Raw genomic sequence first — 65,308 nt, forward strand, 5'->3', positions numbered from 1 at the left:
TCGCTAACTGCTCTAACTGCTCTAACTGCTCTAGCTGCTCTAGCTGTCTAGAAACAAGGAAAAACTATTTCTCTGACAAACTGACATGTTGGCTCATCATCCACTGAAGAGAAAAGTCCTAGTGTTGAAGAAAGCGAGTTCTTATCAGCGTGCAACATAGTAGTACCGGTAAACTGATTAGCTCATCCGAAGAGGCAGCCTCTGTTACTCATCCGACGTGAAAACCAGTTTTCCTTGGCTGCTTTTGGAATAATACTACGTTTTCCACAGATGCTTAGTCAGAATGCACGTCCGTGGTAGCTAATATGTTTTGAAATCTTGTTCACATCAGTTAGCATGCCTGGATCATCAGTCACTTCAACCTGCGTAGAATTGACGTAGATTGCAGCAAGTAATGATTGAGGCATGCAGCTTGCATGACGCTAACTGGCGTCAGCTTCCATTACTCATAGCTCCAGCGCAGAATGTCAGATCGACTACATTTGGGGGGAAATTAGATTCGATTTTTCACGAAAAAGTACTGCTTGAAAGGCACCTAATGCGGTTTATCTCCACTGAATTCATTTGAAAGCTGAGGTAGCATTTTATTCACTTTTTACAGCCAGCAAATCTTCTCCTCCAACACCTGACCACTTGTTTTAGCACAAAAGGAACCATATGGTATCGACGTTAAGGACCAAAAAAGTCATTTAAAGTGCGCTTTTGCTTCTCATTCAGCCACGTTACACCAAAGAGGGTCCACACAAGGAGTCCGTTTCACTGGCTCTGTCTCAGCGGGACTCAAGATAAACATTGCAACATTTCGGAGTTTACATTTGCAAAACGTGCGGAAGAGCGGCCTGACCAGACTCCGCCACGACTCTGTTTATGCAACGGCGGATCGCCGTGCGTGGGCCACTGTTCCGCTCGATGTCTTGCCAACTTTTTTCGCCGTCACGGTCGGAATTCCTAAACTGTAACTGTAACTTGCTGCGTGGAACTGTTTTGTGGACAGTTGTATGTATGTACAATGTTGTACTACTTTTATTTTTGTACTGAATTGTATCAGCATATTTAAAGACAAAATGTAAAGTTATGGTTCCGACCCTTTAAGTTATATGTAGGTAGTTTATAATATTATTGACTGAATTATTAAACTGTAATATTGAATATGAAGTCGTTTACTGAGCCTTTAACAGTGTTCCTGTGTTATGAGGGGCCTTTGATCTCATGACTCTGGATGTGGTCTTGTGGTATAACTTGAGGCTCAACAGGCCGAACCACCCAGAAATAATGATTCGAAGAAAATGCGTCGGCCTGCGGAAAACAGCAGCCGTCGAGAGGAAAACACATTTCCTCCTGTACGTGGAGAAGATTAATGTCTGTGAGAGCGAATGGTCGTTTCATGAAATTAGCGCTAGCTCCCACTGGCTTCCTCCACGGTCAGTATTTCACGGCCCTTCCAAGTGACACTCTAGAAAAACGTTCTTTCCCTCAGACGGAAAGCCTGAATACATTTCCAGCAAGAGTTCTTCTCTAAATGTACACTTAGCAATATATACTGCAGTATTGGCGCATTTTGATAGCAATAAAATCTGAAGTCTGATCTCAGAATTGTTCAGGCTTCAGGTGATTAGATTTTATAACACATACAGTAAATGTCCAAAAGTTTGTGGACACCTGCTAATCCAACTGAACTGAATCCATTCTGAAATCAAGGGTGTTACTGTACTGTGTTGCCGTAAGGCAACAATTACTTTTTTACTTTATTTTGCCTGATTACAATATAAAAGTATGTTTTTTTTTTCCTTTTCCTTTGGGAGCCTGAAGGCTTTGCCTCAGTCATATGCAAAAGTTTGGGCACCCCTGGTCTAATGACTTGTTTTGTTGATGTCTTATTGAAAATAAGTACACCTCCTCTACAGAGAACACACTTCTGCACGATTTAATGCATCATTACTGTTTATTTGCTGAATTTAACATATTTAACATGTAAAAATACAAAAAAATAAAATATAAATTGCGGCCTGTGCAAAAGTTATGGCACATTTTTATATTTAATATGTTTTATTTTTAGAATTGTACAGTGAATAGAAATGATGCACTAAAATGTGCAGGAAATGCCATATTTAAGTTTGTTCCTTGTAGAGAACTTATTTTCACTTATAAAATGAACAAAAAATGTAAACGTGTTCAAATTCTTGCTGAACTTAAGCCTTCCTGTTGCAGTCTGTACTCCAAAGGGTGTAAACAGTGTATCAAAAAATTAAATACTAATTCACAACGTCCAAAAAAATATACAAACACAGTTTGAGGGAGGTTACAAATTCTTTTTCATAAAGAAAACCAGTTTAGATTTAGGGCTTTTATATGAAAACAATAAAACATAGTTGTTGCCTTAAGGCAACAGCATGCGACAATTGGACTGTAGAGTGCAATGTATATAATGGGAGTAGATGAATACAGTTGCATTGGACACGCTGGGCATTTTCACATAATTTTTTGCTGGACTGCTTAGTGGGCTCGGCACATGGCCTCTTGGTGGGTCAGTGACTGATGTCCATTGTTGAATCCACAAGTGTTGCCTGAGATAAGCAGTAGGTGGTGCTATACCCCATTAAATGTGGCCCTCATTCTCCTAATGCTACCAATATAAGGCTAACAAATAATGGAAGCCGAAATGCATTCGCTGAAGCACGTTATGGGTCATATGATAACAATGACCAAACATCGGGTGAAATAACACCTGTAAGTACTTCTATTAGAGGTCAAGCTATTTGACTTTAGTTGATTTTTTTCCTTTAACTTGCTGTTTAAGCACCTTTATTGAGCTATTTCACTGTTCCAGGTGAGGATACAATCACCGAGCGCTATTACACGAATATTACTTGTCTTCTAGAAAGGATTTACACTAGATGTTGGAACATCGCTGCGAGGATTTGATTGAAATCACCCACAAAAGTCAGGTCAGGTACTGATGACTCCAGTTAATCTCATTAGACTTGTATTATATGCATTCAGTTAACATTATTTAAACAATATCATTCAAATAGATCCTCAGTTTTCATTCACTACTGCCTTTAAAAGCTCTGTTACAGTGTGTTCTGTTAGGCGAGAGTGTTTTATACTGTAGGTCACTGTTTCAACCTCACGCAAAGTGACTCACTGACGTTCCTGGGTGTGGATTTCAGTGTGTTTCGTGTTTTTTTCAGTGCCAGGGCAACGGTAGCCATTCTGAAACACTCAGAAGTGGGTCAGTTTGCTTGTGGGCCCCTCTGAGTGAGCCTTTAGGTTTAGAGCAGGTTAATATTTAATGCTCCCTGCACCCGTTGGACTCGTTCTTCTTTTCTATGGTCACTCAGCTCATCCTTTAGTGCCACTTTTCCATGCCAGTTGACTGATCAAACACCATCTCTCTGAGATCAGACTCATCAAATCAGTACATGCCATAGCGTATTTGAAGTAACAATGAAATCAAATTCAGTGCCATGATTAATGTTACATCAGAGAGGGACACTCGATCTGGGAGATTCTCCAGGCTGTAATCTGAAGCCGCGGTGAGGAGGCTCGCAGAGCAGTGTGTCCACACTGGCTCCTGAATTGTAGACGTAAAATCATGTCTAATTACTTTTAGTGACTGAGAAGACGGTGTAAGTTATAGATTTAGGATAAGTACTAGATTTATGCCCTAAAACGTTAATATATTCATCAGTGTAGAGATTTCTTCTAAAATCAAATACTACTGAATGGAAGTCAATAGTGTGTGAGTCAGTATTATTGGCTGTAGAATGGAGGTCAATAGTGTTAAAGTAAGTAATATGGAAATCTGGCATTATTTTCTGTAGAATGGGGGTTAAACCTATCGAAGTGAGTAACATGGAAATCATTAGCATTATTGTCAGTAGAATGGAGGTTAACAGTATTAAAGTAAGTAATGAAGTCAATAATATGGAGGTCAATAGTATCATTGTCAGTAGAATGGAGATCAGTAGTATCAAAGGGAGTAATAAGGAAATCGAAAGCATTTTTGTTAGTGGAATGGAGGTCAGTAGTGTTTAAGTGGTTACTATGGAAGTCAGTAGCATTATTGTCAGTAGAATGGAGATCAATAGTATCAAAATCAGTAATAAGGAAATAAAAAGCATTATTGTTAGTGGAATGGAGGTCAGTAGTGTTTAAGTGGTTACTATGGAAGTCAGTAGCATTATTGTCAGAATGGAGGTCAGTGGTATTAAAGACAGTAGTACTGAAGTGAACAGTATTTTTGTCATTAAAAAGGTAGTCGATACAATGGAAGTTCATGGATGTTGGTCTGGTTTATTGAACAGGTTTGTTAATGTACCTTTAAAGTCATATATGATCCCTGATGTTCACCTAACCAAAAATCAGTACACAGATCACTTAAATGCTTCTTTCAATTGTTAAATGTTTCCTCTCCTTGATGGGGAACCTGGTGTACATGGTCATAGAACCAGAAGTCATTTTTGGGTGCTGTATAGGACCCTTTTTCCTAAGACATGGGAATTATGAGCTGATTTTCCTTATTTTACTTGTTCAGATCTGATGAATTACATTTATGTATTACATTTATCTGGATCAGCAATACAGAAAAATATAACATGTATTCTGAGGGTTACAGTGGAATCAATACAGTGCAGGTGTTTCAGCACCATAGCTTAGCATTGCCTACATGTTCTGTTCCCAGTAAAATGAAGGTTTTGTTAATACATCCTCTGCAGAGAACACACTCCTGCACAGTTTAATGCACAATTATGGTTTATTTGTTTAATTTAACATTTTTGATATAAATAAAACATAAAAATGATGCCTGTGCAAAAGTTATGGCACATTTTAGATCTTATGTTTATTCCAAAAAGCTAAATTCTGCAAATAAATCTAAACTGTGCAGTAAAATTTGCAGAAAATAGTCATATTTAAATGTGTTCAATGAGGATCTGTTAACTTACTTTCTCTAGAAAAGTGTCATTTGAACGGGGTGCACAAACATTTGCACACGACATCATCTGCCCAATGCCGATGCCTTTTTAAGGCATCATCTTCTGATACTGATATGATTATCGTCTTTCTGCATCCCATATCAGAGACATGAAAAAGACATTCAATTTTGACGGACATTTTAATTTTACAGGAAAAAAAACGGACAATTCAGTTATTTTCAATTATGCATTAATCATGATCAATATGATCAGGAACTCGAACTAAAAGGTTAAAAAAGGGTCAGTTTTGATTTCAGGTTGACGTCTAAACGCTTCTCTGAAGACAAATTACTCTCTCTTCTTTTAGCTAATTAAAAAAAAACACTGCAGGATCAGATGATCATCCAGTGAAAGAAAACACTGAACGCAGTGACTGAAAGGAAGCATTTCATGCTGGAACTGTAAGTACACACTCAAAAGCTTCTGGCTAATTTGATGTGAAGTCTACAAAAGCAGTGGACTCTTCACAGCAGATTGGGCAAAAATCTTTATTGTTTGGACTACAATGAAATTGTAGCGCTAACTTGGCAGGACATTTTTGAGGATGTAACCCTATATGGTCACTGAGCCAGAGCTGGATATTTGAAATCCAGCAAGGCAGAAAGATGTAACACTGGATGTATGCATAGCTTGGACATGGATAATGTTTCTCGGCCTTGTAGCGGTCATCTATAATTCAGCTTGCAGTTGTCCCTCCTGCGCGTGTCACTGAATCCTCAACCTGTGCCGGACCCGGACAGGGGCCTTACGGCCAGGAACTCCGTTCAGCTCTGCGAGTCCAAAACCAGCGCTCCATGGCAGAGGTGGTCAGAAGGCGTCCTCTGATAGCCGGCCGGGAGAAAGGTGAGGTCCAGAAATCTCTGGAAAGTTAAACTGCTTCCATTCAATTCAGTTTTTAACAGTCATGTTTGTTGTTGTTTTGTTTGTTTTTCTATCATAAACAAACCATGACTCTGAAAAAGGCACTACCGGTCCTTAAATGGAGATACCTGATTGTATTTCTTTAGACGTTTTGGTCTAAAGACTTCTTTCAAACAGCTTTTAAGTTGTTTTTAAGACAAATATACACGTTCAAATTGATGATTACTTATGGATTTATGTCCAAAACAAAAACATTAATTTGAAACTATACAAGTTGATTTTTTATTAAGGGCATTAATGCAGTTTAGGATTGAAAATCATTTATTATTATATTATATACAGCTGTATATAATAAGGTTTCAGCAGCCCAATCAAAGTCTCATTTGTTGATTTTCTATGTGAAAATAAGTCAACACATCCTCTACAGGGAATTATTTTAGTGCTTTATTTACTTGTTTATTTATTTACTTATTTATTTATTTATTTATTTTCTTTAGTTTACCACATTGGAACAAAAATCAGCTGTGTTGTGATGAGGGAGGGTGGTGTTCCAGGTAGTTGCTAGGGTATTGTTAAGGGGTTGCTATGGTATTTTAGCTGGTTGATAAGGTGTTGCCTGGTCAATGCTGTGCTGTCCCAGCTGGTTGCTAAGGTGTTGCTAGGCCATTCAATATTAGCTATTATATAGCTTTTATGTCTTCATTATTAGTCTAAAGTGTGAAGAACTTATATAAACCTGTTCTATAAGTAGGTGTGTACAAACATTTGACTGGTAATGTGACAGTACATGACAGTACATAACCCTACAATACATAACATAACAACCTAATAACCAATCAACTATCTGCTTCAGTGGGGGGGGGGGACACCTCTGGTGGCCAATAAAATTTTTGAGGGGACCTCAGGCACACCTCTGACCTGAAGGTCAAAATTGCACATTTATATGTAAACAATCAATAAAAGCTTCTCATACTGTTTTATTGATTTTACTGTTGTGTAAACCTTTGACACAGTTGTGTATTCAGATTGTTTTTAAAATAATGAAGAATTGTACCAAAAGTTTTGAATCTAATGGTGCTGAAATTTGCGTTTGTTATTTCTTTGTACATGTGGATGTATAGTGATGGGTGAGGCTGTCTAAAGGCGGACGATGCTCTTCAAAACAGTGCATGTTCTTAATTTTGTTGACCTGAAAGTAGATCTGGCCCTGCAGAGGGAAAAACAGTCCAATTAGAAACTGAAGCAGCAATCAAAAGGATTCCACTGGAACAGCTGCTCGTTTCCGAGGCTGAAGTTTATGTGTAAATAAAACTTCAGCGTTTTTAAAGGCGGTGTGAGATTTCACAGCCTTCTTAAATTCATTTGATTTTAAATGATTTTTTTTTTACAGCTGTAGTTTAGGGTTTCACAAATGTGTTGGGCATGTGTGAACCAAGCTGAGTGAACTTTAGCCAGCATTCAACTAATTGTGAATTTGTGGGTTATTCTCTTTTGGAAGAAAAGAAGAAATGATTGTTGTAATATTTGGGGTTTGGATGTGGTTTCGGTAAAGCTGATGTCTGTTGTGTAGAGTGATACATAAGTAAGTTAAACTGAATTATTTTGTATTCCCAATGATGGGTCAGTAGGACACTAGCAGTACTCCTACTGAGTGCTGATTGGTTGATGAGCTGATCAGCTCATTAGCTGAGTAAAGGCTGTTGCACACCAATCACCATTATTTTGCCATTACTACAACAAAGTCATATCGAAGGCACAGAAAGACACTGTAGATCTCATGTGGCTTCAAATGTACACACAGGAAGGCAGCCAGTCTTTTAGGTAAACAGACAGATGCTAAGTTACCTCAGCTAACGTTTCTAGCCTAGGCTTTTTCAGCTCATATCTTTCAGCTCAAAGAACTCTTTGCATGATTAAAGAGTTCTTTGTATCATTAAAGGGTTCTTTAGATTGAAGGTTGAAGGTTTTGTACAGAACCTTATTGAAAGGCGTTCTTCTGTTGTTACAGGTTTGACATCATAACAATAGAAGAACCCTTTTTTTGGTGCTATATAAAACCCTTTTCAAAAAGGTTCTATATAGAACCAACTACATCACATTCTCCATTAATCTGAAGAAGGCTTTAACGATGCAAAGAACTCTTTAATCATGCAAAGTGTTCTTTAAGTGTTCATGGTTCTATATAGAACCATTCTCTTTACTAAAGAACCCTTGAAGAACCATCTTTTTTAAGAGTGTAGTAAACTAATACCAAGCGTGATATGTGATGCTAAACACTTCTTTTCCTGCATGTACCCCTCCACCATGGAAAGTATTTAAAAAAATGTTTTAGGCCAAAGCCTTAGCTCAAAACTTTTATGTCTCAGGCATCTGGCGGTGCATTCATAACCATTTCATGTAATAACTTCTTGTGATTTGGCTTTAAGAGGCATTGAACTCAGATGTCTGGTTCCTATCACCACCATTGTGAACAATTCTGACTCTGAAGTTCTCCAAAAGGGAGCATTTCACACCAAACCAGTCTGAATTGCGTTTGTTTACGTCTTAATTATTTAATTATGCAGATAAATCTGCAGTTCACCAACCAATCAGCACTCAGTTTCAAGAAATTTTGAAAAATGTCCTTTTAAATAATGTACCCAAAACTGGTTGCAGCCCTAATATTTTAGCCCAACTAATCTCACCAGATCTGGCTTGATCAGCTCATTAATAAGACCTTCCTGAGTTGAAGTGAATGTTTTAGAGCAGGCGAAAAACCCTAAAGTATGCACTGAAGAGATTCTCCAGGACCAGATTTGGGAACTCCAGAAAGAAACTCTTAACAGGCCTAGTAAATAGATGGGTTACCAGGACACCATGTAACTGCATTTCCATTGCACTGAATCACCTTACAGTGATTCATCAATATCCTGTACGCTCTGTTTAATCAGTTGTTTGAGTATTTTGTGTCTGGTTGGACGCAGGGCCTGGCCCGGGGCGCTACGCTCTCCCCCCCACCATTGGTTACATAAACCATGACTACACCAAGCCCAGCAGTCCGGCGTACTCCTTCCACGGCCGCATGAGCAGCAACAGTGAGTGACAGCGTGTGGAACCAGACACCCGATGCTCCGCCGAGCTGTAGTCGTCGCAGTGCTATTTATACGCGCCTGAGCTAAGAGCTTACTGCTCATCATAAATGCTGGGCATGCTTGAGCTTTGTCTGCGTAAACTCTATTACAACTGGAGATGCATTACGGTACCGGCGGGGCATTCGATATCTAAACTGTACTCACAGGCCTGCTTATATAATAGAGATTGTTGTAATCAACCCTCACCAACCACACTGATGTGTTTACGTTAGGCACCAATGCAATAGTCACACATGATGACAGTGTTGTAGTATTGGCTTCCTTCCACTAGGGGGACAGAAATGAAATTTAGCATGCTGGAAACCCAAAATGTGCACTCACTGGCCACTTTATCAGAACCCCCTACCTTGTACTTCCACCTTACTGATGTGCGGATGGATCACTCTCGACCTAGCAATAACGCCGCAGGGTTGAGAATGGACCACCACCCAAATAATATCTGGTCAACAGCAGCCCTGTGGACAGACACTGACCAATGATGAATAGTAGAAGGTGGCTGATATATTTCCTATATAATGGAACTATAAGGTACACTGTAGGTCCATAAGTACCCAGAAACCTCTGAGAATTCAGCTCTTTAAGGTGCACTCCCAGCTTGTGTAGTCTCCATAAAAAGCACTGACCACTGATCATACCCAATGCCAAGCATGTAAAGACCTCCAGCATTGGACTGTGGAGCAGTAAACCCATGTTCTCTGAAGTGTTGGAGCTCCATCCAATACCTTTGAGATGAGCTGGAGTGATCCAGAACTTATCATGCAGCATCAGTACCTGACCTCACTAATGCTCTTGTTGCTGAATGCAGTCAAAACCTCACAGCAATGTTCCAACATCTAGTGTAATGCCTTCCCACTAGAGTAGACAAACTGCCTATGAATACTTGATTTCAGAAGAAATGCTGAGCGAGCATTTACAAACCTTTGAAAGTATAGTGCTGGTAGAAGTCATGAAGTGGTCAGTGAGTGGAAGTACAAGGTAGGCGTTTTTAATGAAGTGGACAGTGAATGTAGTGCACTAGTCATTGTTTCATGACCTAAACTATATAAGGAAAATCTGAGCTTCAGCCATGGGAAACACCTCTGGCCATTCGCATGTGCCATTGGCCATGGTGAAATATACTCAGTGACATAATAAAAATGTATATTATTCATAGTTGTATGATGACATAATTAATATATTACATTGACTTGAATGAAATGTGGTTGGGACCAGTTAGCATGAGCTTTTCTGCTTATTGCCCATTACTAGCATCTAGGGCTGCATAATTTTGACATAATATATATATATATATATATATATATATATATATATATACATATGTTTTTGATATGTAAATGGATATATAAGCCAATAGGACACATATGTTTGCATGCTGTAAGGCCTACAAAAACAAACAAATCTCTTTATTTATCTATAAAAATAAATGAATATGTGTTTAATTCCTATTAAAAAAACTCATAGTGATGCAGGTTTGTTGTAACAGTAGACATTAGTGATTCATATATTTAGCATACAGCTCTGAGAGTGAGAATTATCATCACGTTTTAAGCATTTTTACAGGCTAGTAGTTCAAGATAGAGTAGTTTTTCAGCTGTACACTACTTGTACTGACTACTTAGCTGAATGATTAAGTTACTGGGGGCAGCAGCGTTCAAATCCAAGCTCAGGGAAGCGCTAGCTTGGCTTCTAATGTGCTTATTGCAGAGGCTAATGATAAGGCTAATACTACTTTATCATGCAGCTTTGTTATGTAATGTTCTTACATTCATTGACTCTGAACTTTCACTAGTGGTGTCTGTGGACTCCAGTCCAGGTCCTCTGTATCATGTGGATGCCAAAATCACTCGCTTTGGAAGAGACGGCACTCCGTCCTACTCAATGCTGGGTAGAAAGAAGCTCTCAGGTGAGAGAGAGTGATGCTTTGTTTTGATGACTACACAATTCTTTTGGATTTGAAAGGAATAGTAGTAGCAAAAAAATAAAACTACATATACCCCCTTACCCAAATATAGTCAGTCAGCTAAGATGTTTGACATGTGACGTTTGCTTCTGTAGTTTTGCGCTGAAGCTATGATGCTAAAGTAGCTAACGGAAGCTTAGCCTATTAGTTAGCACTGTGCAAACTGCGAGCCTCAATCATCACCATCTCATATAGACTTATTTATGTGGATTCTGACGCTGTACGACATACTGTTATCTCTAAAAATGAACAACAGTACTAATAAAATTCAGGCCTCAAGATAGCAGCTACTGTTTTTAGCAATGGGACGTACTTGTGACCATTTTTCTACATAACTGCATGTCATACTGTGTCAGAAACCACGTTAGCAAGTCTTTTTTTGAGATTAATTGACAATTGTGATGATTTAAGCCTGTGATTTTTCACGGTGCTAACTGATGGGCTAAGCTATGATGATTTGAAAACGTGTTAGCTACATTAGCCTTGTAGCTCCAGTGCAAAACTAAAGAAAAAACGAATCAAACTTAAGACACCAAACATGTCTTTGCTAAGTTTTTTTCATAGAACTGTTTTTAGGCTTTACTTACTACACTGTAATCAAACTTCTTATCCCTTCACTAATCATTAATGTCAACAGTAACGATGTTATAGAGAGCAGTAACTTCTTGTTGCCTCCTCTAGCCGAGACATTCCAAACCCCTGGTCCAGGAGCTTACAGTCCAGAGAAGGCTCCTCCGCTGAATGGCCACCGCCAGCCACCCTCCTACACCATGGCCTTCCGCACACGCTATCGCGGCACAGATGCCGTCCCCGCTCCCAACCGCTACACTCTGCCCAACCTGCTGGGCTCGTATGTGCCCAACAAGTCGTCCAGCGCCAGCTACTCCATGTCCTCTCGGAGGAAGTCTGGAGGGCCGTCCGAAGACCTGGCCATGACGCCTGGCCCGGGACACTACAACAGCACGGACCCCAGCATCTACCTGAACAGGCAGCCCTCCTTCTCCATCCAGAGCCGCCACAGCATCCCCAGCGACGCCACACGCAAACCCGGCCCAGGCACGCACAGCCCGGAGAGGGTCATTGTCCACCTGCCTCGGCCGCCTTCTTTCTCTCTGGGCGTGCGCCATTCCGAGTTCGTCACGCCACTCGTTATCGATGTAACTGACTGAGACTATGATGATATGATGAATTGTGCTTAACATGACCAGAGACGTGAACTAACATGGTGAAAAGGGTTAAAGTAAGACCTTAACTGGACACACCAGTGTGCTAATAAATGTTTTGTTGTTTTTAACACATCTGTCTTCAGGCTTTGATTGAGTCCATCTATAGCACCATATTATATGCGAACATGATGATCATGTGCTAACATGATGTTTTTGATGAATGGAATGGAAAAGCATTTTGTTTCAAACAACTTGGTACCATATCTGTTAGTAAATCTTTATTAAAATGAAATTTCAATTTAGCATCTAGAGAGGTGAATGGGTGCACTCATGTTACACAATTTCCCCCTTATGCTAAACGTAGCAGAAACCGCTCTGATCTCCTCTCTGTGGTTCTAGATATGGTTTGCCTCTGTACTTCTACTCTGGCTTTATGTGTTCAGGTGGCTGTGCAGCTCAGCTCTTTGGTAGAGTGATGTTCACAGGGTCACTCCACTCGCTGCTCTGGCCGTGGCCCAGGAAGTCCATGGCAGACACGCGGATTTGGTAGGTCCGTCCTGCCACGAGCCCGCTCCGAACCATGCTGTCCGATTCGTATGGACCCAACTGGAACAGAAGCCCTCAGTGTTAGATATAAACAACGCTAACATAATAAAGCTCACAGAGGGGCCTCACGCAAAAATGCTAACAAAGCTAACCAAACGAATAGGCACTGTTAGCATTCTAATGAATAAATTACTGTCAGAAGTTAGCATGACTCCATATGCATAATACTAAATAGCCTCTACTAGCATTCATTCATGTAGCATGTGTTAGCATTTTGGGGGTCAGCGGGGCACAACCTGACATATTTTGATGTTTGCTATCTCTGCTAATACTGATAGCATGTACGGCTCGTGGTACCTACCTCACAGATGAAAGCTTGAGTGTGGGATAAGCATGTATGAGAGAAATTCCTTGAGAAATTTAGACATAAAACAATACTTAGCGCCATTTTTGCTGGACTCAGTGAAGCTGTTGAGTGTGCATTTACTTTATCACGCCAGGGTTAGAAAGCGTTGTTGACGTTTGTTTATGTATTGTTTATTTCTGTTTTCTCCATTTTGCCCAGTACCTGGGCTTCTTATCTGCACCATATAATGGGCCCCATCATAGTAACCCATTTTGGACCCATATCGTTTTGCCCTCAGTCTCCTGTAGACCCCATGAGCAGCAGCCCATAGGGGTTAATGATGGGTACAAAATGGGTACTGTGTGGGACCATAAAGAGTAGCTTATGTAGGGTTTAAATGGGCCCTTTGTTTGTAGCCTGAATGAGTTTTCAGTGGGTCCAGTATGAGCACAGACTGGGATCTTTGTTGGCCCCTTATTTGCACTATATAAGGGGCCCCTATCATAGAACAAAATTTCATTTTGTCCATTTTGTTTCCATGTGGCATGATGGTGCCATGCAAATGGGTACATAATGAGTGTAAGATGGGGACATTGTAGAATTACAGTGGACAGAATGTTGGGTCTATATAGGCTTTTTGAAGGTGGCACAGTGGGGTTATATATGAGTGTATTATGGGCATAGAGTAGGACATTACTGGGCAAACTGAAACTGTAAACTGTAAACTTCCCTGCTAGAAAAACCTGCATAGATCTTCATAGCTGGTCACCAGCCAAACCAGCATATCGCCGTTGTCCAAAAAAAACAAATTTCCAAAAAGCATTTCTATCATGAATAGTTCACCTAATGTAAAGAACTGCCAAGTTCAAATTAGATGGACAAAAAAAAAATAGATGCTGGTATGCTGGCCAGCACTGGACCAGCATTAACCAGTATAAGCCAGCTTAGACCAGCATGGAAGGCATTCCAGCAGGGTTACCCCACAGACAGGGTTACAGTCTGGGAGAAAGGTCTGTTAAAATGCATAAAAACGCAGCTCTTGTTTGAACCAGATGAGCTTGTTTTGAAATTCTCTCATCGTATTCATTCGGGAGGCTTAGTTATAACTCACCTATATGTCTCATTGCCTCGAAACAATGCTTCACAGCTACCAAGAAGGTGATTAGAACAATATATTCTATGTGATTTATGTGACTTTTACACCCAAATTAGTAAAAACGTTACTTTCATGGTGCTTCAGGGAGCGTCCAAAGCAGTGGTCACCAACCCTGGTCCTGGAGATCTACCTTCCTGCAAAGTCTAGTTTCAAGTGCAATTTACCACACCTGCTCCAGCTCCAGTGAACTTCTTCAGAGGTTCTCGATTGGCTGGAGCAGATGCATCAGTGTCAGGTGAGGGGAAGGACAGTATGATAGATGCAGGTTGGAATTAAACTCTGCAGGAACGTGGATCTCGAGGAAGACGGTTGACGACCACTGATCTAAAGAAATATCTGTCTGATTGCTGTCAAGATTGGTAGATGACGTTGCTATGGGAATACTAGAAAGTGAACAAAAGCGCCATCTACATGAACCTGTTTAACTACATAAAAACGTTGTGTTACATTCTACCCCGTGTTAGGTTGGGCCCTGCTCTCCTCCACCTTTTAGCTGGGGAGTAAATGGATAAGTAGGTGACTTACGGTGCTATCTAGGTTAGGATTGCCCCAGTAGAAGTGCACTTTGTATTTGAGGGGGAACTTCACAGGGTCTGTCCAGGTTGGCGGAGGAGCCCACTGCACTTGGACCTTCTTGCCTGGCAAAGCTGTCGCCTTCACGTCAACAGGACGGTCAGGCTTCACTGCAGAGCATTTACAGAAAACAAAACACTTGACTAGGAAGGATCTTTTTGTCAGAAGATGTTCTTAAAGAAACAGCTTGGTGAAAAACGAAAGGTACACAGTTTCCACTTACACCAGATGTAGTTAGTGCGTCTAAAGTGCTTCAGTTTTGCACTGAGGCCTAATATAGCTAATGGATACAAATTAGCACTGTGCTTCATTAGCATTGCAGCCTCAGTACAAAGCTAACTTTGGACACCAAACCAGAGAACTTGTAGAGAGGAGAATTACCACTCTGTAATGTCTTCTGGGTTTCTCAAACACTAGAGGGCGCTCACGAGCAAGTCCAAAATGAATGGGTTAATATGGATCACTTGAGTAAAATCATAGTTTATAAAAGCGTAAACAATTTTAAGATAAAAGAATACATTCATTTCCTGAACACAGAACAGCATAAAACATTTTAACACCAGTGTTATATTCTTAAAGGGCTTTCAAACTCGAGTTATAGGAGTTTAAACCGGCGCCTTCATGACGTCAGTGAGCACGTACAGCCAATGAGCTGCTCCGCTCACCAACCATTCAGCACTCAGTAGCAGTAATGTTAGCTTCCTGCTGCTCAAAACCTGTTTGCTGTAGAAAAAAAGGAAACATACAGGAGAGTTTGCTTTGCTTTTTGTGTGAAAAACATTCTTTTACGTTCTAAAATAAAATAAAGCTCTGGTAAATGATTAGAAACACATTTCGTGTTTAGCCGTTTAGCTCCATACACCCCAATTCATTGAGGACTCACTCGTGGATGCCCTCTGCTGTTTTGCAGTCCGGTTTTTGAGATAATGGGGGAAATAGGTAGTGGCCAGGCTCCTCATAAACTGGCTCTGACCAAACATGTCTTAGCTGACTGCCTACTTCTGAGGGAAGGAGAAAATTGTGTAAATTTGTTTTTTTAGTAAAAATCAGTCCTTTAAGACTAAATAATTGCAGATCTCACCAATGTCCTCAAGGAAGACAGACAGGATACGGGGTGCACTCCCTAGAGCGTTGACGGCTGTGATGTTAACCAGGTATGGCGCTTCCGAGTACAGTTCCGCTCCTTCTAGCATGCATTGCCTGTCCTGTTCTCTCTTTCTCTGGCACGAATGCACGGCTGGAAGTTGCTCCTCACTATCAGACCTATAAACAAGTCCTCATTTCAAATAGTCAGGAGGCACTGAATTCTGATGGCAATCTGATATGTGGCCATGTATGCACATATATCATAAAGGGTCAGGCCTAAATGTCCACTTAAAACCACCTCCTTGTTTCTATGCTCATTGTCCATTTCATCAGCTCCACCTACTATATAGGTGCACTTTGTAGTTCTACAGTTACAGACTGTAGTCCATCTGTTTCTCTGCATACTTTGCCACCCTGTTCTTCAATGGTCAGGACCCCCACAGGACCCCCACAGGACCCCCACAGACCAGGTACTATTTGGGTGGTGGGTCATACACAGCACTGCGGTGAGACTGACGTGGTGGTGGTGTGTAGTGTGTTAGTGTTACTACAGTGCTGGCAATTATCCACCACCTGGGCCTCTGTGGTGGTCTGGTGGGAGTCCTGACCATTGAAGAGCAGGGTAAAAGGGGGCTAACAAAGTACGCAGAGAAACAGATGGACTATAGTCAGTGCACATATATGGTAAGTGGAGCTGTTAAATGCACAGTTAGTGTACAAACAGGGAGGTGGATGGTTGGTGTATATGTAAATATCAAATATTGGACATGCATGTCTTATTTCATGTTTTAATGATTTTACTGCATAGTTAACATATTTTTAGAGTTTAGCTATGTATCTATTATACATACAAGCATGTGGAAGAAACAAAGAAGATGCATGAAAACCTTATATAACATAAATCCACGTTTCCTATCATATATTGTTAAATATGTGTTACACATATATATGTTTTTATATGTTGATTAATAGCTGAAATATATATGTCCCATAATTGAAAATAAGTTGGCATATATGGCCATATGACAAATATAAGTTAGACATATAGGAAATCTATATAATACATTTGAAATCCATGTATTGCCATATATTGGATTTCTGTAAGCCAGCAGTAAAATTTAAAATCTAATTCACACAGTTTTTCCCATATCAGGAATGTAGCTGATTGGACAAAATGTTCAAAATGGCTGTTATTAATGTTTTTAGAGATACAATTAACTTTTGTCTGTTGTCAATAGTAACAGTAGGTCTTAGAGTGTTTTCACTCTTAGTTCTTTTTAATTGAACTGAACTCAATTCTGTTAAAGCAAACCTGAAAGGGAACGAGCTGCAACTGAACGAGCTGCAACTGACCTGAACTGACCTCAGTGCTCGTTGTGTTTGCAATGTTAACAGGCTGGTAAGGGCGAGCTGTTCTCTATCTGGGCCTCTTTAGCACCGAGGAGGTCTCAGACCACAGCTCATTAGCTAGCTAGCATCTATTTGGCCTATTTTACGAGGGTTTTCAGGGCTGTATGTAAGATTTTTGAGCTTGTAGCACTGGTGCTATACAAATTGCAACTGTTAGTCAGCTTATTCTGGGGAAACAGGCCATATTGGCTACAGATAATAAAGGTAATAGGAATAGCATGGAGTGCCTCAGCTCTTGTTCCTGAGATGTCCTTGGGGAGGACTTACTTTGCTTGAGCCTGTGCTGACCAGTCAGATCAGGCCTAAGGCAGGCCTTTACAAGTATAACACAGAAGGGATTAGTGATCTAAATCATAGTTTATCTTGATTTTGCTAACAGCACGTTTGCTAGTTAATGGTAGTGTTTTTTGCCTGTACATATTAAAACAGTAGCTTGCCAGCACAGCCGGGGTCTTATCAGTTCAGCACTCGACATTCCAAATACTTTTTCAGTTGTTATCTATAATTTACAAGCTAGAATTTTTTTTGTTAGCCAGTTAGCTATTGCCAACTTTTGCTTAGCAATGGTGAGAATCACAGCCCAACGGAGCCTACAGAACAATGCAGTGTGAACCCCCCGCTTGGGTCATGAGGAAATGTTCAATATTTTGCATGATACGTAGTTAGAATAGCTTACAAATAACTGACATTGAATGATTGACTATATTATATAATTGACTTATCTTCAGCGTTCGGCTCGGAAGAGTGGTCATGTGGTGCTTCCTGCTGGCTAGTTTTGTCCAGACTCATCGTATAACAGATCTGATTGGCTGAGCCACATTCTAAGCTGTGGAAAAGTACTTTAATAGTGCCAAGCAATTAAAAAACATTAGCAGTCACCACTTTTCATAAAAGGAATAAGCTACTCAAGGCTGTGCGTTTAACAATTAACCCTGATAAACTCAGTGTAATATGCTGTCTTTCATGGCTTACTGCTTTAATATGCCAGTGTTCCTGTCTCTTCACCAGATCACACAAATCGACGTTATCCTGAGAAGTTTTTACCCACTAAGTGCTGGAAGACTGTGACTCTATATGTACAGTAAGCTGATGCTTTTGTTTTAACCATAAAGCAAAATGCTGCGTCCCTTTGTTTTCACAATGCACAAATCAAATGAATCACAATACAAGCCACAAGCAAACCATACTGAGACCACCGACGTGGTCTGACCACCTCGGCAGGTGGTCTAGGTTCGGTCGGAGTGTGTTTGATGTGTTGATATATGTACAGTAAACCATGACTCAGCCATCTGAGACCACTTGAAACCAGGAAACAGGCCAAGTGTGAAAACACCCATATTGTATCACAGCCCACATACATAAGACTGTTACTTGACAATAACGAGGAGTCTGAGGCCATTTGATGAAGTGTGTGAGGTCTGCAGCTTGCACGATGCTAACTGATGGGAATAAGCTTCAATTACTGGTTAGCTACATTAGCCTCTTAGCTCCAGTGCAAATCTAAGGAAGCAAACTTCCGATGCCAAAATTGTCTTGTTGGAATCACTACATTTTGTGGGAAACAGTGTAAATTAGATTTTTTTTTTAATTATAATTAACTGTATTTCCATACACTACCAGTAGGTGGTGATGTAATGAGTTGGCAGTAAAGGGTCTGGCGTCTGAGTCCAGGAGCACAGGGCTTTTAATGGATAACTAGGAACCCAGCACTGCACTTCTGGTGGAGAAGGAGCATCTGTGTGAGAAGATGTGAAGGACACAGAAAACTAAGAATGACAGGATGTCTTTTAAACCACTGGGCATTCAATGTACACTCACCAGCCAATTTATTAGGATCACCTGCTCAGTCAGTTGTCCAATCAGCCAATCATATGGCAGGAGCACAGTGCATAAAACTATGCAGACATGGATGAAGAGTGAATGTTTACATCAAACATCAGAATGGGGGAAAAAATGTGATCTAAATGATTGACCATGGCATGGTTGTTGGTGTCAGAAGTTGGTGTTTGATCTGTTCTGTTGACAGGATGAGGGAGTTCAGAGGAGAATAACCAGATTTGTTTCAGCTAAAAAGAAAGCTACAGCCGAACCCTGTGGTGGATGGGCTACAACAGCAAAAATCCACACTGGATTCCACCTTTTCTTCCAAGAACATGAATCTGAGGATGACTTGGGCACAGGCTTTTCAAAACTAGACAGCTGAAGACTGGAAAAACACTGCCTCGTCTGATGAATATTGATTTGTCTTATGACATGCAGATTGTAGGAACAGAATTCAGCATAAACAGCATGAATCCATGCATCCAACCTGCCTTGTGTCAACAGTTTCAACCGGTGGTGGCATAATGGTGTGGGGAATGTTTTCTTAGTACACATTGAGCCCCTTAAGTGCAACAACAGCAAAGGGGGTCCTACTCAGTATTACAATGATGTTTCTGATAAAGTGGCCGGTGAGAGTAATCCACATTTACCACCATTCATGCCAGATTGAACTAATTTTCTACTCACAGCCCAAGTGCAGATGGAGCGTCTCAATGGTATCTCCATTAGGGCCATGGCACGTGTAGATGCCTTTATCTCCAAGGCTGGCGTTGCGTAAGTTTAGAACAGGGCCTGAGCCCACCACGGATCCATTTAGTCTCCATTGTAAACCTTCATGTACTCCAGCTGTACATGGCAGCTCCACCGATGAACCTATACCTGCATAAATATCTGAGAGAAAAGAGCTTCTTGAAAACACTGAAAGATAATTAGTAAAGCAATCCAAGGCAACTGATAAAAATACATTTATGAGGCATTAATGGTGGAAATCGCTAGATGTTTTTACCACAGCAAAGCCATAATATGATTTTAGTGCATCGATCTGAAACCAAAACTGAACTTTTTTACCTTGTTAGTTTATATGGCTGGTCGTTTTAAGCACGATTCAACCATTCATATAATTTAAGAATAATTTTTTCCAGTTTTCTTCCACCAAAACATGATATCTTTTTCCCTTGTATGAAACATCTTCTGATTGTTGATTACTTCACTATGAACTAGCGGTGGTGTGTCAGTGTCCTGTGGGCAGCGTCCTGTGACCACTGATGAAGGTCAACAGGATGACCAACACAAACTATGCTGACACACATGAGCTGCTGTCTCTGACTTTACATCTACAAGGTGGACCAACACGGTAATAGAGGGGACAGTAAGTGGACACAGTGTTTAAAAACTCCAGCAGCACTGCTGTGTCTGATCCACTCAGACCAGCACAACACACACTAACACACCACCACCACGTCTGTGTTACTGCAGTGCTGAGAATGATCCACCACCCAGATAGTACCTACTCTGTGAGGGTCCATGGGGGTCCTGACCACTGAAGAACAGGGCAAAAGGGGGCTAACAAAGTATGCAGAGAAACAGATGGACTACAGTCTGTAACTGTAGAACTACAAAGTGCACCTATATAGTAAGTGGAGCTGATAAAATGGACAATGAGCGTAGAAACAAGGAGGTGGTCATAATGTTATGGGGATATATATACATATATATATGCTTTATTAGTGTTATCATCATATTGAAATGGCACTAAATTTGCTGAAGGATACGTATTGACTTGATTAGAACCTGACGTTTAGCACTCTAGACTCGACTCGAGACTGAGGCGGGACTTGAGTGTCAAGATTTTTTTTTTGTCAAGAGTTTTTTTTTGTAATTTTGCAGCTCAGTGACTCGTTGCCACCTCTGTGATGTATCATTGATAAGCAAAACACAGCGCTGATGCTGGCAACATCAGTAATATCAGCAACACTAGCACTGAAGGACACCTTCAGCACACTACACTGGACAACACACAGGCTAACAAATCAACAGCAAAGTGGAAAACCACAGTTTCCTTGTAACAACGTATAGCATAGCGTAGCAGTCTGAGAGCAAAAGGCTACAATCCTGAGGAGTTGAAACGTGCAGCCACTGTTGCTCTCACTTGACGTCATTGATGAAAATTGGAAACTATGTTCACCTTATTGTCATGTTCACCTTGCATTCGCATTATTTTATGTTAAAGTTGAATTCTTGAAAGTAATAAATTCATGACAAAGCTAATTTTATTCACTTAGATGGCTGGAACATAACTGGACTGCTTTTTAAACGGAAAAAAAACTTTTTAGTGTCAAATTAGAGCAATTTAGAATTATTTGAATCGTTTGACAGCCCTAATGCAAATATAAACTCCACTCAAAAAATGAGCACAATTAGTTATTTACTGTTATAAAAGTTCTATTTTTTAATTATACACTAATTTTAACACTAGCAGTAAAACAGTGCTGAAATCTGGGGGTGCTGCAGCCCCCTCAGCACCCCCTCTTTCCACGTCTCTGCCTAAGTATGATTCACTACCTTCACCTGTGAATTATGCCTCCAAAAGAAATGCTACCTTACCCTTTGTGGGGCTCTGCTTTGGTGGATCATTTGTCGTTTCTTGGCTCCAGACTTGACAAAAGAAAGCAATAAGCACATAAAGAGTACCAAAAGAATACTTCAAGTACATTGTTGATCCATAAAAAAGGCAAGCGACTGATATCAGGAGGTCAGCGGAATACTCAAACACTAGAGTTCACGCACATTCTGATCCCGTTTTGTTAATCATTAGTCAGTAAACACATTCGGACAAACAGATGACCAAGAAGACCAAGAGTGAAAGCAGCCCAGTGGAATTCGAATGAACATATAAAAGTAAGTTTCAAGCTGAAATTGGAAATATTAGTCATCTGTGAGTGATTTAACCCCTTAAAATCCCAGGTTTATTACTAAGTAAATAAATAAATTTTTTATTTATTACTAAGGCTTATTATTCAGTAACTACAGGGGCTTCAATGCAAACTGGTTGAGCTATTCTTAGGTTATATAAGTGCGCACATACATACTGTATATATACAGTGTATACATCCTTTGAAATATAATATGCATCTGCATATTGATGCTATGGGAACCAAACCATGTATCTCTAAAAAGGTAACTTTACATCACCATCATCATTTTAACCGCTTAATCCAGATAGGGTGGCAGTCACAGTTGGGAGAGTAGAGAATCCCAGATGATCCTGCCCCCTGCAACTTCCTTCAGCTCATTCCGAGGGACCCCAAGTCTCTTCCAGGCCAACTTGGAGATATAATCCCTCCAGCGGGTCCTAGGGCGACCCCGGAGTCTCGTCCCTGTAGGCCGTGCCTGGTAAACCCCCACCGAGAGGTGGCCCACAGCTCATGACCATAGGTGAGAGTCGGGATGTAGACCGACCGGTAAACAGAGAGCTTTGCCTTATGGCTCAACTCCCTCTTCACGGCTACAGTCCGGTACAGTGACCACATTACTGCTGCCGACTGTCCCAGCCTGCGGCCGATCTCGCCATCCCTCTTCCCATCACTCATGAACAAGACCCCTGAGATACTTGGATCATTTCTATCGGTCAGTTCATCATGAAATTTGGACCCAATGTAATAAGCAGCTGGCAAAATTTTGGTACAAAGACAAAAAAATGGAGATCCAAGGTTTTGTCCCAACAGTGAGGCTATGTTGGCCGTTTGTTGCACGCTATTTGGAAATTAGTGCGGCGGCTGAATTTCCACACTCAAAACCACAAAACGTTTTATTAGGCCAGTATCTGCTCCAGAGTATCTGCTCTTCTGAGGCACCTTGGATGAGGTAACCTGAGAAGCAGCAACAAAAGCAACATGAAAACAACCGCACTGCAAATAAAACTGAGAATACAGAGCAGAGCTAATTCTTTAAAGGTGCTAGCCGCAGTTTCGGAGCAACGCTGTGTTGACTTTGCCAATCACTATAAACTATAAAGCTCACAGTCATCGACACAGCTCAGTTTTAAAGCAAGTTCAAATTGCTTTGTTTATATTATCATTATTCATGGACGATGGAATAAACACCACTAATATAAACTGACTATATGGAAAATTGTACTGAATAAGTAAAAAAAAGATTAAAAAAATACAATTAAGTATTCAGACTTTAGATATTTACCAGGATTATTTTACCATCTTTAAACCTAATGCATTCATCGAGATGGTAATAAGCTCAATATGCACAAAACGGTCATGTATAGGCTAATATCTGTTGGGAGGTGTCCTAAACTCTAAAACATAGACAGATATCATAGATATTGCTATTTTAACACCTTCGGTCATTACATTTCCAGACATCACCAGTCTATCTGCATCGGGTTGCTGTGGTAACGACATAGGCCTCAGTAGCTCTGCTGAACAAACGTCAAACATGGATGCAGGAGAGATGGAGGTGCATCATCCCACTCTCCAAACTCTTTAAAATTCTCTGGCATAAACATGAATCTTTGGTGCTCTTCTTGAATCACAGCACTTCAGTCATTCTAGATTTGACATCATCAATGTTTGTTGTGTTGCAAGTGACGCAAAAGGCACTTTGAAATCCGATTTGAGCGTCCAGAGCGTCCAGACAGAGACACATCTGTACAAATCTGATCGAAAATCGCATTTCAAACCACCTTTAAATATGCTTTGGATCCGATTATCGGATTTCATGTGGTTTTTAGCTGTCCAGACTATCAAAAATCAATCTGGATACAATCTGGATGGGCCAAAAATCAGATTTGGGCTGGCAGTCTGAACATAGTCTTAGTGAATTCAGCTACTTTGAGGTGCATCTGTTGCTAACACAGGGGTTCAACTGCACAGACACAGCTTGTATATTCTCCATAGAAAAGCACTGACCAATAGAATGGGACACATGTAGCAGCTGCACTTGAGGCTAAGTTCACCATGCCCAATGCTAAGCGTCAGCTAGAAGGGGTATAAAGCCCCCCATTGGGACTGTGGAGCAATGGAGCGGCATTCTGTGTTGAGTTGAAGTAGTGTTTGTGATCCACAACTAATCACCCAACATCAGTACCTGACCTCACTAATGCTCTTGTGGCTGAACGCAATCAAATCCTCACAGCAATGTTCCAACATCTAGCGTAAAGCTTTCCCAGAAGAGTAGAGGCTGTTACTGCAGCAAAATCCCTGTATACAAATTTTTAGACATATATATTCAGTCCTACAGGCCAACGGTTTGGACGCAATAAGTTCGTAAAAATAAATCCTGCTGATTTTCCTGCAGAGTTTTATTGCAGCTTAATTACATCCACCTGATTCCTGTAATCAGACTGGCACAAGTAATGTTCCATTAGGAAGGTGTGAAGAATGAAAAAAAACAGGTTAACCCCTTAAATGGCCAGGACCCACCAGTCTGTTCAAAGTCTGGTCACGTATACAACCTAAGAATAGCCTGACCAGTTTGAAGTCCCTGTAGTTGGTGAATAAGAAGCCTTAGTACTTCAGAAAGGGGATTGTAAGGGGTAAACGGGACCTACAACTATGTTATTAAATTGTGTTAATATTTTATTTATTATGTCAGGTAATATTGTGTAGCGCAGCATTACGTCTCTCAGCTTCAGCGTTTTGACACAATTCACAATTTGACACCCTTTTTTACATTCTTCTTTTGCTTGTGCTCACCCATAGAAGATTTCTGACTACAATACCCAGCATGCATTGCGCAAATATGTCACAACAATTGAGAATCCACCCCCCAGTTATCTGGCTTCCTTTAACATTCACAAGCTAGCAGGAAAAAAAGTGTCTGGCCCAAAAAACAGTTGTAGTCTTTCTGCGGTTCCTACCATCTTCAAGATACATCATCAGTGGGAGGGGTTTCTAGTCTTTAACCTGGAAAATCGGCAACTCAGATGTTAAAAAGAGCAAACAAATTTCAACAAAATTCAAACCACCTTGGGAGTTTTTACCATCTTGGCTGTAAATATGTCTCAGTATATGCTAATGTATTAGTATAGGCTAAAAAAATATAATATCAACAAAAACACAGACTTACTTTGCTCTGCTTAAGCTTTAGCTCAGCTATAGTCGCTTTTCTCACATCTCTAGCAGGAAACATTTCCGCAAAAGTAGAACAGTTTCTTGTAAAATGTCTCTCAATGTTCGACTTTTTATGAGGCTTAAGTCGCTTCTCATTCGCCAGCTTCTTGTTCAAATTTTCACGTTCCACCTTAAATGTAACTGCTGCACCATTTAAGCTGGAACAAGAATACTCAAATGAGAAGCGACTTCAGCTTTGCAATTTTTTAGTGTTTGTCAGTTTCTCGTTGCAGATTTAACATATCAGGAAACCAGCTGAGTGCTTATAAATGCAAATAAGTCCATTCGTCTCCAAACTATCAATGTTTGTCTTTTAAATCTTTGCCTTTTCGTTAGCTACTAGCTAGGCGAGATTGTTGTCTGTGTTGCTATGGCGACCAGCAGTCTGCCCGCCAACCTTCAGGGTTAAAGGGTGAATTAGCAGTTCTACATTCACTCCAGTGTTTAAGACCATTTATTGTTAAACTGTGTTGAACGATCAGCAGAGCCTTATTTTACTGTAAAGGAGGATTATTTTATTTTTACCTACAAATCTAATTCAGCTGTGGAGCCACAACAGGGCAGTAAAAGAGCCGCATGCTGCCGACCCTTGATCTAGAGACTCCAGTGGAACACAGTGGGAGGTGCTCATTTTTATATTTGGCTGCAGTGTCTCTTTAACGTAAGGGACTTTTTATCAACAAAGAGTTTGAAGGCCTTTCCCATATAATACGCTAGATTAAGAGCACAGCGCCGCAAACCAATGGAACATTCTGAAACCTATTTGGTAAAACTATATGGCAACATGTGTGGAAAATGGACTTAGCTGTGCTTCATTTATGAAAAAAAAAAAACAAAAACAACAGCTCATTGTTTGCCTTCACACTTTCAGTCTGTAGTGTTCATGTTTTCACAGTGCGAGTTGTCAGAAGAAATACCCGGCTGGGCGACACCTCCTCATCCGCTGACCTGACAGAGCTTAGCCTGGGGGGACATCTAGCCTGAGAACTGGGTTACTGGATATTACGACTTCTACGGATCCATAAACCTGCTAAAGAAGCGGAAGACAGTGCAGCGCTTGTCTATTTTACGACAGGTTTCGAAACGTGCTGGAGGCCCACAGAGCAGCTTATCAGTTTGAACATGGAGTAGTTGAACAGCAGGAGCTCCATCAAGTGTGATCAGAGTGACAGAACAAATATAAAACAATAATGTTCCTCATAACACGAAAAGCAATGCTTTTAAATATACATACGGTGGGGTCTGAAATGCTGAAAAGACTGGTGAAAATGCTTTTTTTGCATTCTTTTCTAACTTAATACAAAGTTTTTGATCACAAGTGATATTATCAGCATTACTGTCTGAGTGAAGCGTAGAGTCTTTGAATGTTTACATGAATTTCAGAATAAGTATCTGGTAAAGTATGCCCCCCTTTTTGCTTTAATGACAGTGTGCGCTCCAGTTAGCACAGACTCTACAAGTTTGTACAAAAGCATCTCAAATCAAATCCAATGTATTGAGAAAAGGCCACATTTTATGTATTATTTTTCCCCAATATGTTAAATTCAGCAAATAAGCAGTAAATGTGCATTAAAATGCACAGGAATGTGATCTTTGGGTGTGCTAACTTGTTTATGCTTCGAGAATTAACTTTACAACTTTAAATTGCACAATTTTTGTAATTTTAAACACAATCATATAATAACTATTATAATACTACTATAACTAGCAATGTAATTACTACTAGAATGTAGGTTTAAAGGTAACTATTCTTGCATTCTCTCTGATTGGCTGCCAGTATCTTGTGCTCTGAATCCCACTCTCTGATTAGTTGCATGTATCCTGCATTGTGATTGGCTAGCTGAATACTGCTATCTGATTGGATGCCATTATCGTTCATTCTGATTAATTAGCTAAATCCTGCTGTGTTTGGCTGCCAGTATCCAGCTGTCTGACTGGCTAACTGAATCCAGCACTCTGATTGGCTGCTAGTATCCAGCTCTGACTGGCTAGCTGAATTCTGCATTCTGACCCATACCATACGGACCCATTCCACCCGTTTATGGTCCTTGGTTTATGAATGTTTGTTTACTTCATTTCATTTCAGGGCTGGACTGGAAACTAAAGTGAGACGTCCCACCCCACCACAACCCCCAAAAACCGCAACCAGTCTTCATTTCTATAAAGGACTAGAGCAGCCCACAAGTCCTGTAAATAAACATCATAAGGTCATTTTTACTGAATAAAAAAACTTTTACCAACAAAAAAAATAGATTTATTTAATATTTCAAGGATTTTCAGTTATACTGTAAACTATATACTGTAATTGTATACTCACATTCATTTTTTATCAAGTAAGCCAGCTCGAAATTTGATCAACGCTGTCCAAATAATATATTATAGGCATTCTGGATATTAATTTTCATTAGAACTTCATTCTGGATGTTACACAGCTTTCTCAGCCATTTTAGATTCATCTGTAGCTCCGTTCTAAACACACCTAAAATTTCTTATTTTATGTGAAATTGCGCAGGACTAGCTTACTGAATTATTTATATGAAACCAAATTGGTTTAAACGATTAAAAACAGAGGTGACTCCAAATCTTTGAGCAGTAGTGTATATCTAATATCAAATATATATTTTTGTTCTTGCCTGTCCGTATAATTCACATAGGCCATGTATGTCTGTGGATCAGCCAGCAAAGTCCTCTACAACGGACTTGTATGTGAAAGTGAAATGGTTGGAGAATCAGAGCCAGTTCTCTGTACATTACCTCCATCTTGTGGACATCAGATACAACTGACTCACATTTTTGGACAGTTTTTTCTTTGCTGTGTGTCAGGATCCTAAGGAAGCCTGTTTCTGCCACTGGAAAAAAAATATATAGTGATTTAGTAAGTTATACTAATGAGAACGTTTTCATAATTATGACTTGGTGTCTCATGAATATTCTCATTTTCTTTTGGAATCTAAGTCTAAATTATGAAAAAAGTAGTAAATTATGAGATACTAAGTCATAATTATAAGAACGCAAGTCATACGGGATGCTTTGTCATTATTATGATACTAAGTTAAAATATGACATAGCCAATATTATGAGATGTTATGTCATGATTAAAATATATTATGTCATATTATTATGAAATGTTAAGCCATAATTCTGAGATATTAAGTCATGATTATGAGACTGAATCGCAATATTATGAGATACTTTGTCGTAATTATGAGATTGTAAGTCATAGTTATGAGATATTAAGTCATAATTATAAGACTGAATCTCAGTATTATGAGATTGAATCTCAGTATTATGAGATACTAAGTCGTAATTATGAGATTGTAAGTCATAATTATGAGAAAATAAGTCATAATTACAACATAGCCATCATTATGAAATACTAAATCACACATATTAGATAGTAAGTCATAACTATGACATAGTAAGTCATACCAGTGAGATGCTAAGTCATAATTTTGAGAAAGTAAGTCATAATTATGAGCAGACAAGTCATAATTATGACATAGCCATTTATTATGAGATACTAAATCATAATTATTCGATAGTAAGTCATACTTATGAGATACTAAGTCAATTTTGAGAATAATAATCACAAAAGGTGACATTATTATGAGATACAAAATCATAATTATGACATAGTAAGTCACAATTATGACTAGTAAGTCATAAGATACCAAGTCATAATTATGACATAGTCATATTATGAGATACTAAATCATAATTATTAGACAGTAAGTCACAATTATGACTAGTAAGTCATAAGATACCAAGTCATAATTACGAGCAGACAAGTCATAATTATGACATAGTAATTATTATGAGATACAAAATCATAATTATTAGATAGTAAGTCGTAATTATGAGATTGTAAATCATAATTATGAGAAAGTTAGTCATAATTATGAGATATTAAGTCATAATTATGACTTAGCCATTATTATGATACAAAATCATAATTATTAGACAGTAAGTCGTAATTATGAGATTGTAAGTCATAATTATGAGAAATGTAGTCATAAGTATGAGATATTAAGTCATAATTATGGCGTAGCCATTATTATGAGATACAAAATCATAATTATTAGACAGTAAGTCGCAATTATGACTAGTAAGTCATAATTATGAGATACTAAGAAATAATTACGGAATACTTTCTTATTATTATGACTTACTAAATGACTGCTTCCCCTGGAGAAACCGGCTTCCATAGTGTTTCTCATGTTAGCAGAACAAGCCAAATTTTAAACGACCTGTTTTTTTTGTCAGCTGTTGCTCAACCGAGTCAAGTCTAATTGGACCTGTTAGCCTCACCGTTTCTGGGTTTAATCTGAAGGCGAGTGAACATGGTCGACATTAAGTGTAAAATAAGAGATTACTTTGGACACGAAAACCAGAAGAATGTGAAGGTAAGAATTATTTTTTTAAATGTTGAGTAATAATTAAAAGGGAGAGCCTGGAAGAAAAGACAACAAGGACTCGTCTAAACTAGCCCTTCAGCTAGCCTGTGTTTGTGTAGCGTTAGCCAGCTTAACTGATCCGGTGGAGCAGCAAACCCGCAAACTTCATTTTGCACCTGATTAAATCCAGCTTCTGTATTTTCAGTGTAATTTGCTATACGGGAAATTTTTGTTTCAGCTGCAGATAGTTTTTATTTGCTTCTTAGCTAAGATTCATTTTTAATTTAATTAGGTTGACCGCACGGCGCTTATTCGAATTTTCCGTTCCACCTTAAACGGTGCAGCAGTTACATTCAGGCGCGCGTGCACGCAGCTGAATGTAACTGCTGCACTGTTTAAGGTGGAACGGAAAATTCGAACACAACAGGAAAATTTCAGCCTCATATTCCAAATTTTGGTACATACTTAAAATACTGGATTTGATTAGCTGTCTGAAAACACGTTTGTCCATCTATTTAGGCTCTCTTGATTAAATAAACCTGACCAGAACTGCTGGAACATTGTTGTTTATTATCTTAACTGTGCTTTAGGTAAGTATATACGCTGGTTTAAAGGGGAATTCCACCCATTTTTCAAAAGTTCTGCATAATTCAGTAGTTGAGATGTAAACAAAGTCGTTCAGAGTGCTTTGATGCAAAATAGTTTACTGTAGAGAAACTTACTGACTGATTTCTTCACAGTGGTGGTGATAGGAACCAGGAATCACCATGTCTACAGCACAACTACATCCGTTTTATTCACTATCCAAAACCACTCGTGAACCTACACGTGTCTCCTGAGTTTTTATATGGAGTGTTGATGATGCTAAAATAGTCATAAATCTGAAAAACGTTTTCTTTGAGGACTGTTTTCCTCCACATTGCCTTGCTCATACCTCTCCACCATGAATTTAAATGATTTAAACATGTATTTTAGGCCTAGACTTTCTCAAAACTATCATAAAACAGTGTCTCAGACATGAGGCAGTGTATTCATAACCATAACCATTTGCTGTAATAACGTCCTGTGAGGGAGCTTTTAGAGGCATTAACCTCTTTAGACGTCTGGTCCGTTCACCACCACTGTGAACAATTCTGAGTCTGTACATTTCTCTAGAGTGGAGCATTTCACACCAAACCACTCTGGAGGACTTAGTTTACATCTTAGGTTGTGCAGACATTTTGAAAAGTTGGTGGAGTTCCCCTTTAACTCGTTAATTATTATACTAGCACGCCTGATCCAGCTCACTAGGGTATTATGAAGCTCTTCATGAGCTGGAGCAGGCCTGAAACTGTGTATGTATCCAGTATTCAGGCATTATCATTCCATCAGTTCAACAAAGCATCCTACACTCTTAAAAAAGGTGGTTCTTTGGCAAAGAAAGTGGTTCTATATAGAACCATGAACACTCAAAGAACCCTTTGCATGATTAAAGGGTTTGTTGCTTCATTAAAGCGTTCTTTAGATTGGTGGGGAATGTGCTGTAGATGGTGCTATATATATAGAAGGGAAACGGTTCTTTGTAGCACCAAAAAAGGTTCTGCTATTGTTACGATACGACCCTTTTAAAAAGGCTCTCCACCAATCTGTACAACCCTTTCACTATGCAAAGAACCCGTTAATCATTCAAAGGGTTCTTTGAGTGCTCATGGTCCTTTATAGAACCACTTTCTTTGCTGAAGAACCCTTGAAGAACCAATCTTTTTAAGTGTGTAACTAAATTAATAGTTTACATTTGTTTGTCTGACAAAGTAATACATATAACATTTATTGCCATGGCCAGTGAATCTTATGGCCAAAAATAAGAATTTGTAGCCAAAATAATGGAAACATACAACATCGTATAGTGTTCACAGTTAACAAGCATGCTTCAGTGCCAGAACACAGTCAGGTTTTACTTTGAACAAAGAAGTACATGTTAAAAACTTTACATTCCTAAGAACAGTGCCATTGTGGTGACTGTGGTGGTCACTCCTGCTGATCTAGTCCACCCTGATGTCGGTCACTCTTGGTTTAATGGCAGCTAATTTAACACAATAAAGCTACTTCAGCCAACGGAACAGCTTCTGTGACGCTAGGTGGACCAGCTCGGCAGGGGGACCACCACAGTCACCACATCATCACGTTAGCTTTTGCATCTAATACGGTTTACTAATTGTGATAAGCTGATTTTTCGGATTAGTTTAATGTCCGACCAAATAACTTTGCTAAAAGGGAATAACCTCCAAGGCCAGGAGGCAATGATTCAGTGCTCCCTACACTACTTTTCAAAAGTTTGGAGTCGTTGTTTTTGATAATCTAAAATATAAAAAAACAATAATCTTGCAGGTAAATGTATGAAATGATTCTATTATGATGCTTCTAACCTACAGCTTAGCTATAGGTTTTAACTCATTTGTAGGAATCTGGAAACAACGAGAAAGTTAAAATGGATCCAGAGAGATGAGCAGAGCTGTAGGTGGTTCTAAAATGACTGAGAAAGCTGTAATATTTTGAGAATGATGTTCTAATAAAATCAATATTCAGAATATCCTGTATTTGTATGTCAGCTTTTTTAAATCCAGAATATGGGTTGAATCTATAGCTGTTGGTGTCTCTCTCTTGGTGAACAGTGTGATTCATCAGCAGAGCTCAACTTCATTCCTTCCTTGGACAGAGAATTCCTGTACCTGTTGGGTCTGGAGGAAGTGGTTCATTTCCGTGTAGAGCTGTTGGACAAGGTTGTGTACAATGTCCTCAAGACACGTAAAGCCAGAGGTATGAATACTTTGTCAAATAATCAAGAGTTTTGATCATTTGTTGATTGATGAAACTTGAATGATTGTGTTTTGTACATTGTAGTTTAAACACCAGAGTAGTGATGGCATGGTATGAAATATCATTATATCAGTGATCAAAATTATCATGGTTTTTGGTTTCATTGATAGTAATTGAAATATTCACAAAATGTTATTAATGCTCAGTGAATACATTTCACCACATGTAGACTGATGATAGACTTTTTTAAATGGAATCTCACAATTTTTGTAACACCAAAACGTATTTTAAATATAATGTAATATTCTGACTATGTCGACGTGTGATGTCGTGGCACGTGCTTTGCAGGGACGCTGAAACCGGATATCAAAATTATGAAAATTTGAAACCGTATGATTATCACTGGGTGTCATACTGTGCTGTACAGTGTTGGGGTAGTTCCTCTAAAAAAGGCAACCATTAAAAGTTACGAATTGCTTCTCTCGAACTCTAAAAGGATTATTTATTACTTTTTTGCGAAAAAAAGTAATTGCATTATTTATTACTTATTATTTATTCTCTAAAACACATACAAGTCTGTACCTATTGAAAATACAAGGAATGACAACCAATAGTCCTTTCATTACTTTTTCTATGAACAAATAGCCACAGTGAACATGTCCCTATCCCTTCCTTTGCTATGAAAAAACATATCTAGTTATGGCTTTTTTTTTTAACTCCACTAATACTATTAAAAAAACCTAAAAAATAGTAAAAGATAGAGTCTAGAAACAGGTGGCTCTAATTAAAATTGTTACAAATAATATGTGAAGTTACAGCACTGTTTGAGTGGTTCAACAAGTAACAATACATTGCTTACATGGTACTTACACTTATGGCATTTGGAAACGGAATGGAATGAAATCGAGTCTAGGCTGTTCAGGTGAGTTTGGGACACTTTTCTTCAGAACAGGGGGATCTCGAGCCATTTCGGAGCATGCAAACATGAGTTTTCGTATGTTTTTATCTTGATATGCATCTAATTCAACATAATGACAAAATACTTCTGGAAACATCCACTGTTGTCCGCTATGGTCAGTGTACTACTAGTCCATGCTCACGCTACACTGGTCATATATATTGCACGACCCAAATTCCAAAAAAATGGTAGGTAAAATGCAAATAAAAAACAGAAAGCAGTGACTTATTTAAGTGAATTATTAAACCTGTATTTGAGCTTCCAAGTGGCGCAAACGTCTAAGCGTTGGCCCTATCATCAGGAGATCATGAGTTCGATCCCTGGTGATGCTACAGCCATCCGTAGCCGGGAGAGCACAGTTGGCCTCGCTCTCTCTGGGTGGGTGGGATGGCCCCTCCTTCTCCCCCCATCACCCAGCGCGATGCTAGTCAGCGCAGGCGTCTGTTAGCTGTGGTAACAGATCTGGCGGTTGGCGCTTTCCTCCGAAAAAATCGTGTGATTGGGGGAGTCCTAACTAGCGGGTGGAATTGGAGATGACTAAATTGGGGAGAAAATCGGGTAAAAATGACAAACCTGTATTTGAATAAAAAGAGTACAAAGACAAGATATGTAATTTTTTACCTGATCAGCTTCATTGTTTTTGTAAATCTGGCAATCCGATGGACGAGTCTGGGTTTGCTGGTTGCCAGGAGAACGGTACTTGTCTGACTGCATTGTGACAAGTGTAAAGTTTGGTGGAGGGGGGATTATGGTGTGGGGTTGATTTTCAGGACTTGGGCTCGGCCCCTTAGTTCCAGTGAAAGAAACTCTTAATGCTTCAGCACCAAGAGATTTTGGACAATTTCTTGCTCCCAACTTTGTGGGAACAGTTTGGGGATGGCCCCTTCCTGTTCCAACATGACTGCACACCAGTGCACAAAGCAAGGTCCATAAAGACATGGATGAGCGAGTTTGGTGTGGAAGAACTTGACTGGCCTGCACAGAGTCCTGACCTCAACCCGATAGAACACCTTTGGGATGAATTAGAGCGGAGACTGCGAGCCAGGCCGACTCGTCCAACATCAGTGTCTGACCTCACAAATGCACTTCTGGAAGAAGGTCAAAAATTCCCATAAACACTCCTAAACCTTGTGGAAAGCCTTCACAGAAGAGTTCACTTCACAGAAGTTGTTGTAGCTGCAAAGCGTGGGCCGACATTGTATTAAACCCTATGTTCATATGCATGTTAAGTACTGTGAATACTTTTGCCAATATAGTGCATGCATGGATATAAAAGGATCAAGCATTAAAGAGTTCTTTATGAGTGAAAATGGTCGAGGCTTGCCACTTTGCCAAAAATGCATCAGCAAAAAGTCCAGTAGTTTAAAAACCATGTTTCTCTGCCAGGGACTGCAAGGATTTTAGGTATTTCACTCTCTACCTGGAATAATATCATCAAAAGATTCAGGGAATCCGGAGAAATCTCGGTGCGTGAAGAACAAGGCCAAAACCTCAATGGAATGTCCGTGTTCTTCAACCCCTCAGACAGCACTGCATTAAAAGCTGGCATGTTTCTGTGATGGATATCACCACATGGGCTCAAGAATACTTAGAAAAATTGTTGCCAATAAATACTTCCGTCTGCATCCCCAAATGCAGGTTAAGACTGTACTATACACAGCGGAACTCGTATGTCACCAGTATCCAGAAATGCTGCCCACTTCTCTGAATTCAAGCTCATCTGAAATGGACTGGTGCACAGTGCAAACACAGTATATTAATGTGGTCTGACAAGTAAACTTTTCAGATTGTTTATGGAAACAATGGAATCATGTTCTCTGGGCCAAAGAAGAAAAGGGCCATCCAAATTGTTATCAGTGTAAACATGCTTATTTCAGCATGACAACACCAAGCCACATTCTGCACATTACAGCATGGCTGCGTAATCAGTAATAAGAGTGTGCTAGACTGAACTGTCTGCAGTCCAGAACTATCTCAGGTCTTTTTAAGCTCAAAATATGGCAGCAAATCTCCGGTTTGGTTGCACAGCTGAAGACTTGTATAACAGAAGAATGGCAAAAAACTTTCAAACTTTCAAAACTGTATCAGTTTGTGTCTTCAGTCCCCAGATGTTTGTTATGTGCTGTTAAAAGGAAAGTTGATGTAACACAATGGAAAACATTCTCCTGTCCCAAATTTTTGAAACATCTTGTAGGTATCAAATTTATAATGAAAGTAAAAATAAAAGTTCATTAAGTAAAACATGAGTTATTGTGTATTTGTTGTTTTCAATTTAATTAGAATAAGTTAAGAGACCCTTATTAGTCCCACAATGGGGAAATTTCACCTCCCCAATCTAACCCATCCGTGCAGTGAAACACCACATATACACCAGTGAAGACACACACTAGGGGACAGTGAGCACACTTGCCCGGAGCGGTGGGCAGCCCTATTCGCAGCACCCAGTGGTTAGGTGCTTTGCTCAAGGGCACCTCAGTCACAGACTGTCGGCTCAGAAGAGCGAACCGGTGACTTTCCGGTTGCAAGGCTGGTTCCCTAACTTCCAGCCCATGACTGCCCAGCAGTCAAACAGAATTTACTGCTTTCTGTTTTTATTAGCATTTCACATACTGTCCTGTTTTTTGTTTTTGGAGATTTAGGCAGTCAGCTGGCACAGGTAGTGCATGAGGGTCAGTTCATGTAAATAGAAAGGCACAGATAATATGTAGCTGAAATTTTGGTTTCAAATCCATTAGGTTTCCGCCCCATGAACGCTGGGATAGGTTCCAGCACCCTCCGTGACCCAGAAGGATGAGCGGTTAAGAAGATGGATGGATGTAAATCCATCATGTGTTTCTTATGTTATTCGCCTGAAAACATATAATGCAAGTAACAGACTTCTTATTAACCCCTTAAATGGCCAGAGCCCACCAGCAGGCCTAAAGTTTTAGCACACTTTTCTGTAACCTAAGAATAGCTCAGACAGTTTGCACTGAAGTGCCTGTAGTTGCTGAATAATAAGCCTTAGTATGTAATAAGCCTGGGATTTTAAGGGGTTAAGTCAGTAACTATAATATGGTTACAAGACTGTAAACTGTAAAGTATTACTCTAATTTGATACAGAAAAAGTAATTACTTCAGTGTTACTTTGTACCACATCACTCCTGACACTGGTGGTTAAAACTAGTACTTGTCCCATCCCTACACCAGAATTAATCTGTAATGTTGATATTTTGTTGCTATATTAAATTTATTTTGCTGTTTTACTTACTTTACTCTATGCATTTAATTCCTTTATATGTTGTTCAGGAAGAAAGAGGAAGAAGAAAAAGAAGCCTCCTATATTGTCCGTTGCACCGTCCACTTTCCCGAAAGATCCACTCATCTGTGCAGAGTGCAACACTGACTTCTCTTGTTCGTGGAAGCAGGACATGAATGGTTCCTTTTTATGTCAGTCCTGTTTTAAGTGCAATTGGAAGAAGGAGCACTGGTCCACCCACAGACCAGAGGAGACCCCTGTCAAGTCATCCTCTGGGATCGTCACGCCACCCATTCCTGCATCATCCAGCCAGCCTGTGAGGAATGACCCACAGGTTAAGCAAGAAGGTGGCCTCCCCTTGGCCAGTCCATCTGTTTCAGTTTCAGCCAAAGCTCAGAAGAGTGATCAGATGGTTCCCAAAATGTCAGCTTGCGTCCTGTCTCCCTGTAACACATCTTTCTCTCTTTTGTCCTCACCCAATTTCTACTCTGACTCATCTTCCTATGTTCCCTCCTCTTCTTCCTCGGACCTTCTCTCCTCCCCGATTTATTATTCCTCGTCTTCCTGCGCCTCGTCCCTTTCTGATGGTTCTTGTTCTCCTTATCTCCCCTCTTCCTCAGATCTTTACTCCTCTTCTTCATCCTTGTCCCCCTCACCCCCTTATTTGTCAAAACGTTACTTGAACAAGAAGGCTGGAGCACCTTACTGGATGGATACTCTACTTGCCAAGAGTTTGCTTAAAGATGACAAGGTAAAACAAGAAGTGAAGGCAGAGACGAGTAAATACATCTGGAACAAGCCCCCATACAGCAAAGAGAAGACTGAGAAGACAGCAATCTCTGGGTCTCTGTCAGCTGCCTCCTCTTCATCAACTCTGGGATCAAATCGGCCCAACTTGCAAAAGTCCCAGGTACCCAACACAGGCTCAGGTATGCTCTCCAAAACGTCATCCACATCAGTGCTCAATGCTAACAAAGAGAAGCTTGAGTGTCAGAAGTTGGTGCCCAGCCTGAATAAGGTGGCGAAGGTGGAGCACACCAGCCAGGAGTTGAAGCTTGGCCAGGGCAAGTTGCAGAAGTCCTCCTGTAATTTGTCCCATGGTAATTTCTCCACAACTGCACCAGGATCCTCCTTCATCTCCTCTCATACTGCAAAGTCCAGTCAATACTTACCAAAGCTCTCAATCCACCATGTGCCCTTGACTCAGCCAACTCTTTGCAAAACCTGTGCAGGATTGTTTGAAGGAAGATGTCAGGCTCTCAGGTCAAAGTCGGGATGCTATGAATGTAAACCCGACTCCTTGATCTCGCCCAAAGACACGTCATCCACTCATCAAGGAAAGATGAGCCAGCAGATGCTTGTCCCGCAGAAGGTCAAGCCATGTCCAAAGGATTCCACCATCCACAATGCCATGTCTAAGGAGCACAAAATGGATAAGTGGATTCAGAGACAAACAATCTCCAATGTGTCTCACCCCTCCGCAGCTAATGTACCCCTCATTTCTGCATCTGGCCGCCCCAGAGTGACAGGTTCTGCACTCACAGAAAATAAAGGTGGACCATAGGATAGGATCTAGCTCACTCCCTAACAAGATCCCTCATAACCCCAAGTAAAAGAATCTCCTGGAGGAGGTTAATGCAATCCAAGGTCTCCTGATCCTTGTCTTATTCCTGCCCCCTTGAAAGACAGACTGCTTTTGGAGTGTTTGGTTCTTTAGCGTTGTCTCTCGTTAGATCTCTGCCTTTACTGATCCTTGAAGAACAGTCAGGTTCTTCGCAGTACGGACTTGAAATTCACACTTCATCCACTTTATTCTAGGGTCACCAGGATGGTTTGATCCAGGTTCCACAGGTACGGACTTTAAGGACAAGAGTTCCGCTTGGTGATCTCAGCCAGTTATCAGCTTTAGTACATTTTCTTTAGAACCTAATGGAATTTTTAGTTCTACTAGGGATGTTTAACTAAACTTTTGGAGTTTAAAACTGTCCCAGGTATTTACCACCATTTCGTATAATAACTTTCAGTATCTAGCTTTTTTGACTGTGAGTTGTGATTGGACGTTCTTTAAGGCAGTGGCGATAGGTTGCTTGTTTTGGAGCATGTTTCTCAAAATTATATTTTCCTTCATAAACTTCAACCTTAGATTAATTGTTCATATTTGGGCAGCTAAAAGTTTAAAACTTAAAAAGAGTTATTATTAAAGTTTTAAACTTAAAAAGAGTTATTATTAAAGTTTAAAACTTAAAAAGAGTTATTATTAAAGTTTAAAACTTAAAAAGAGTTATTATTTATTTACAGAATGTGTGTATCAGTTGGTTGAGCTGAAAGACATGCTTTTGTTTGAATATTTAGAACACTATGTTACGCTTCTCTACACATTCTTTACACATTTCAGTCGATTATGTTAATCAAGTGTAAAAGCAGTGCAGAAGTGTATGGAACACATCCATTGAGATAAACCTGTATCTGTTGTGGTGCAGATATAAGGCACAAGTCTACTGCTGCTGATTAGCTTCTCCATCTGTTACATATTGTGTTCAATAAAGTGCATTTCTTGTTCTATAAAAAGCATTTGAATTGCTCCAATGCTATAAACGTGTGTGTGTATGTGTGTGTGTGTGTGCGTGTGTATAATCAGCACTTGCCATATTTCATACACAAAAGAATAAATAGCATAAAATCTTTTCCTCCTTTATTAAGATAGTAAGAATTATTATTATTATTATTATTAAGAAGAATTATTAGGATAGTACAAGGTCATTATAATCAAGAATACACAAGAGTACCACATGTACAAATGACAAAAAAACTATAGGCTAATTATAGAAAACGACAAAAGAGTCACGTGTTAAATGAAGAACCATTCGTTAAAAAGGATGCTGTGCTGATACATTAAGCCTGTTTGGTAAATGCCAAAAGAAGCTGACATTTCATTAAGAATGAAGATTGGATTGTGCAAAATCCCAACATCCCTTTTAAAAAAACAAAAAACAGTAGTGGGGTTTTAAAGGCCTCATCATGGAAAACCAAATATTGTTTTTTGTTGTTGTTGTTTTTTTTTACATATAATATGTATAACATAACATTAAACATTGTTAGCGTTTCAAAACGTACAGTTCATATGCATTTACATAGCCTTCAGCTGTTTAGCCCCACCCCCTCACACGTTGAAAGGAATGTTTCAGCTCTGACCGCTTTTAGAACCACACACGCATATATATATACACACACATATATATATATATATATATATATATATATACACACATATATATGTACACTGATCAGGCATAACATTATGACCGCCTCCTTGTTTCTACGCTCATTGTCCATTTTATCAGCTCTTACTATTTAGGTGCACTTTGTAGTTCTACAGTTACAGACTGTAGTCCATCTGTTTCTCTGCATACTTTGTTAGCCCCCTTTTACCCTGTTCTTCAGTGGTCAGGACCCCCATGGACCCCCACAGAGCAGGTACTATTTGGGTGGTGGATCATTCTCAGCACTGCAGTAACACTGACGTGGTGGTGGTGTGTTAGATATATATATATATATATATATATATATATATATATATATATATATATATATATTAAACAGTGTATATGCAGTTAGGGCACCACTGGGGTCTCCAGCTCTGAATGACTCTGTCTATATCTTAACCATTTAATTATGCATTTAATTATGTTCTAGAAGAACACATGTCTAGAACTTCAATGTGGGCGGAGTCGATCTTGCCGGAAGTCGTATGTCTGACGTCCCGGACGTGACGCCTGGAAGTTGACTGTCAACATGAAAGATGGCGACCCATCACAGGCAGAACGCTGCTGGACGGAGAAAAGTCCAGGTATCACTGCTTTGCTCTTCCTCCTCGGCTGTTTACCTGAGTTAAGCAACGCGGGCGGGACGCTGACGGTTGTATGCGCGCTGAGCGGAGGGACCGGCGCGGCCCCGAGCCTGAGCTGAAGCCAGTGCCCGCAGACGAGGCTGGAGTCGGCTTCCTATTCGCCAGGTTCTGGGTTGAATTCTTCCGTTCCACCTTAAATGGTGCAGCAGTTACATTCTGGCACCTCGGGCGTTATAATAACAACTGCTGCACCGTTTAAGGTGGAACAGGGGAACTCGAAAAGGAAGCTGGCGAATAGGAAGCTGACCGGGTTGGCTGCCCACAGCCCGGTCACCGCTGCAGCGTGTTATATAAAACAGGGCAGATCCATAAAACCTAAAAGCTTAAAAACGGAGGCGTTTCTACTGAAAACCTGCGCTTCGGGCTTTTTATTCAGTCACTCAAATAGCCTCATTCGCCAACGTCCTCTGTTTTTTCTGTGTCACACATGTAGAGGTTAGTGATAGCAACACCCCAACCGCGGTTTTATTGATTATACGCTTTATTCATCCGATAAAATCCTCCGAAATGTCAACGCTGCGATACCGTGATCGGATTTGTCCCTCGAAATATGATTCGAGCTGCAAACGCTGCTTCACGCTTTCCAGTTTGGCCTCTGTGGAGACCCGTAACACCGTTGCCTTGGCAACCCCGTCAGCTTTTGAATGGCGGCGAGGTTCACCAGCTTAAGGGAAATTAAGTGAAACCATTTAACACTGGAGTGAAACTCTTCTAGAGCTCTGCTCACAAATACATTATTCATTTCTACAAACGTTATGTTTAAATTGAAGTTGAGACAGCGCTATCTACACTTTTTCATTTCAAGTTACTCCGTGTTCTCTGAATTTGACTTGCCTCTCAAAATAACTGAACTCTCTGTAAACATTGAGTTGATATCTCCACGTAGTGACTTTCTTAAAATGTGGTAACTCGTTATTTCAACAGAGCTAATATAAAAAATGTGAGAAAACCCCATTACTAAGTCAAAAATTTGAGAAAATACGTCATTTTGAGAAGCCGCGCTACAATTTTGAGAAATACGTCATTTTTCCGAGACAATACGTAAATATCTTGAAAAAATACGCCATTATTTCAAGGTAATAGGTGAACATTTTGAGAAAATAAATCAATATTTCGAGATACTGAGTCAAATTTTAGAGAACGTAGCTAAGTCAATATTTTGAGAAAAAGGGTTATTATTCCAAGAAAATAAGTCATCATTTTGAGATACTACATCGGTATTCTGAGAAGATAGGTCATTATTTTTGAGATACTAGGTCAAAATTCAGAGAAAATACTTAATTATTTCAAGATACTGAGTCAATATTTCAGACATGTCGATTATATTAAGATAGTATCAAGATACTGAGGCACATTTTAGAGAACATAAGTCAATATTTTGAGAGATTACGTCATTATTTAAAGATAGTAAGTAATTATTTTGATATATTAAGTCAATATTTCAAGAAAATAAGTCATTTTTTGAAGATACTATGTCAATACTTAGAGAAAAGATGATCATAAGTCATCATAAGTAATAATAAGTGATGATAAGTTTTGAGAAAATAAATAATTTTGAGATACTAAGTCATTATTTGAGGAGTTCGTGATTTCAAAATACTGTGTCAATAATTTTGAGAGTATAATTCATATTTTTTTTCTCCTCTGTTTGGTGGGAATGGGCTTCCATATAGTTGTGCTTTTAATATATACTGGAAAAAAATTCTTCCCAAAACCCCCCGAAATACTTTAATTCCGTTCAGCATCATGGCGCATAAGGGTACGCTGTATGTTCAAAAGTATAAAGACCCCCCTTTTAAATGAGTGAATTTAGCTTTTTTACACAGCCTGTATAATCTCCATGGAAAAGCATTGCCAATAGAATGAGATGCTCTGAAGCAGCATTAAGGTTACTCTGCCAAATCAGTCATCCAGAGGGGTGTAAAACCCCCCGGCATTGTGCTGTGCAGCATTCCCTGGAGTGGTGGAGCTCCATCCAATACCTTTAGGATGAGTTGGAGTTCCAGAACTGATCATCCAACATCACTACCTGACCTCACTAATGCTCTTGTGACTGAATGCAGTCAAATCCTCACAGCAATGTTCCATCTAGTGTAAAGCCTTCCTAGGAGATTACAAGCTGTTACTGCAGCAAACACAGAACAAACTCCCTATTAAAAGCCTCGATTTCAGAAGAAACGCTGAAGAAACCTACAGCTTCTGGTTGTGTAGCATAGTTGCCAGCAGTTCTGACCTGCTACCACTGCAGAATGAGTTAAATACTATTTTGTATTTCTTTAGATTAGTTGGCAACATTGTTCTGTTAGTGTCAATTAACTGTTAATTCTATTGGAGAACAGTCCACAGCAGGGTCATTTACACCAATCAGGCGTAACATTATGACCGCCTCCTTGTTTCTACGCTCATTGTCCATTTTATCAGCTCCACTTACTATATAGGTGCACTTTGTAGTTCTACAGTTACAGACTGTAGTCCATCTGTTTCTCTGCATACTTTGTTAGCCCCCTTTTACTCTGTTCTTCAGTGGTCAGGACCCCCATGAACCCTCACAGAGCAGGTACTATTTGGGTGGTGGATCATTCTCAGCACTGCAGTAACACTGACATGGTGGTGGTGTGTTAGTGTGTGTTGCGCTGGTCTGAGTGGATCAGACACAGCAGTGCTGCTGGAGTTTTTAAACACCTCAGTGTCACTGCTGGACTGAGAATAGTCCACCAACCAAAACCATCCAGCCAACAGCATCCTGTGGGCAGCGTCCTGTGACCACTGATGAAGGACTAGAGGATGACCAACACAATCTGTGCAGCAGCAGATGAGCTACTGTCTCTGACTTTACATCTACAAGGTGGACTGACAAGGTAGGAGTGTCTAATAGAGTGGACAGTGAGTGGACACAGTGTTTAAAAACTCCAGCAGGACTGCTGTGTCTGATCCACTCATCCACTCATTGTTACTGCAGTGCTGAGAATGATCCACCACCCAAATAGTACCAGCTCTGAGGGTCCATGGGGGTCCTGACCACTGAAGAACAGGGTAAAAGGGGGCTAACAAAGTAGGCAGAGAAACAGATGGACTACAGTCTGTAATTGTAGAACTACAAAGTGCACCTATAGAGTAAGTGGAGCTGATAAAATGGACAATGAGCGCAGAAACAAGGAGGTGGTCATAACGTTATGCCTGATCGGTGTATTTTCCCAAGGAAACAGTAAGAAAAAAGCATGAACGTTGTTGTTTTGTGCGTTTGTACGTAGGTCTCCTATGTGATAAGAGATGAGGTGGAGAAGTACAATCGCAATGGGGTGAACGCTCTTCAGCTGGACCCAGCCTTGAACAGGCTCTTCACTGCTGGCAGGGATTCCATCATCCGGATATGGAGCATCAACCAGCACAAAGTACTAACATATTCATATAAACTCTAAACTTATTCAAAATAGTAATGGCAGTTTTTTCAGTTGATTTGGGGGCATTGGGTAGCAGGGGTCCTAGCAGTTTCAGTACATTCTCTGTTATTTCCAACACTGTGGTCACTTTCTTGTTACTGTTTAGGGGCCCAGCAGACAAAAGCTTGTCTAGAGAATTCAGGAAGCTCTACAGAGGGAGAGAGAGAGAGAGAGACATAGATTACACACAGATGTGTTCTCTATGTGGCGTTTTCCACTTTAAAACAAAATTGTTATAAACAGAACAATAATAGTTAACTGATTATTTATCTATGTTGCTCTTGGTGACCACAGTGGCCACCGACCACCATGATCCCTGCATTTTGTCCATATTTTGTCCGTCTTTATTGATAGCAAATATTTAGTTCTGATGCTCATTTGCTCTCCACCATTGCTGTTATAACTGATATTGATGCACCAGATAGAGCTTAATGGTATGCACTATTATTGTTGCCTATTGTGATATAGTAATTGTGAGGCCAGTACTGCGATAGGGGTGAACATGTACTATGTTGTGCAGGGTGTGTATGTAATAAATTAATATTCTCTGATTGAGAAGGTGAGTAACTGCTGTTTTATTGCAGCAGGATCCCTATATAGCTTCAATGGAACACCACACTGACTGGGTGAATGACATAGTGCTCTGTTGTAATGGGAAAACATGTAAGTCTCGTTTTTTTTTTTTTACATTACATCTCATCTGATGCTCGACGATTCACAATTCAGTCAGTTAATTTCTGTTTTTTTGCTAATTCAGCTGCTTTTCTGACCTGGCTTCTTTTCTTTTAGTGATATCAGCCTCATCAGACACTACAGTTAAAGTCTGGAACGCACACAAGGGGTTCTGTATGTCAACATTAAGAACACATAAGGTAATACATTTAAACTAGTCTTTTTCATCATCCAAGCCGTGTTTACATTTTGTTGGTTCACAGATAAATCAATATTTTCCCCACTTACACAAATCAGCCACGAGTTTACTTCTTTAATTTTGCACTGGAGCTCTATATGAGGTCTATATTACCCACATTTGTAATGCATTATGTGGAAAATATTCAAAAAATACAGGTGCTAGATATTTTAAAAAATCTGGGACTGGGTTTTTTCTTTGCGTCGTATATGATTTTCATTCATTTATTGAAAGAACGTTTACATAGGACTCTTAAGGCTACCACACACTGGACATAGCGTCAAAAAACCATTGTTTTTAATGAAGATGGACACGCGGCTGCCATCCGGAGTCCAGTCCAACATTTTATGATGTTGTAGTGTCATAACTTATTTCACCTTCTACCAGTAAATTTCTTAAAATGTAGATAGTTGATACCAAACTCAACACATTCATTAAATTATGTTGAAGGTTATTTAAGCAATCGAACATGAGAGGGAGTGTGTTAACGCGAAATAACATCACGGCTGTGATTTGGTCGCTGTAGATCGTCACAGTCGTGATGTTATTCGCGATAACACTCCTCGAGTGTTCTGTTGCTTTTATACAACAAATAAAGTAATAAATTAATAAACTGGGCCGTGAACGCGGCGTTTAATATGTTTTAATGTTCGCAGTTCCTTCTGCCAAATTATAGTTCCTTAACGAGCAGCTTGTTGCTACGTCAGAATAACAAGCTCTGCCTACTCGCTGCACAGCCGGCAGTTCGTTCTCCAGCTCCACACAGACCAACTGACAGTTTGAGAATTTAGTGTGGTCTAATCTTCAGAGTCTGACCAAATCGGCTGTCGGTCAAATGTGATCTTAAAAGTGTCCATTTTCTGTTTGTGGCAAAGTAAGAAGTGAAAACGTTCAAATGTCTTGAGCGTTTCCTACAGCTGTCAAAGTCGTTGCTTAGCAACGGCATCTCAGCGGAGTGATACAGTGTTAATGAAAAACCCGTGATGTTATGGCGAAATAACAGCACGGCTAGAACGCTTCTCAACCAATCAGCTTGTGTGGCCGGACCTGACTGTTGTATAAATTCTATTAAAGCCCCCGTCTGCTCATTTTCATGATTTTCTTGTAATTATTATCCATAATTTTGTGGTGTCATTACTATGAACTGGCAGAGAAAGAGTGATGTTAGTCTTTTCTGTTGAGATTTTTGAAATTCTGTCATTTTCTTCTATTTGAATTGGGTGGAAGTAAATTTGATGCTGGTCTCATCAGATCTGCTAAAGTACCAATCAGAGTTAACAGTATATTTACATCAGCTACTCCAGTTTTCCTCTCCCTCATATAAACTGACTGATCTCCCGCTGCTATGAGTCTCAGACAAAACTCCCAGGTAAAAATAAATAACCTATTCCCATGAATAGGTTATTTAAGCTTTTCCAAAGTTGTTAACAGTGCTTGTTATGAAGGTTTATTACACCGTTGTTTGTAGCTTAGCTAAACACTGCTTCCTATTTGCGTTAGCTGCCTGTTACAGGGTCCTGCTTCATTTACGAGAGCATAATAGCTAGCAGGCCACCTTAACTGTAGGAACAAAATGATACACTAGCTTAGTATTACAATAGCTACCCCAGTAATATTAAGCCTCACAGTGTTTCCCTGCAATTGTACTTTACTCATAATGGGAGCTTGTGTGACCTCTGACTCAGAAGCATTGTTATATGATATATGATATATTTATGTATATATATAATGTTAGTGCTGATTGTTCGGATATTGGGCACGATACATCTGTGATCTTCCTGCTATTAGATGAAAGCCTGAGTTCTCCAACTGGTAAAATGGTAAAGTGTAATTTGATCTCTAAAATGACCATCAGACAGCTTCTTCTCCTTTTTTATTTAACATTTTGGGGAAAAAAGCACAAAAAGTGGCCTGTGCAAAAGTTACGGCACATTTTCTAATTAATTTTTTTCCAGTAAGTTAAACTCAGTTAAATCATTGGAAACCGGAGCAGGAAAATGCTATATTCTACAGTCTGTTCTCTGTAGAGGATGTGTACTAATTTTCACTAAGAACATCAACAAAAGGTATTCAAACTTTTGCATCAAATTTACTATTTGATTTTTTCAGACGTTCATTAGGCTGTTTCAACATTTGAACATTCTGATTCATCCCTACCTTATACTTACATTACTTAGCTTTGCACCAGTGCAAAACTAAGGAAGCGAACTTCAGACACCAAACGTGTCTCGTCTGTGCAGCTATGTTTGGGTTGTGTCCTTTAAATCTTTAATGTGTTATTTATCAGGTTTCATTTATTACTTGTGTTGCTTGTGTTTTGTGCCTCAGGACTACGTCAAAGCTTTGGCATATGCAAAAGATAAGGAGCTGGTGGCGTCGGCAGGTCTGGACCGACAGATATTCCTGTGGGATGTAAATACTTTAACAGCACTGACCGCCTCCAACAACACAGTCACCAGTGAGTGAGCTTCCTCTAGATGGCTGGAATCATTTTAATCACTTTTACGTTGACATTAAGACAGATGTAAAAAAAAAGCATGACTTTCTTTAGAGTGTTGTATCAGAGATACTGCTTTGGCTGTGTTGATCTCTGAGGGGCGACCCTTCATATATGAGCGCTAATGTAACCAGAGTCTAAGCACAATCTTTACCATTTCTTGTCTAGTGGTGATGATGCATAGTCAGTCGAGAGGACTTTATATGATCTTTACTTTTATGGTTGTACTATTTGATTTAGCCAGCTTTTTAACTGCAATGTTAACTTCTCGGCTAACTGCAGCTGCACGCAAGTCACCCCACTATCGCAGACCACACCTATAATTTCGGAAACTAAAATATGGCGTCCCTGCTGTGATACTGTTGTCATTCTTGACTGTATATTTCTTACTGTTTTAAATCTGCACTACGTGAGATTTTTTGTTAAAATTGAAAGAAGTAGTGATTTTGAGGTTAGGAGGGGGAAAATATGATAAAATATGGTGTGTGAATGCTGCTGCAAGTCACCCTGTAGAGCCTGAAATAACAATTTAAAAGTCAAAGGTGTCAGGTTGGGAGATTTTCAGACCACAACACACGTCTTTACGTATTAATGTCGCACACACAGCTCAAAAAGAAGGTCCGGCTCAATGATTAGGTCTCAAATACAAAAATATAATGACAATAGTAGATAGTTTACTTACATTCTCTGAAGACACGTCCATCGCCAAGGTCTGAGTTCTCTTTGAAGACTTTCATTTCACTTCAACATGCTCGCAATCATCAGGTTCATCCTCTCTGGGAAGGGGTCTAAAGCGCAGCAGTTGTGTGCAATTACACGTTTCCACCAGAGAGGTCTCCAAATCCCCAAAGCTTTAATTAATCTCGTGTTTGAACAAAATAGATAATTTGAAGTTTAAAAAGTAACATATTCATTTTTGACTGCTTGTACAATGTAAAACTGAAGAAAACTTGAGAACATGAGCCGAGTAATAGCCTGGTCTCCAGAATGCAGTGCTGATTAATCCGTTCATTTTTGTGACAGCTTCCTCACTGAGTGGGAATAAAGACTCTATTTACAGTCTGGCCATGAATCAGCTGGGAACAGTCATCGTCTCAGGCTCCACGGAGAAGGTTGGACTGATGCCTTTTTGATTTTTTTTTTGCCTTGTAAGATTTTTACCAGACGCAGATTAAGGCTAGTCTTAAAGGAATGCGTAATAGGGATGGGCAGTATGACAGTGTTTTAGCGTTATTGTGATAAAAGTATGTCACAATACGCTTTTTTGGGCATATAGTGGGTATCATCAGTACAACAAGAACACTGACTAACTACAAGTTTCATTACAAAGTGAGGATAATTAACCCTGCTTTATTGGATTTAGTGCAGTATAGTTTGTAAAATAACATAAAAAAATAACAATGTAGTTGCAGAATTATTTTTATTTTTATAGTATTTTAAAATGTGGCACTATAGGTTCTATTTTTTTTTTTTTTTTAACTTATTACATCTCTAAATATTGTGATGCATATCGTGTATAGTAAAAATGTTTTGAAGTATTGTGATATAATATTTTTGCCATATCGCCCACCCCTAATGCATAGTGTCCAAGAATGCTAGTTAAGTAGCCCTGCATTTAAAAAGCATTTATAAAGAGGAGGGGGGGGGGCAGTGTTGCCTGCAAAGGGCTTGTGTGGTTTGCAGGTTTTTACTCCAAACAAGCAGGAGCCACTCATGATTCTACTTGTTTAGTAAGCTGATCTCAGGCTTCAGACAATCAGTTAAAACATGCTTAGAACTAATAAGGGAAAAGGTTCCTGAAAAAAAGTTCTTTTATAAGTACATTTCGCTAGGAAAGTGATGCACCTGCATAAGATCATTGTTCATGATCGTCGTACTTTTCTCTTCATTTATTAGGTCTTGAGGGTTTGGGATCCACGGACGTGTGCTAAACTAATGAAGCTGAAAGGCCACACAGACAATGTGAAGTCATTATTATTAAACAGAGATGGCACTCAGGTATGTGCATGCAAACTTCTAACCACTGCTGCTGATACTGATCCAAAGTCTTACTGTTGATGCAAAGGTGACCTGCGTCTGTCTGTAGAGTCAGATTAGACAGTATGTCTACACAGCCTCTCTTACTGTTAGTCTGCCTGAAGTTCAAGAGAATTTATTTTCGGGGTTAGTTTGCCTGACTTATTTTGCGTAATGCCAAATGACCCCTGCTAGTATTGATTATAGCAACACTAACATTTTACATTTTACAGTTTACAGTTTAAGGGCTTAAGGATTCCATTAACTGTTACTTATTTTCATTTTGTCTATTTAGTGTCTGTCCGGTAGTTCAGACGGTACGATACGGCTGTGGTCTCTGGGTCAGCAGCGCTGTATCGCCACCTACCGGGTCCACGACGAGGGCGTGTGGGCTTTGCAGGCCAACGAGGCTTTCACACACATCTACTCCGGAGGCAGGGATCGCAAAATCTACTGCACAGACCTGCGCAACCCTGATATTCGAGTGCTGATATGCGAGGAGAAAGCCCCTGTTCTCAGAGTGAGTGAGAGGAAAAATCTCATTTACACACTGTCCTCCTTGTCCCATATATAGTCATTCAGCCAATAATGGTGGCTTATTTAGTTCTGCACTGGAGCTGTGATGAGCTGCATGGACAAAAGTACAGACATAATTCAGGATTCAGTATGATTACCATTACTCTTTTTAGCTGTGCAGCATACTGTTCTCTGTACAACACAGACTGGCAGAACAAGGACGAAGGGGCTTTAAATGCAACGAGTCCAGGCTGTGGTCTTCTCTGTAGTTCTTTATAGGTGTAAAAACTGGACAAAAACAAGCAAGACAGGAGAACTATTGATGCTTTTGAGCATTGGAAGTGGAGAGGTTTTCATTATGTTTGGAAGAGTTGAAGGTAAAAGAGGAAGAGGATGACCAGCTACAAGATGGATAGATACAGTCAGAGAAATCATAAACATGCCATTAAGAAACCTAAAGACCAGGGCTGGGCATATATTGTTATCATGATAAATTATAACACATCATAATATGTCACACTATTCCCAACAGCATGTTTGATCACAAAGAGATCTCCATGTATCTCCAAAATGGTACTTTCCAGTTGAAGGAAAAAACGCTGACTCCTCATAATGGAAGTGTTTTTTTTTTTCTCAAGTAATTTTGGAGCTTTTCTATTGGTCCATTTATTATGAAATATTAACACAATGCAAAGGCTTGCTGGGCTTTGCAAATTATGCAAGAAAACAAAAAAATGGCTAAAGTGGAGATACAATGTTTTTGCATGGAAGTTTAATTGGATTCAAAGCAGCTCAGTATGTGAAACATTAAACAAAAATCATTGTATGCATAGCTGTTGATAGTAATTTTTTAACGTGGCACAACTTTGTTCTTTCCAAGTATATTGTGTATCATGAAAACCTCTTGAAGTATCGTGATGTTACATTTTTGCCATATCGCCCACCCAAACAACAGACAGGGTGGTTTCCTCTCCAGGGGGCTATTCCACAAAGCAGGATTTCTCAGTTTAGCTAGATAACTTAAGCCCGAAGTTAAGCCTGTCCAATAGGAAAAGAGCTGAGAGACATTACCATTGGACAGATATCTGGCTAACTGAGAAATCCTGCTTTGTGGAATACCCCCAGGAGTTTATATATGTATATATACACACACATTTCATTCACTTTTTTATATATATATGTGTATATATATGTATATATACATATATATATATATAAGTGTGTGTGTGTGTATAAATGAACACGCACACATATATGTCGCTGCTGTTGGACCAAAACCTCTTATGTCCATTTTTGTCATTTTTCAGTTTTTGACATAATTTGAAAATACCCACTGTAACAGTAACGTGACACTATTACATTATTAAACAAAATCTGTTAACTCCTGACAGCGTATGACATCTGCTATGAAGTGTTTATGGCCTGGTTATGTCAGTGTTATATAGCAGACTTCACATAATATGTTACTGGTATATCAAACAGTGTCAGAAACCACATTAGCAAGTCTATTTGCGATTACTAAACAACTCAGCGCAGTTTGAGATGCTGTTTGCGCAATGCTAATTGGTGCTTATAAGCTCCCATTACTACATTAGCCTCGTAGCTCCAGTGCAAAACTACAGAATCAGACTTCAGACACCAGACTACTGGCTGATTGACTACATTTGAGGTAAATTAGATTTTTTTAATGAGTTGTCATTCTTGTAGTAGATACAGTGCTGAGATATGAGAGCAGACCGAGCACAGATCAATTACATTTTTTCTGTTTTGTCATATTCTTCCCTCTTTTCTCCTTGTTCAGATGGAGCTGGACAGGTCAGCAGACCCTCCTCCTGCCATTTGGGTGTCCACAACTAAATCCTGTGTAAACAAATGGGTACGCGAGACCGCTGCTTCTGAAACTAACTAAATGACCGTCATTTCTGTGTTCAGTCTAATTAAACCGTCACATTAATATTATGCCTGGCTCGGGCTTTCCTTTTTGTTGTCAGTCTTTAAAGGGAATGCATAACTTCAGAGCGTCCGGTGACTATGATAACGACTGCAGCGCCCCCCTGACTCCGCTGTGTACGCAGCCTGAGCAGGCCATTAAAGGTAAATCTCATCCTTCTTGTGAGTTGACACTGACCCTGCAAGTACCAGGTGCAACTTGCAAATATGTGCATAACAGTCACAACTTGAAATCCAGTTAAAACTTAAAGGTGTTTTACTGAGTTAGCCTGTATATTTAATTCCTGGAAAATCTGTAATAAAATGTCATAATTGCCTGAATAGTGATTTCACCATTCAGACACTGACACCTGGAAAGGTGAGCAGAGTACTTCCATTAGTTTTTAGCTACATTAGCCTCATAGCTCCAGTACAAGGCTAAAGAAGCAAACTTCACACACCAAAAATATCTTGGCTTATTTTCTACCTTTGGGGGAAGGAGAAAATTATGTACATTAGATTTTTTGCCAAAGCATTCCTTTAACATCCATCTTCTGATCAGTGTGTGTCTTCTGTATATGAATAGTTACAATATCAAAGAGGAGGAAAGTTCTCCGTAGAACAGCACAGGCACTTTTGCATGCTTTTATGCATCACGTCCCAGCTGTAGTTTCTCAAAAGCGCTGCTGAAGGGACAGTTTCACTCAGGATGCACAAATATCAGTGGCTGATTTATTGCCGAAAAGTTATCAGTTATCAGTTATTATTATCAGCCCAATACTGAAATTATGCCCCCTAATTAGAACCGATTACTTGTCGTTCTATTTGTAGGTCGTTAGGCAGGTGTAGTAGCGCATGTAGTCATGTGGAGGAGATTTCCCTTCTTCTAGACCCCGCAGTGCCCTCTGCTGGCTGCTCAGAGTTTCACTGGATCAGCTGCTGACAGCCATTATGTACTGACATGAAGAGAGGAATTACACTGACTTTCATCACTCGTCAACTCTTTTTGACTTTTATTTTATTTATTTATTTATTTTTAGAAAATGTTTAATATTTGTTGTTTGTATAGATATGTAGAGACGACATTTCAGTTCCTATATGAAGTGGCTCAGATATGCTGTGGGGAAACCAGTGACTGAGTTGTTGTGGTCAATTTAAATGACATCTTTGTTCTTTTTTGTATATGAGCTGTTATATGTGTTCTCATACTGTGAATGGCTTTGGATAAGAGTGTCTAAATAATGTAAAATATCCACATTCAGAAACATAAAGCCTTAAAATAATTTTGATTATTGGTTTATGATATCTGTATTGGTCACAATTAGGTGTTAATTATTGGGTATCTTGTCCAAGTCCATATCGGTGCTCACTGACCTCACAAATGTTTGTAAAGACTTCTAAAAGGAACTCATTTTAATTGAGATGAGTGTATTTGCTTATTCGATATCCTGGGTTTTTAATAGAGTTCCAAAGTCTTCCCACTCCTGTGTGTTAGAGTGTTTGTTTATTGCTGACTTCATAGTTTATTTAATGTACTGCTTGCAGGTGGCGCCAGCATAATTCAGTGTCACATTCTGAACGACAAAAGACACATCCTTACCAAAGACACCAACAACAACGTGGCATTCTGGGACGTGCTCAAGGTTAGCGCTAACGAAGGGTCGAGTCCGCTTTGAGGGATGCAGCGAAGGTGCTTGCCTTTGGCTAAGCTTTGACAGTCTGATTATTTGTTTTGCTTTGCTTTTTGTAGGCGTGTAAAGGTGAAGACCTTGGGAAAGTGGAATTTGACGAGGAGATAAAGAAGCGCTTCAAGATGGTCTACGTACCTAACTGGTTTTCTGTGGACCTTAAAACAGGGGTGAGTGTAGGAAGGAGAGTGGTGAGGTCATCCCCTTCTGTTTACAGTAGAAACATCTGTTAAGAATGAATTAGAGTTACTGCACATTACAGGGTTTTAGCGTAGCGTGTCGTGTCGCCCCATTAGACATAGTCAGAAGTAGTTTTTGAGCATTAAAACTACCTCCATAGTTCCTCTTTGAATTAAGTAGGATTTTCATAAAGCATAAAAATGACAAGTTTCCTCAGAGTTCCAGCTTTAAGTGAATTTTAAAGGGGAATTCCATTGACATTTCTACATTTTTAAATAAACCTGTCATTAAAATGTAAGCAGTCATTCAGAGTGGATTGATGTGAAATGCTTTGTTCTTGAGAAACTTTGTCAGAATTGTGAACTGTTCACAGTGGTGGTGATAGGAACCAGACATCTGAAGACCTCAATGCCCTCACATAATGTTATTAGATTAAATAGTCACAAATAGGTTTTAACTTTGTTTTTTGATTGTTTTGATAGAAGGTTGTGGTCAAAAATGTATTATTTATATAATTCATTCGTTGTGGAGAGGTACATGCAGGGCATCATGAGTCAAAATAGTCCCCAAAGAAAACATATTTTTTTAGATTTACCACTGTTTTATCACCATCACCATGGCCTATCCAGACTCAGGAGACATGTGTAGGTTCACTGCTCATTTTGCGTAGTAAATAAATATATTTGCTAATATGTTTGCTCTGTAAACCCCTTCACCATTGGCAAAATGAACGGTGATCCAAAATGTTCTGAACACAGTCAGCAGATGGCGTAGGTCTGCACTTTCCCTCAGCGTAGAATGAAGGTTTTTGTTGTTGTTGAGGGTTGAGAGGTCATGTGCTGAGTAATGGATTAACATGTTTATTTGTTGCTGCATAGATGCTGACCATTACCTTAGATGAGAGTGACTGCTTTGCTGCCTGGGTTTCTGCCAAAGATGCTGGTTTCACGAGCCCTGATGGCTCAGACCCAAAATGTAAGTCCTTTTCATTCTCATCACACAGCTAACTGTGTTGTTTTAAAGGGCCCATATCCTTACATTGAGTGGTGTAAAGCACAGCACCACTGGACTGGAGCAGTGGAAATGTATTACGTGGAGCGATGAATCACTGATGGACGAGTCTGGGTTTGGCTGATGCCAGGAGAACATTACCTGCCTGACTGCACTGTGCCAACTGTAAAGTTTGGTGGAGGAGGGATGATGATATGGGGTTGTTTTTTCAGGAGTTGGTCTAGAACCCTTAGTTTCAGTGGAGGGAAATCTTAATGCTTCAGCACCAAGACATTTTGGACAATTCTATGCTTCCAACTTTGTGGGAACAGTTTGGGGAAGAACCTTTTCTGTTCCAGCATGACTGAGCCCCAGTGCACAAAGCAGGGTCCATAAAGTCATGACTGGGTGAGTTTAATGTGGGCAAACTTGACTGGCCCTCACAGAGCCCTGACCTCAACCCCATCAAACACCTTTGGGATGAACTAGAACGGAGATTGTGAGCCAGGCTCTCTCGTCCAACATCAGTGTCTGACCTCACAAATGCTTTTCTGGATGAATGGGCAGAAATTCCCCCAGACACTCTCCAAAATCTTGTAGAAAGCTTCCTGGAAGAGTGGAAGCTGTTAGAGCTGCAAAGGGGAACCAACTCCATATTAATGCCTATGGATTTAGAATAGGATGTAATAAAAGCTCCTGTAGGTGTAATGTGTAGGTGTCCCAATACTTTTGTCCATATAGTGCACATCTTAAAGGCACAGTAACAAACTAAGCCTGTTTAATTCTAGAGGGTGAAGAGAGGTTAGAAAATGCTCATGTAAAAATGACTTATGACCATTTTTGGTACTTAAAACCACAAACTTTGTGGAGGAATAAATAAAATACAACAACACTGTGGGACAAGGGTCTGAGTAGCACCAACTTTTTTAATGGATTAAAATGAAAATTGAACATGAATGCTAAGATGTGTTTTTGTGTCCTCAGTAAATCTGGGTGGTCTGCTGCTGCAAGCTTTGCTTGAGTTCTGGCCTCGAACGCACATCAATCCTATGGAAGAAGAGGAGGGCGAGGTCAACCACGGTAAAGCTGCAAGACTATTATGTACTATGTAGCTGGTAGTTGTTTCAGTGCTAATGGTGGCGTGATTCTTTGCTTCTGCAGTAAATGGGGAGCAGGAAAGCAGGCTTCAGAAAGGAAACGGCTATTTCCAGGTGCCCCCACACACTCCGGTCATCTTCGGGGAGGCAGGCGGAAGGACGCTGTTCAGGTAAAACTCATCTGAGCTAATCTGGACTCTGAAACTGCTGTTTGGACTGGTTTAGTTTTACATGTGGAGGTGAGGAAATGTAATTGTGCTTCTCAGTGATTTTAGTCCCATCTGATTCCACCATATCTGTCATGTTTATGGGCTGCAAGCTGCTGTGACTGTAATACTGCTAAAATTAGTTTTTGTGTTTTTCTTAATTGTGGACGCTATGAAAGAAGCTTTTACCTTTTATTCTCTGTGGCCCAACTCAAAGTGATACATATTGTCTTATGTTAAATGTGCAACTCTGAACGTTAAAACGTGAAAAGACAGACAAAGGGTTAATTTTGTGTGGTGATGTTGACTGTTGTGTGTGTTACTGTGTTAGTAAATCAATGTTTGGACATGTTTTTTACTTGTAAGCAGCCAAGCATATTACATAAATAACTGTGTAACGATGCAACTCAATCATAAACAAGCCAGACATCCTATGGTACAATTGTTACCTCACCTTTCTGTGTAAAGCTGCCGTTTCAGCCCAGTTTTGAGGTTTTATCTGATGACCAGGATTTACACTGTAATACTGCTACTACTACTACTACTACTACTACTAATAATAATAATTATAATAACTAATAAAAAGTTTAAAAATACAGTTGGAGATACTGGGAATAACAAAACATTAACTGCATAATAGGGCTGGACTGATAAGAAAATATTGTGTCCAGTATCTTTTTTAGGGAGTTAAAAATTTTGATAACCGATAATATTGGCAATATAATTAATATTTTTAATTTTAATTTTATACTCTTACACATGCAGTGTTTTTAGCTAAACAATGCTTTACTGAATTAAACGACTATCAGTATCAAACTTCTGAAACTCAATCAAACAACCAAAACTAAAATCTAAATGTAGAAAAAATATATAAAATAATACATAAAATTCATTTGTATTCATATATTGAGTCATGGGGAGATTGAGAGTTTGAATCCCGGCAGCAACCTAAAAAAAGCCGGTAGTTACTGGCGTGTTAACTGTGATTGGCTGATCTATCAGTCAGGCCCTGCTATATAAGAGGGGGGATAAACAGGTGACTGGTGATTCGCTGCAGCCTGTGTTTGTATGATCTTATATATGTGTGTGTTTGTAAAGACATGAATGAGTTTATTCACCACATCTAAATGTCTTTGTGGCATTTGAACTAATCCTGTTTAGTGTCGGTTAAATTTATCACCATTTATCTCCATTTTTCTACTCTTAGTACCTGCATTGATATTCATTTTTGCCCATTTTCGTCCTCATGAAGGTTGTTATGTCGGGACTCGGGAGGAGAGACGGAGTCGATGTTGCTGAATGAAACTGTCCCACAGTGGGTTATAGACATCACTGTAGATGTAAGATGATTTGCCTTTTATTCAAGATTGTTCTGTTACTTTTATTTTTCCTTTTTTTAACAGATGTGACAGTTAAACTGACTGTTTCTGCTTTTCTTTACAGAAAAACATGCCCAAATTCAACAAGATTCCCTTCTATCTGCAGCCTCATTCATCCTCCGGTGCGAAAACACTCAAGAAGTAAGACACACTTCTATACTTAGTTTTTTAAACAAATTAGCATGTTTTTATCAAAGTATTAGAGGAATTTTACTGTTTTTAAAAACAGTTCTGCATAATTAAATTGTTGAGATGTATACAGAGTCATTCAAAGTGGTTTGATATGAAATAGTTCACTGTAGAGAAAATCACAGACTCAGATTTCTTTACAGTGGTGGTGATAGGAACCAGGCGTCATCATGACTACAACACAAATATATAAGTCCCTCTACAGAGTCAGAGTTGTTTACTGTGGAGCTTTACAGTAACTGCAGTTCTGCATCTTTAGGGACCGCCTGTCCGCCAGCGACATGCTGCAGGTGAGGAAGGTGATGGAGCATGTCTATGAGAAGATCATCAACCTAGACACGGAGTCACAGACCACCAACTCCTCCACCACCGAGAAGCCCGGAGAACAGGAGAAGGAGGAGGACGTGGCCATGCTGGCCGAGGAGAAGATCGAGCTCATGTGCCAGGATCAGGTCAGGCCTGAGCTGCGCTGCGTTACTGACCGTGTTCATTCCGTTTCTCCTCCTGTGGTAGGACAGAGCTGCACATAGACCATCATTCAAGTCTGATTCTGACTTTGTCCTTATGTTGATGAGCATTTACTCATTGTGAACTTAAGCCTGTGACTCATTTCAAACTTAAGATGAAACTACTGCTCACAGTCATGTTATTTAGAAGCCAAAAGTATGGAAGATTCTGTTCATCAGGCCTTCGGGAGAATCTAAATGGGGGAATCTTTTTGGCTCTTATTAGAAAATCAGCAGCAGATAAACTCATTAACAGTTAGTTTCACCCCATTGTGTCTTTTTTTGTTTTTTTTTTTTTTGATATGTAGTGTATAAAACTCAGTTTCATTCAGTCTTTAGCCACGTTTACATGCAGCCTGATAATCCATTAATAATCCGACTAACAGCTCAATCGGAACAGAATATGTCCATGTATACATCTCATTCGGAATAGACTAGTCCAGTTGAGGCCATTCGGAATACAATCTCTATCTGATTGAACGAGGTGGGTAATCCTGTAAACAATCCGTTAAACAGAAGAATAATATCCGTACTAAACGCCTGTATCTGATTACATTCCCTATCGGAAAGTTTAAGTCCGTTCTGATCATGTTCGTCGCGTCATAGTGAAAGTTTATAGCGTTCAACATGGCGGAGCAGAAACTGGTCTGCAGAGGAGACGAAGTTTATGCTCTGATCTTTAAAAGACAGCGGTGGGACGGACGTCCAGCTTATGTGTCTCAGAACACGACGTCTTCCTCTCGGCCTTCTTTAATAAGGACATGTGAAGGACGTTTTCCTGAGTCTGACATCATTCTAAAGAAATTAAAAACACAAGCACTGCTCACTGCTGCTCATCTCACTCTGACTGGACTCACGTGATGCTCGTTGTCATGGTAACGTCTACACTAAGTGGTGCTCTACGCATGCACATAATTTTGGCTCTGATTACTTGTAGTGAGCATGTAAATAGAGATTCTCCATCAGATTGTTGAGTAGAGTGAGTATCTAAACACCTCAGCCTTACTCTATGATCGAAATGATTTCAATCAGATTGGCAAAAATCTTTGCATGTAAACACAGCCATTGATAGGTAACACAGTGATGGGCTGTGATAAACTGGCTAAAAATGGGTTATTTCTGAGAAAAAAAAGGAAAAATTTGGAGTGCACAATTTTTGCTGAATTGAATTTCAGTGGTCAGCTGAAAACAGAAACAAGACCAATGTTGTTCAAAGTGTTTGTTTCATAGGCTAAATAAGCAGATGTAGACATAAATTTGCACTGGCCACAAGGGCCACTAGGGCCACCAAGTTAATGAATATTGGGACCAAATTTTTTTTTGTTATTTTGTGGCCAAAATAGTGGAAACATGTTAAATGTTAATACGGCGTACTTACAATAAACACCCATGCTTCAGTAAACAGTCAACAGCTTTGAACAGCTTTGAAAGAGAAAATATTTATTAAAATCTTAAGAACCTTATAGTCGTTATAGGGTCTGTGGTGGCCCCCCCCGCCAAACTAGTCCACCCTGACGTCATCTGATCTAGGCTTTGTTATTATGTACTCTGTAGCCACTGCAGTGATAGCCTCTGTGTAACGGCAGCTTATTTAACACCTTTTTAACATCTTATTTCATAGATCAATATTAGCAAACTTCAGCCAGTAGAACAGCATCTAAATGGCAGGTGGACCAGCTCGGCAGGGCTACGTTAGCTACTGCAGTGGTTGCAGTTAACAAGCTGTAACACTGTCTTGTTTGTCTGGTTAGTTCTGTCTTGGAACCCTCAGGCCACAGGCTCTGCATTGTTAGTGGCCAGAATATCAGATGTTGTGGTCAGGGGCAACGGACAATGTCTACCCTTGTTAATAAGGTTTTTTTTTGTTTGCTTTGCACAAAATTGTCAATTTGCTGGCCATTGTGTGTCTGACCATTGTGAAACGTTGTCTGTCACTTTGTCCAGGTTTTGGATCCGAACATGGATCTGAGGACAGTGAAGCATTTCATCTGGAAAAGCGGCGGAGATCTGACGCTTCACTACAGACAGAAGTCCACGTGAGAGTGACGTGAGAATCACGTGAGCCTGCCATCTCCCTCCCAGTTCGCCTTACTCGTCTTCAGCCCATCTTTGCCCTGGTGTCCACAGGAGCGTCATGGAGAACGTTCTGCTCTCCGCCCAGAGCCATTCCTCACCTCACGTCGTGGGTCATAGGAAATGCAAACAGGACTGACCGTATCAGACTTGAATGCTTTAAGTTGACTTGAAGTTTAAGATGATTCGCTTTGTACAGAGTACTAATCCAGAATATTGTTTTGTAAAAACGTTTCTTGTTTCTCTTTTTTTGACCTCAAACTTTCCCCTCTTCCTCTTTTCAGGGTTTTGAGAGTTGTTGGCTTAACGGGTGATATGAAGGGCTCCGAGTGCACTGTCAGATTTTAGATTTTAATTTTTGTTTTAATACATTCCAGGGAGAAAAGCAGACGTGTCCCTGCGCTCCAGTATACTTTGACATGCTAACATCAGAACATCCCAAATGGGTCATATCAGTCATACAAAGCCATATTGGGTGTCCCTTTGGTGTTGCAGAATTAATCTACTGCTGTGAGCCCATGAATATGCTTTTAATTTGGCGGCTTAATTTGTAAATATCCCACTTTTATTTTGTAGGCTGCCTGACGTAAGTTGCTACCCAGTTTATGGAAGGTATTTTTCTATCATCTAAAATTGTACTGAAGGAAACGAGAAGAACTATCATGAAACATAAGGGGGAATTCCACAGATTAAGAAAGAATCTGCATAATTTAATCATTGAGGTGTAAGCAAAGTAATTCAGAGCGGTTTGATGTGAAATGCATTGTGGGAAGTTTACGGTGGTGGTGATGGGAAGCAAAGGTCACAAATGTCTGCAATGCAAAATAACCATTTTATTTGTAACCTAAAATGGAGAATGATCATACACATCTTCCGAATATTTCCTTTGGTGGCAATACATTGTAGTCCTTCTCATAACAATATTTCAGCAATGTCTCAGCATATTCATAACGACTTCATGCAATAATCTTCTGTGAGGGAGTTTTTTGAGGCATTCAACTCTTCAGACGTCTGGTTCCTATCACCCCCACTGTGAACAATTCTGACTCTTAAGTTTCTCTAGAACACAGCATTTCACATCAAACCACTCTGAATGACTCTGTTTACATCTTAACAATTTGTTTGTCCTGAAATTTTGAAAAGCTGATAAACTCTACAGTAGAATCAGGCGACCCTCCTGTTTGCATCATGCACAAATGTAAATAAAGTCATCATTTCTAAATGTATGGAAGCTAACAAGTAGCATCTGCACAGATATGCACAGCAGACTGATCTGAATGTTTGTTAATTCTTGGTTTGAGGATGTTTTGACCTTTTTAATCATTTGGTGGGTCTGCGCAGGTGACGGCGCGTCGGGATTTGCATTTCCGCCGTCTTTAGGTTTTGCCCGGTCCTGATTGAAGGAGGTGGCCTCAGCGGGAAGGAGCTTCTAAATAAAGAGAATGAAAAATCTGTTTTCACCCACAAGACTGACTGTAAATGACAAAAGCGTATAAATACTGTATATTTCATGTAGGAGGCAGAGGGATATTCTGTAAGTGGCCCAAATACAGGTTCATATTATTGGACGATATCTTTGAGTCCGTCAGTGATTTCAACCGACTCTGTATCGTCACTGTCGCACAAAAATCTTTTATCTCCATTTTTGTCATTTACTTATATTTTACCTAATTTGAAAACTCACGCTACCATTTGTATTGCGTTTAAATGTCATTATGAATGGACCGATAGAAGTGCTTCAAAAAAATCTCGTTCAGTTAACTTCCATCACCAGTTAATGTTTTTCCTTCTTTTGTAAAATTCCCATTTTGGAGATACGAGGTTTTGTTCTGACAAAGACGATATGGTTGCGCATGGTTAAGACAAACAGGTTAAAACGCAATGTGACACTGCTATTATAATTCATATGTAAATGACTGAACCAGACAGAATAGATGGCATTTATTTTATTGTATTATTCATGGAGAATTACAGATTTGACCACATGCAGACTGAAGAGGAATTCCACTCATTTTTTAAATATTTCTGTACAGTTCAGTGGTTGAGATGTAAACAAGGTCAGTCGGAGTGGTCTGCTGTGACATGCTATATATAAAATTATTGACTCAGATGTCTTAACAGTGGTAATGGTAGGAACCAGGGGTCTGTGATGACTACGGCACCAATGTAGCCATTTTATTGACAATCCAAAATCACCAGTGAACCAACACACGCCTTCTGAGTTTTTATATGTTGATGTTAATGTTTCTTCGGGGAGATGTGAAGAGATATAAAGTGTGTTTTCAGGCCAAAACCCTCACAAAACTATCGCAAAACAGTGTCACAGGCATGAAGCGGTATTTGTAACCATTTATATGATGAGCTTTTAGAGGCATTAAACTCTTCTGACATCTGGTTCCATTCACCACCACTGTGAACAGTTCTGACTCGGCAAGTTTCTCTTGAACGGAGCGTTTCAAACCAAACCACTCTGAATGAGTGAATGAAAAATTGGTGGAATTCTCCTTTAAAAATTGCAAAAAAGAAAAATAATTTCCGGTCACACTTTGTTCAGCTGGTCCCCTATAGATGCTCTAAATCATTAACGAACCTTCTTGTGATGGTCAGCTGATTATCAACAACATTAGGGTTAGGTGTAGGGTTAGGTGTAGATTTAGTAAACTCTTTCACACTGAACGTAAAGTTCACTTGCATTTAATGTATATTTAGTTGAATGTTACTTATAGACAGACTGGGCATTTATAAAGCATCTACAGTGGACCATCCAAATAAAGTGTTACCTAATTTCCCTCTTATTAGAAATATAGGCAAACATCGAAGGTGATGATGGTTCCCTTTTTACCTGCTGCCACTTTGCAAGTATAAAATGGCCTTTATTTAGGCTCATCAGAAATGTGGGGTCTTCCAGTTATACAAGCAGCCTTACTAGAGCAATCAATGACTAATAGGCAGGCATGTGGTTCTGTATTAATAAGGCACAAACAGAAGCTCTGTAACAGTAAATATGGAGCAGGTATGTAAAAGCAAGCGTCAGATTCATGGTTAGTTTACAATTCAATTTGCCAAAGAGCTAAAAGTTTGAGAAGAGAATCTGGACAAAAATTCATAAATGATTCAGCTCTTTCCATACATATAGAATGAATGATCACACGCCATCCTAACAGCATACTAGATACTGTGATAGGCTACGTTCACATTACAAGCCTCATTGCTAAAATCCGATTTTTTGCTCAGATCCGATCTCTCTGATATGATGGTTCACACTGGTTTAGGTAAGTGATTCAAATCTGTCATTAATGTGGACGAACCGGCGTCCTGAAATGACCCGCATGAGCTCATCCTACTCAGTAACGTCACGTGAATGAATCACGTGCATCATCAGCACAAACTAACGAGCAGAACGAGCTTCGCTGAGAAGATAATTAACTGATCAGCTCTCAGCTTCATTATTAGAGCGAGACGAAGGTGAAAAAGGTGAGATGAGCTGCTTTTCCACCGTTTACAGGCTTTAACTTCTGTTCAGCGCTGCTGCCATGGTAACGCTGAATGATGGCGCACGTGCAGTGGAAAAAAAGCACATGAATTTCCATCTGAGCGTCACATTAAGGTCACATGGCCACGAATCAGATACGTATCCGATCTAGGACCACATATGAAAGTGGTCAGGTTGGATTTGAAAAGATCAGATTTGCATGACCACACAGCTCTGAAAACATCAGATCTGAGTCACATTAGGGCAAAAAATCTGATTTGTGCCACTTTAACCTGCTAATGTGAACGCAGCCATACAGCACCAGTGTGATCTGGTACCAATTGATTGTTATGTTTGGATTATGATCAGGCCTTTTTTTAGGTTCTGACCGATTTTATGGACTAAAAAATTCAAACCTATAATGACTGATATATTTTTATATTTCTATTTAATAATTTCATACTGCAGTAGTTTTAGTGAAGCAGTGCTTATCAATTCACAAACATCACTTAAAACTAAATTAAACAGCACAAACTTTGGTCTCACATAATGTAAACACTGTAGCACTGGGGGCGGAGCTACCCATGACTATATTGTTAGAACGTGTTATCATGCTAAAGATCAGTTCTGGAAACATTTCACACGTTTTGTGTCCAGATTCACCAGTTCAGCCTGTATCTCACACTCACTTCCTCATTGGCACAACTGTCTGAAGTTTTAGGCTGGCTTTATATAGTGAAACTTGCCTGCCTCATTTTTGTTCTCGCTATAAAGTCACCTGTGTGGTGTAATTTACATATTTGCAGCACTTTTATCTTGTATATTTTGTCAGCTATCATTGGCCCTTTTCACATTTCTGCATTTTTTCTGTTGGATGTACTTGTTGCGGGGTAACGCTACTTCCAGTATAGCAACAACAATAACTGCTAAAACTAAGAGTGTGTACAGCTCACTGGAGTGTTCGAGATTGAAGGAAAAATAGCCTTATCTCAGTTTCAGTGGTTTGTCAGCTGATGAAGAGCAGAGGAAAAATGAGTCTGTGCAGTTAACAAAGGAATAAAATTTGTCATACGGAGGAAAAGAACCTCTGTGTCAGCATTTCAGCGCTGCTGACTAACGTTAACAGCGGTTCGTGGTTTAAAGTTGCTGCTGCAGCCGCTTTCAGAGGAACAGTTTTCATCTTCAGTCTTCCTCAAAAGCTGTCAGTATCTGAGAGAGCGAGTGCTCGGCCAGGAGTAGATGTTCGTTGAGTGGAGCCAGTGTTTGTGTAAAACGTCTACAGTAGTGTTATGGACCATGACGACCAGGCGTGGCCCCCTGCCAGCATGTGCGCGTGTTTAGCTTTTTGCTAACTAGATTATCATTAGCAAGCTGTTTTAACATCTCCAGCTAGGATTGGCTAATCTCGTGTTTTGGTTATGGTTATTTTTCACCCATCCATCGATTTATCACTCTGTAGACGTTCGCTGACGTTACTGTACCCTTATAGCTGTGAAGGAATTTTCTCCACGAAAGCATTTACATCCTTTATTCAGCTTGGACTCCCACACTGGCTGTGTCTACATGCAGAAATGTTTGCCAATCTGATTGAATACATTCCGTTTACAGATTTAAGACTGAGGTGTTTATTTGCTCACTCTGCTCAACAATCTGATGGAAAATCTCTGTTTACATGCTCACTACAAGTAATCAGATCCAAAATTATGCGCATGCGTAGAGAACCGCTTAGCGTAGACGTTACCATGACAATGAACATCACGTGAGTCCAGT

At 39.7% G+C, this 65,308-nt stretch overlaps 3 protein-coding genes across 4 annotated transcripts; 2 read left to right on the forward strand and 1 right to left on the reverse strand.

Moving 5' to 3' along the window:
* The first annotated feature begins 4,194 nt into the window (after positions 1 to 4,194).
* On the forward strand, positions 4,195 to 12,097 carry odf3l2a (outer dense fiber of sperm tails 3-like 2a). Its single transcript, XM_036596003.1, has 5 exons — positions 4,195 to 4,200; positions 5,639 to 5,819; positions 8,801 to 8,911; positions 10,758 to 10,881; positions 11,587 to 12,097. Exons 1-5 carry the CDS (start codon positions 4,195 to 4,197, stop codon positions 12,095 to 12,097), a joined length of 933 nt encoding a protein of 310 aa, XP_036451896.1.
* A 253-nt stretch (positions 12,098 to 12,350) lies between these two features.
* On the reverse strand, positions 12,351 to 21,842 carry ebi3 (Epstein-Barr virus induced 3). The gene is made up of 6 exons (XM_036596498.1): positions 21,637 to 21,842; positions 19,720 to 19,923; positions 18,829 to 18,946; positions 15,797 to 15,978; positions 14,668 to 14,825; positions 12,351 to 12,700 (listed from the first exon to the last, which is right to left on the reverse strand). The coding sequence occupies exons 1-6, from the start codon at positions 21,743 to 21,745 to the stop codon at positions 12,551 to 12,553; spliced, it is 921 nt and encodes a 306-aa protein (XP_036452391.1). The 5' UTR covers positions 21,746 to 21,842; the 3' UTR covers positions 12,351 to 12,550.
* An 18,451-nt stretch (positions 21,843 to 40,293) lies between these two features.
* Positions 40,294 to 60,283, forward strand: wdr48b (WD repeat domain 48b). 2 transcript variants are annotated; one of them, XM_036597396.1, is made up of 19 exons: positions 40,294 to 40,390; positions 43,702 to 43,842; positions 44,475 to 44,553; positions 44,680 to 44,762; positions 47,129 to 47,258; positions 48,321 to 48,409; positions 49,194 to 49,295; positions 49,609 to 49,833; positions 51,631 to 51,705; positions 51,821 to 51,923; positions 53,304 to 53,401; positions 53,509 to 53,616; positions 54,505 to 54,601; positions 55,601 to 55,696; positions 55,778 to 55,883; positions 57,172 to 57,259; positions 57,363 to 57,439; positions 57,747 to 57,939; positions 59,938 to 60,283. In XM_036597396.1, exons 1-19 carry the CDS (start codon positions 40,343 to 40,345, stop codon positions 60,031 to 60,033), a joined length of 2,034 nt encoding a protein of 677 aa, XP_036453289.1. In that variant the 5' UTR covers positions 40,294 to 40,342; the 3' UTR covers positions 60,034 to 60,283. The 2 variants fall into 2 exon arrangements, with proteins under 2 accessions (XP_036453289.1, XP_036453290.1); XM_036597397.1 differs by having other exon boundaries at positions 44,478 to 44,553.
* The last annotated feature ends 5,025 nt before the right edge of the window (positions 60,284 to 65,308 follow it).

This window comes from Colossoma macropomum, unplaced genomic scaffold (assembly GCF_904425465.1).
Source record: "Colossoma macropomum unplaced genomic scaffold, Colossoma_macropomum, whole genome shotgun sequence".
Lineage (NCBI taxonomy): Eukaryota > Metazoa > Chordata > Actinopteri > Characiformes > Serrasalmidae > Colossoma > Colossoma macropomum.

What these genes read in the sequence shown, in the direction of transcription:
- odf3l2a (XM_036596003.1), top strand. An exon ending in CGGCCGCATGAGCAGCAACA is followed by an intron (nt 8,912 to 10,757) that starts GTGAGTGACAGC and finishes AACTTTCACTAG; the next exon opens with TGGTGTCTGTGGACTCCAGT. An exon ending in AAGCTCTCAGGTGAGAGAGA is followed by an intron (nt 10,882 to 11,586) that starts GTGATGCTTTGT and finishes TATAGAGAGCAG; the next exon opens with TAACTTCTTGTTGCCTCCTC.
- ebi3 (XM_036596498.1), bottom strand. Translation starts at nt 21,745, where the DNA reads ATGTACTTGAAGTATTCTTTTGGTACTCTTTATGTGCTTATTGCTTTC. An exon ending in AAAGCAGAGCCCCACAAAGG is followed by an intron (nt 19,924 to 21,636) that starts GTAAGGTAGCAT and finishes CTTTTCTCTCAG; the next exon opens with ATATTTATGCAGGTATAGGT. An exon ending in ATCCTAACCTAGATAGCACC is followed by an intron (nt 12,701 to 14,667) that starts GTAAGTCACCTA and finishes CTTCTGTTCCAG; the next exon opens with TTGGGTCCATACGAATCGGA.
- wdr48b (XM_036597396.1), top strand. Translation starts at nt 40,343, where the DNA reads ATGGCGACCCATCACAGGCAGAACGCTGCTGGACGGAGAAAAGTCCAG. An exon ending in CTCCAACAACACAGTCACCA is followed by an intron (nt 47,259 to 48,320) that starts GTGAGTGAGCTT and finishes TTTTTGTGACAG; the next exon opens with CTTCCTCACTGAGTGGGAAT. An exon ending in GCCTGAGCAGGCCATTAAAG is followed by an intron (nt 51,924 to 53,303) that starts GTAAATCTCATC and finishes TACTGCTTGCAG; the next exon opens with GTGGCGCCAGCATAATTCAG.